This window comes from Arachis hypogaea, chromosome 4 (assembly GCF_003086295.3).
Source record: "Arachis hypogaea cultivar Tifrunner chromosome 4, arahy.Tifrunner.gnm2.J5K5, whole genome shotgun sequence".
NCBI classification, from domain to species: Eukaryota; Viridiplantae; Streptophyta; class Magnoliopsida; order Fabales; family Fabaceae; genus Arachis; species Arachis hypogaea.
Window position 1 is genome coordinate 118,855,611 of NC_092039.1, and position 71,896 is coordinate 118,927,506.

Sequence of the window (71,896 nt, forward strand, 5' to 3'; positions counted from 1 at the left end):
ATGGTCTGTATATGGCTAGCTGGCTTAAACTCCGCGATCCGTGGCTAGGTTCTTATGATGTTATACTATTATATATTTTGATATACCTTATCTGTACCTTGTGCTTTAAGTTAGTAGCTTCATTAGTACGTTTTGCGCTTGTGAAATTCGGTCTTTGAGCTATATCTTTCATCGGACTTCTATATATATATATATAATGTATGAGTTTAGAACAGTCGTAATTTTTTATTAATCTTGCTTTATGACGCGAGATAAAGTTTAGGCTAATTAGGGTGTTACAGCTATATGCCAAGTTACGTTTAGTCTGTTAATGTCTCTATCGTGAATATATTGTTGGGACCATATGTACTTCAGGAACTCGAACTTAAACTGTTATAAAGTTACAAAATTCTTAAAAACCATTCAAATGAACAAAAATCTTAGTTGTTGTGACCTTATATATGTGCCTCAGAACATATCTTAAATGTTCAGTACCCGTTTTTTCGTTTAACATATATTCTAAGTGCATCCTGACTATATCTTGAATTAGTCAGTGGTCGTTTCGTCAAAGAATAGGATATGAGTATTTGAGATAAGTTTATTTTTCACTTCTTCTTTAGTATTCGAGATGTGATATGTTGTGTGTTTAGATAATTATTTTATATTTTACGTATTTTTATAATTTTTATATTTATTTAATTTAAATAAAAAAATCCTATATATGTTTGATGAAGAAAAATAGATAATTACTTTTTGCATTGTGATGAGTATTAGTACTCACTATGGCCATTTACACTTATCTTGTGTCATTTATTAGCATCGACACAAGCAGGAGGATCCTTTGTATCAAGCAGCCAATCAACCAATCAAATCCCTTTCCACTTTCTTTTCCCAATTGTAAAGGGCTAAACTGATTTACAAATATTCGATGTTATTACTTTAAAATATTCCATTTATTTGAATAAAAAAACGATAAAATGTTATTCGAATTTATTATTTTTAATTATTAATTTAATTATTTTATTTTAATAATTTAATAATATATTTTAACTCAAACTTTTAAATATTAATGATTAATTGATAGTCAAAAATAATAAATTTTGATAATAATAATATAGCATTTAAGTTATTAACACTATAGTTTACCGTTTATGCAAACCAAACCCAGGTACAATTTTAAAAATCGAGGATGAGCGGTGGAGTGAGTGGGGAAGAGACTTTGAGGGGTGAAACACGGTGAGGCAGTCGATAATGTCGGCGAAAGAGATAAGGGGAGAGCAGGGGAGGGCTTGCATCAGGGAAAAAGGAGGATCATACTTCGAGAGGGGTTTCTAAGCCTTTGAAGGTTTCATTTAGGGATAAAGTTGTGGGTTCTAAGATTGCTAAAACTTTTTCACTCATTGAAACTTTGTCGGGAGATAACATTGTGGTAGTTTCTGGGAAGCAAGGAGATCTCTTACCACCGAGTGTCATATTTACCCAAGAAGCTAAGAATTATTTGGCAGAACCATATAAGGATGCTATAGTGATTAAGGTGCTAGGTAAACATTATAGCTACACTGCATTGTCTCATAAACTCCGAACGGTATGGCGGATTAAGGGAGGTTTTGATTTATTAGACGTAGGGTTTGACTACTTTCTTGTGAAGTTTGATGTGGCTGAGGAGCGAGAAAAGGTTCTCTTAGGAGGCCCATGGATGATTGAGGGAAATTATGTGGTAGTGAAGCCTTGGGATCAAGAGTTTAGATCAAGTGAAAACTGTTTTGGAGCAACTTTAGTGTGGATTAGAATTTTCAAATTACCAATTTGGTGCTACCAAGAAGATGCAATGCTCCGTATTGCGGCTGCAGTTGGCATTCCCGTCAAGATTGATTTGGCAACAAAATTAGCTGAAAGAGGACGATATGCTCGAGCCTGTGTTCAGATAGATTTAGGATTGTCAGTGACTAAGATTCTTGTTGAAGGTATTGAATATGAGGTTGAATATGAAAGTCTTCACCTTATTTGTGCCTCATGTCTCAAGTTTGGTCATGATATGAAGGTGTGCAAGACTGACAGCAATGCGGGAGGAGTAACTAATGCCAAAGAGGTCGGTGATGTAGCAAAGCAGCCAGAAAGTTCAAATTCAAAAAATTCAATGCATGTGAAAATGGCAAGTTTTAATTTTGGCAAGAATCTTGGAGATGAGACTGTAAATGTGGCTGTCTCGAATTTGGTGGAGAGTGATTTGCATGCTGTTCATGTAGACCATGCACAACATGAGGATTTGGAAGGCTAGACTCAAGTGATTAGGAAAGGAAAGTATAAAATGGGTCAAAAGCCTTCTCCTAGCACCCATTAGGTCCAACCAAAAGCAAAGAAGACTCCTAACAAGACCAATACCTGGACAAGGCCTAATCACCAACGTACAACACATGTTACTGGATCCAAAGTAAAATTAAGCAAGGGCATCAATATTGAAAAATCGGTTAGTGTGGCTTCTTCGGGGACCCGACACAATGTTCACCATTAGTAGTAAGGTGAGACAACAAATGGCACTGTGCGAAAGCGCCCTCGCCCAAACTCTTTGCAGAATTCACCAGTAGATAAGGATGGAGCATCGACAGCGGATGTGGCGCAAGTTTCAACGGAGAAAATTGTGTTGCAACTTGAGAGTCCATTAAAGGCAGGATCGTCGAAGACAGGGACATCATGTTGAGTCTCGGGTTTGTTATTAGAGCTCCCTTTTTACTGTTTTTTATGGATAGTTTCAATATCATAGCCTGGAATGTGAGGGGTGCGTCTAACAAGATGGCCCGTGTGCATTACAAAAATTTGGTGAGAAGTTATAAACCATCTTTCTTCTTTCTCTTTGAGACTTATACCATGTTGAATAATTTGAAGAATTTTTGGGATAAATTGGATTTTCATTGTGTTGGTATTAAGGAAGCAGTAGAACACATGGGTGGCATTTGGTTTCTATCTTCTATTGCTAATGCTTCTTGTGTGGTTATTGACCAAATTGACCAATGTATCACGGTAAAAGTGAGTGTGAATAACTTAGTTTGGCTTTGTAGTGCAGTGTATGGGAGTCCTCAATTCAAAAAAAGAAGTATGCTTTGGGATCATTTGTGTTCTATTAATTCAGGTCATAATGGACCATGGATGACCGGTGGTGATTTTAATGAGATTGTGGCGCCAGACGAGAGTACAGGTACTTATTTTTGTTCTCACAGAGCTAGTCTATTAGCTGCTACTCTAGATGACTATGAGCTCTTTGATCTTAAAGTGACTGGTAGGAGATATACTTAGTATAGAGCAGTTCAAGCTGGCAGAAACTTGGCTAAAAAGTTGGATAGAGCTCTAGTTAATGAGGCGTGGATGACAATGTTTCCTGAGGGTTATTCTGAAATTCTTAGCAGGCTTCATTTTGATCATTGTCCTATTTTAGTTCGTTGTCATGGTGGCCCCAGAGTGAAAGGTTCTTGTCCTTTTAGGTTTCAAGTTGCATGGACAACACATCCTTCTTATAAAAATGTTATTAGTAAAGCTTGGAATCAAGAGTTTGGAGGCGTTACTGAAAGGCTTAAGATGGTTCAACAGGCTTCTTTGGACTTCACTAAAAGATTTTTGAAAATATTTTTGTGCAAAAAAGTAAGCTGGAATATTAGATTGATCAGATTCAACGGCGTTTGGAGGTTATCGATGTGTTATCTCTGAGAATTAAAGAAGCTGAACTGAGGGAAGATTATAATAGACTTTTATTGCAAGGGGAACTTTTTTGGTACCAGAAATCTAGGGAGCAGTGGGTCAAGTATGAGGATAGAAACACTAAATTCTTTCATCTTCAGACTTTGGTGCATAGAAACCATAATAGAGTACATAGATTATATGATAGAGATGGGTCTTGGTCTACTGATCCAGATATTCTCCAGGAAGAAGCCCTCTCTTTTTACAAGAATCTCTTTGGTACAACGGAAGAGGTTGAGGTTGATTGTTTAGGGGATGTTCCGATGCCCACTCTAAGCACCGAGGCTTATGCTAGGTTAATTGACCCTGTCTCTTTTGTGGAAGTCAAGTCAGCAGTATTCAGTATGAGCTCTTTTAAGGCTCCTGGTCTAGATGGCTTTCAAGCTTATTTTTTTAAAGAATATTGGGAGATAGTAGGCACTGAGATTTGGAATATTGTCCGGAGCGCTTTTTTAGGAAAGTACTTAAATCCTAGCATCATAGAAACTCTGATTGTGCTTATTCCTAAAATTGATAGCTTTACCTTTATGAAGGATTTCAGGCCTATTAGCCTGCGTAATGTTGTTTATAAAATTATCACCAAAGTATTGACTAATCGACTTCGGCCTTTTCTTCCAGATATTGTTAGTCCTTTGTAAGGAGGTTTTATTCCGGGTCGTGGTGCTCCTGATAATATTATTGTGGCCCAAGAAATTCTGAATTTCATGAAGCACACAAAATCCAAGAAATGTACTCTTGCTTTTAAAATTGATCTTGAAAAAGCTTATGATAGGGTGGATTGGAGGTTTTTGGAGAGTACTCTAATTGCTTTTGGTTTTCCTATCATTACTGTTAATTTGATTATGAATTGTGTCCGTACATCATCTCTTTCTATTATGTGGAATGGCAGTAGATTGGATAGTTTTGCTCCTAGAAGGGGCTTAGACAGGGCGATCTAATGTCTCCTTACTTATTTGTGCTTTGTATGGAAAGACTTGCTTGCTATATATCTCATAAGGTGGTCGAGGGTGTGTGGAAACCAGTTTTTGTCACTAGGGGTGGCCCAAAATTTTTTCATTTGATGTTTGCAGATGATCTCTTACTTTTCTATCAGGCTACAAAGAGTCAGGTCCAAATGGTTATGCATTCTCTTAACATTTTCTGCAAGGCATCTGGCATGAAAGTGAATCTTGAAAAGTCTAAAGCATTTTGTTCTAAAAATGTGACTGCTCGTAGAAGATATATTTTTACTAGTGTTTCTTCAATACGTTTTGCTTTGGACTTAGGAAGATATCTTGGAGTTAACCTTAATCATTCCCGTACCAGTAGGGCTTCTTTTCATTCAGTGATTGAAAAGGTGAGGGGAAGATTAGCTACCTGAAAAGGAAGGCTTCTAAATAAAGCAGGGAGACTTTGCCTGATCAATTCTGTTGCAGCATCCATTCCTGTTTATCATATGCAGGTATCTTTTTTTCCAAATTGGGTTTGCGATAAATTGTCTTCTATGATGAGACAGTTCCTTTGGAAGGGTCAAGTTGATTGTAGAGGTCTTTCTCTTGTTAATTGGAGAACCGTGATCACTCCAAAGAAATTTGGTGGTCTGGGTGTTAGAGATCCTGCGTATGTTAATATATCTTTACTTGGTAAATTGATTTGGCAACTTTTCTATTGTCAGAACAAGCCTTGGGTTGCACTATTAAGGGCGAAGTATCTGAGGAATGAGGGAGTTTTAGATGGCCCTGTCTCTTGCAACGCTTCTCATGTTTGGAAGAATATCTCAGAGGCTTTTGGTGCTCTTAAGGATGCCTTCTCTTGGTGCGTTAGGTCACTTGATCAATCTTTTTGGTTTGACAATTGGAGTATTGAGGGCCCAATTGCTCAAGATGTCCCTTTTGTACATATATCTGACTCTGATTTAACTATTAGAGACGTTTGAAAAGATGGTCAATGGAATTTCCATGATATATTTTCTATCATTCCAGAAGATGTCAACCAGCGTTTGAATGCTTATAATTCGGATTTGAATGCTGGAGAGAGTTCGGATTGGTCGTGAGGTATGTCATCTTCTAGACTCTACTCAACTAGGAGTAGGTACAGTTGGCTAGCCAAAAGAAAGTTTGACTAGAATGAGCATAATAATTGGTTGTGGATATGGCGACTGCATATTCCTGAGAAGTACAAGTTCTTGATTTGGCTCAGTCTTCATAATGTTATTCCTACGGCAGAGTTTCGTTTGGGTCATGGCTTAGCTTTATCTAGCACCTGTCATCGGTGTCAGAATGGTTCTGAATCATTCTTCATTGTCTTCGGGAGTGCCCTAGTGCCAAGGAGGTCTGGAATCTTTTAGGCCTGTATTCAGATAACTCGGATTTACATGATTGGCTCTACAAAGGTGCAAGGAGTAGAGATGTTTTTCTTTTCTTTTCGACCATCTGGTGGATTTAGAGAAGCAAGAATAATGAATTATTTAATATAGCTGATTTTTGGAGTGCTAGTAAAGTGGTGAGTTTGCACTACAAGAAACCAGGATTTTGCTACGCTTTTAAAGTGTGGCGAAAAGTGGAAAAAAGCGTAGCGATAGCTTTTTGCCACGCTTTTTGAGCAACCGGCACGCTTTTGAAAGGGTCACAACTGCTAGCGTGCCGGTTGCTCTATTGCCACGCTTTTTTTGTCGCCACACTTTTATCTATTGCCACGCTTTTAAACGTGGCCGTATGCCAGAGGATATGGCTACACTTTTAAAGCGTGCCAGTAACTAGATATGGCTACGCTTTTAAAGCATGACAATAGCGAGAGACATGGCTACACTTTTAATAAAACCAGATTCAACATAATAATAAGCTCCAGATCTTGAAAATAGATAGATAAAAAGCTACAAATTGCACTGATGAACTTAAAATACACCGGCTTTCATGATAGGCAAGTGTGATCACCGAACAGAGTTTCAGGAAAGAAGCATACCTGATCATAATCTTCTGCTCCCGAATCCATCATATATTGCATATTAGAAAGGCAGGAACCATCTTTAATTTGGATACAACAAACAATATGCTCAGTTGAATTAAAGGCGGAAAAATTCTACAATAGAGTTATTAACTTATTGGCCATAGAACGGGACAATAACCCTATAAAATAAAGGCAAAAAAATTCTACAATAGTTCTAATCAACCAAAACAGCAAAGACAAAAAGAGAAGCTGGTTTCACACAGCTTACCAAACTTTATAGAAAACAACTAAAAGGCTTCACATTAAAGATAAAAGACCAGGATGAACTGCAACATGTCCACTCACACACCAACCCATTATAAAACCTTAAACACCAAGCAAAATTCCAAGCCAAACACCACAAACAACATAAATCAAGCTCACCCAAAAAAATAGAATATTTTTTTCAAAATAATAATAATAATAATTTAAAGGGACAGTTAATTACTTCAACTTAGTGTCATGGAATAATTGACAAACCCCAGTTCCAAAATTAAAGCAAACAGCAGAAAATGCCACTCAAAAAACATAACAGCTCAGAGAATCACAAAAAAAGTTACAAACTTTGGTGAATTAACACACCTAAGATGAAATAAAAGAATAGGAAACATTACTGACATTTTTGTAGAGATTGAGGATCAAAATTGAAAAGGGTCACAAGACAGAGTTTGAGTGACTGTATGATGAAGAGCAAGCTTAGTGTTGCAACGGTTTCATGGAGCAAAATTAAAGAGCAGTGACAGAAGCAGCAGAGAGGAGTGTGTGTGAAAGTGAAGTGAGTGAGTGAAAACACAAAAACAGGGAAACAAAGATATTAACTACATAAAAAGATGAGTGAGAAGAAATGCAAAATTCAAAAATATATTATTATTATTATTATTATTATTATTATTATTATTATTATGAAGTCATGAAATAAAAAATAAGTGAAACATAGACCGGGACAAGAACCTAGCCCTTAAAATTGGCCAAATCCCTAAAGCATATTTAGTACTATGAGTCTATGATAGTCACTTCACTAGTATTTTAAGGCAAAAAAATAACATTAGTTCTATGTCATTGAAGAAATATTAAACCAAATATAAGATTGATAATGACAATAAAAAAAGAATTAAATAGCAAGTATTTTCTTCTTTTATCGCTGTCTTAGTTCCTTAAAACTCTCTGGTTTGCTCATCAATTTTACAGTTATAAACTAAAATTCGTTAAGAGAGATGAAAATCTATTTGGTTAAGAAAGTAAAAATAATACATATTTAAGCTATCTAAGTAACAAGATCAAATTCTTTGTAACATTACATGCATATTTAAACCAAATGCCTATTTCTGTTATTGACTGCTAGGAAAGAGTTAAAACAGTAGTATTAATTTGATTTTAACTTTCAATAGGCATGCAGCTTTTCAATTTTCTTCTGAGTTTTATAAAAATGATTTGTAGCATGCTCTATGGATTATAATTAGCCAAACTTAAAAGATTTTGAGTTGTATTACTAATTATGATATAAATGAAACACTCGTATATGAAGACAATAGCTCAATGCCACCAACACAGAAAAGTACAATCAGCACCCAAATAGAAGACAACACTAAATGCAGAAGACAACTCTCATTAAGGCTATCTTTCATATTTTTATTAATGGCTATGAAAACGGATAAATAATGAAAAACTCATAGTAACAGTATAGCACCTCCTAATTAGAATTTCATGTAAGAGATTCAAATTATTTTCTTACTAATAAATTGTAAGCATAAATACGCAAAAGACACTTACATAAGGACCTTGAAATTCCTACCACCACCTGCCCAGGGACCAACTCACAGCGAAGGAAGCATTGATGGCCGAAGCAGAGCTTGTGATAGAGCACGACAGAGAAGCGATGATTGCAGAGCGCGATGAACTTGAGTCTGAAACACCTGCAAGGAAAGCGATATACCAGAGAGATAGAGAGAGGTCGACGGCGAGACCATCCGTGAGAGAGGTGAGACTCAGTGAGCTTGACGGTGAGAGTGGCAAGAAAAGAGCGAAGACTGATGACGGAGGGTGAGACTCAGTGAGCTTTAGGGTTAGGGGTTCTTCCACGGAGACATTGCGAGCGCCGGCAACTGACGAGGTTCTTCGTGAGGCAAATTGCAGCAACAGAAGGGAGCGGCGACAATGAAGGACGAGGAGTGTTGTCGTGGCAGTGAGGGTGAGGCACAATGAAGGACGAGGAGTTAGGGGCTTAGGGCACAATGGAGTGTGGTCGTCGCGTTGGGGCTTCTGAAGGAGGAGTTAAGGCAGGGCACGAAGAAGAGAGGCTTTTTCTTATTTTCTCTAAGTCTTTAAACGAAGAAGGAACATTTTTAATTAATTCCAGCGTCTTTTGTTTTTGGGAACCTTTTGGCCACGCTTTTGAAGCGTGCCAAAAGGCTTGTAGGAAACGGCTACGCTTTTGGAACGCCGCAATAATAAAACCCTATTGCTACGCTTTGAAAGCATGCTAGTTTCTCTCTACGGCTACGCTTTTTAAACGTGGCAAATAAAAATGTGACCAAATCTCGCATCAATGGCCACCTTCATAAAAGCGTGGCCATTGACACTTTTTGCCATGCTTTTCAAGCGTAACAAAAAAAAATGGCCAAATCTCTATTCTGTCGCCACCCTCATAAAAGCGTGGCCATAGACCACTTTTGGCTATGCTTTTAAAGCGTAGTAAAAAAAAGCGTGGCCGTAGGCCTTTTTTCTTGTAGTGTTGATTCGTAGTTCAGTAAGGGAGTTTCACACTATTTTTGCTACACATCAATCTTTGTCTCCTCCTTCGCTTTGTTTGCATTGGGTTCCACCTCCACTTCATTCTGTTAAATTAAATTGTAATGCTAATTGTTTTGCTCCTTTTGGCTATGTTGGTTTTGGTTGTATCATTCGCAATCCTGATGGATGTTGGTTGAAAGGTTGCACTGGGAAAGTCGAAGTGTGCAGTATTCTTTTTGCTGAATTGTATGCAATTTGGAGAAGTTTACTTCTTGCTTGGGAGAGTTGATTTCGTAAGGTTATTTGTGAAACAGACTGTTTAGAAGCTCTTTTCTTGGTAAACCAAAGAATGCTTGGTAAAGATATTCCAGAGTGGGATTTGGCAAAGCATATACAAGAGGTTATGAATTGGAATTGGAGAGTCTCTATTCTTTTAATTCAGAGAAATGCAAATAGTGTTGCAGATTGTATGGCTAAAGCAGCTGCTTGCGGACATTCACTCGAATTGGAGCCAACCATAGAGTGAGCTTCAACATCTAATAGATTTAGATATGAATCTAGCCAATTAATTTAACTTTATCTCTATTTTTTTTCTTTCTTTTCTATTTAGTCACCGAAAAAAACCAAACCCAGGATTGAATATATATCAGCATAAGAACCTACCAATCACTATTGTATTCCTAAAGTTTGGATATCAAACCAAATGCATGTTGAATGAAGTACCTATATTTAAGTGTTGTTTAGGTCCCATCGTTGCCTTTGACCATTGATATATTTTTGACTTCTCCCTTGCAATTAGTATATAGAAACAAGATAACTTGAAACTAAATAGAGGAATTTATCTATTAAAAACAAAAACAAAAAATGCTTAAGTTCAAACCAAATCAATAAAAAGAAAAATATAGATATGATGATGTTTGTTAGGCTGTGTTTGCTTACAGAGACAGAATATTAAAATATAGATATAAAGATATAAAATCGTATTTGACAGATAAGATATAGATAGAAATATTGTGTCCAAATATAATGAATTAGTGTATTTTGTGTCCATCTTGATAAAAAAGACACAAAGATACTAACAAAAAGTACAACTTATTTTTATTTTTTTATTATTCTTATTAATTTTTTATTATTATATTTTTTCTTCTTAAAATTTTTAAATAATAAAAATAAGAATAAATTAAAATTTTATAATTTGTTCTACTTTATCACCAAACAAAATATAAAAATATTAAATTATATATCTTTGTCTTTTATGTCTTGTTATTTATTATCAGCCTTATGGTAGCATAAAAACTTGTATTATATAATTAACCTTTTTTAAGAAACTAAGTAGTGCATGGACAAATTATTGGTAAAGAGCTAATACTCACGCATTATGGTAATTTTACCTAACGGATTTTAGTAACATTTAAACAACCTAAATTATATATGTATGTGTGTGTGTGTGGTGACTTTTAAAAAGTCCAGCCTTTTAAATAAAATGCTCACTTTTGAGGATGAACATTATTGTAAAAGCTAGTTTCCGTATGATGATACACAAGTGTTGAGTGGTGGGTATGACTTATCTAAAAGCATGTATATTAGAAGTGCATATATAATAATGATGCAAACTTTGCTTAAAAGTCTTGGGATTTTGCTTTTGGAAGTGGGAGTAACATACATTGTGAATCTTTTTTCAATTCCTAACAAGATCAACTTTCAACAAACTATATATATATATAGGACTAGGCCACAGCATGTTGGTTGATTATTAATGTTATATATATATGGTGGTGGAATAATTCTATTTGTATTGGTCAATTCTACTGTACTCTTACCTTTATTATTTTATATTACCACTACATTTTTTTTTTGTTCTATTTGATCTTTTCAGTATTTATAATCTGTTAAACATTTGATTAAAAATAGTCACATGTATAAACTCTTAACATTGATTTTCTTTAATAGATTTCATATCCAAAATCTTAAATATGAAAAGAGTTCATTTGTCTGATAAAATTAAAATACAAAAAATAAAGTCATTTATCATATTTTAAAATGACAAATTGGTCTTTCATTATTTAGGCTAAGTTAACGAAGGAAAAATATTTTCTTACTGGTATAATATGCTTAATTTGTTTTATGGTTGATATTGCTGAGAGTCCTATAGTTGATATTGCTGCTGCTCTTGACAGAAGCAAGGTAACAACAGTTTTACGGTTCTAATAGATGTGCATTTTTATGTGATCTTCATTCTTGTATAATATGCTTGTGTCCAATACCGTAGTATATATTTACACGCGAGTAAAACTGCTTTGAATGTATACTTGATTACTTCAAGTGTTGTTTAGGTCCCATCGTTGCCTTTGTCCATTGATATATTTTTGACTTCTCCCTTGCAATTAGTATAGAGAAACAAGATAACTTGAAAAAACTAAATAGAAGAATTTATCTATTAAAAAAAATGCTTAAGCCAGTTCAAACCAAATAAAAAAATCTAGCACATTCTGACATATGATTGTTCTTTAACATTTAAGCATCCGTTACCTCTTTAGCTATTAAACAACCAAAAGAAAAAGAAAATGGAAGGAGCTAGTAAGTTAAGTAGTCTTTTTTGTAATGATACTTGGATAGAAGCCAAGGAGAAACAGGGAAAGAAACAGCTACACAAGACTGTTATTACTTATTAGTGTCCACAGCAAAACTAACAAAGAGAAATTTGGAAAGAAAATCATACTTCCAAAGCAAAATAAAATTGAAGGTTTTCAATCTTCTTCATGCTCAACTTGTTAACCCTACCATTTATTTACAACTCTAAATTGTTCGCCTGTATGTTCGTCGTCCACTGATATGCTTGCTCCATATTCTCTTCCTTTATTTGACCCCATTGTGATTCTAATCTTTGGCAACACCATGTTGTTCAAAACATTCTTGGCCTGCAAAGAAGATCAGCGGGTAAAGGTCACGGCTTTATACATGAAAACATAGCTAAACCTTAAGCCTCACCATAAGACTGGACTGTAAGAAGCAAGAAAGTGAATAATGATAAATTGTAATTTCATACCATCAATAGTCAAATCTCATATCTCAATGCAACTTTATGCATGATGCATCTTGCTTGGTACTTTTACATTAATCACAAAGCAATAGGGTGCAAAGCATAGGAGAATAGTTTACATACCAGCTTTCTTCTTCTTATCCCTATCCTTAATGTCATCCGAAAATCGCAAGAGACTCTCTGTATATACACAGAAACTTTTAGAGTAGTAATAATATTGAAAAAAAGGTGGAGGAGAATGATTTAGAAGCTCTCCACTAATGTTATATTTGCCAAACCTTATATTGGAATACATCGGAGTAAAATTTAGCGCAATAATGTCACTTCCATTGGATATGCATAGAGGCATACCATAAGGAATCTCATATATTAAAATCCAAGATGACAGCACTTTATATTCTTTCATAACCCATTCTCAATTTTATGGTTGTCAACGTCATTCGAATACAAGGCTAGGCACCCTCCTAATATGATGAGATTGATGGGATGAGACCCTTCGAGTTGTTTTGGCATAGATAACTTGGAGAAACTCCTTTCCTTCAAATGGACTAAATCCCCATTTTGGTCCCTGAGATTCACGCGATTACTCATTTTGGTCCCAAAATTTCAAAATTACCTATACTGGTCCTCCAGATTCAAGTTTAGGCACCAATATGGTCCCTCAACTCTTTCCGGTGATGATTAAGCAAATGGAGTGCTGAGATGACACCCTTCCTGTCACGTTGGACGCTGTAACGACTAGTTGATGTGGCAAGGATTGTATTTGTATCTAATTTAGTCCCCCTTTATTAAAACTTTGTTATTATAACTCAGATAAATAATAAGATAATTAGGGTTTCAGGAACTAAATTGGATACAAATACAACCCTTGCCACATCAACTAGCCGTTACAGCGTCCAACGTGACAGGAAGGGTGTCATCTCAGCATTCCATTTGCCTAATCATCACCGGAAAGAATTGAGGGACCATATTGGTGCCAAAACTTAAATCTGGAGGACCATTATAGGTAATTTTAAATTTCAGGTACCAAAATGAGTAATCGCGTGAATATCAGGACCAAAATGGGGATTTAGTCCTTCAAATGAAAGATAAGAATACCATCATCAATGTAATCTTGACTAGAGTAACACAACCAATGAATAGCGCCATGTAAGAAAAACCCAGAAAGTTGCTGCTTCCACCTACACATGGATTTGGGGAATGCTGCATCGAGATTAATCCATGAATTGGTTCTCAACGAAAAGCAAACTAAACGGTGTTGGTGGTAACTATTATCATGCCAAGATAGAACTATTAAATAGTGATCTCGTGATGCATCGAAACCAAATCCATATCGAATTGCATCATCGCGCGGGACCTTAATATGAGAGTAAGATATTGTTTTGCTGGATCCAGTCACTGGGTTCCATATAACAAGAAGATCTGGTTTTTGGTAGTTTAAGAGAAGAAAGCCTCTGCAGGATCCTATGGTACGAAAAAGAGAATGTGGCATCTCCCTAGAAGGGAGAGATACCTCTTTGTGTGTTGTTGGTGCTGCTGCAACATCAAATAGCGTGTCGAGCTGAACACACCAAGCATTAGTACAGTTTTTTAGCAAGAAGAAGTGCGAATGGGAAGATGTGGCAGAGTTGAGGTCGTAATGTGATTCCGCAAAGTCTGGATGGGATATGAGAGAGTGCCAAAGTTTTGAAATGAATCTGAGGCGAAACAGGTCTCCGGCGGGTACCCTTAGAAGGATTCGGTAAATGAGCTCCTGAGGGAGGATGTCATTCATGCCCATGTGCTTCCTCTCCATCTTCCTTCTCTTATTGTTTTGTGGTTAGGGTTGTGCGTTAGGAGGATGTCATTCATGCCCATGTGATCTCCCATTTTATATATGCTTAATTTTAGGGGTGTGCATGGCCCCAAGACTCGTCCGCCCCGAACACTTTAGGGGCTAATTTGGTATAATTTTATTGGGTCTAGAGTTGGGTAAGGATCTCAAAAATAGACCCGATTATTATTTTCGAGTCGGGTCCGGGCCATGGTTCTGGTCACCCGAAATCGGCCCGGTGGTCCGATTATCATACATAATTAATATTTTGTGTTATTAGTGATGGATGATGGCTATTTTTATTTGTAATTTAAGTATTGTAAATCTTAATATTTTGTGTTATTAGTTATTATAAGATTATAAGTTAATGTTTTATGTTTAAAATGCATAAAATTTTAGACTAATTAATGCATAATATTGTGTTATTTGTATTGATTTAAATATTTGGTATTATTAGACAATATTAGTATTGATTATGGTTATGTTTTAATTTTAGAGAAGATTTGGTTCTTGTTTTATTTTTCTAAGTGAATTTTACCATGTCAAATAATGGATGGAGTATTGAAAATTTGGATATTTTCACATGCTAGCTTATAAGAAAGTATCAAGGTAATGTAATGTTAACGGCCCGGTTTTCACCCGGTTTTTACCCAGTATAATTGTGACCCGAAAGTGTATAGGTTTCATCGGGTTTAAGGTCGGGTTCGGGTCTAATAAATAGGCCAAGTATATATTTCGAGTCGAGTCTGGGTCACATCAAACCCGGTTTCACCTGACCCATGTACACTCCTACTTAATTTTATGGTCTTTTTTATTTGGTGTGTAATTTTAATTTAATTTATTTTTTATAGTAATTTTTAAATATTTAAATTTTTTAATTTTTTAATTTTTAAATTTAAAATTAATTATTTAATTTTTTGGCAATTAGACAATAATTTTTAGGTATCATTACAAACATTTTTATATATTTTCATAATCAATCTTATAAAAATAGAGAATTATTTAGATAAAGATGGTTAAAGCTTTCTTTTTAAAAGATTTTTTAATAATTATAATTTAATATATATAATCAATTAAATTGTGTTATTTTTATTAAAATTAGACTAGATAAATTGGCTTGATCAAAAAATCAGTAAACCAAATTTTAAACCGATCTAAATTAATATTTTTTTTATAGAAAATGACTACAATATTCTTATTATAAAAAATTATTAAAATACCACTATTATGTATATATTAATTTTGAAAAACACTAAATTCTAATCCTATAACATCATAGAGAGAAGAGAATGATTAAGATTTAGAGTTCTCAATATATATATAAAATAGAAATATTTTAGTAATTTTTTATAATAAGAGTATTGTAGTCATTTTTTATAAAAGAAATATTAATTTAAACCAATTCAAAGTTTGATTTACTGATTTTTTAGTCACACTGATTTGTCCGGTCTAATTTTGACAAAAATAATATGATTTAATCGATTACGTGTGTTAAATTTTAATTGCTAGAAAATATCTTTAAAAAATATGTTTTAGGTGTCTTTATGTGAGTGGCTCCTATAAAAATAAAGTGTGATTTCTCATTTTATAAAAATGCTATTTACGTACTAAAATTAGCCACTAAAATTAACCATCATGTATTTGTGTATAAATATATGTGTAGATTAACTAATTTTAAGTGTGTATTTGTATATTTTATATTGGTGATTGATTTTAGTAGTAAATTTTAATACATACCTAGCATGGTTGCTCATTTTATATTTTTTAAGTAAAAATAAAAATAAAAATATTAAACAATAAAAAATTATATTTTACAAAAAAGAATATTAATAAATCCGAATTACGCATGATAATTTTTTAATAAAATTATCTAAATTATATGGTAAGATATTACATGATTCGAATTACGCATAGGGAAGTTCGAATCACTCTGATTCAAATTATATGGTGAGTAATTCGAATTCTATACAATACTCTTCTGCCCATTCTTGATAGCTCATGAATGTTTTTTAATAAATTTATTAAAATTATACTAAAAAAAATATTTTATTCTATGCAAAATAATTTAAAAAATGGCTTTAAAGATGTTAGAAGTACTATAAATTGTAATGTCCTAATGACTTAGGACATTAAAAAAATACTCTACATAGTCAATAATAATTTAGAAATTAAAGAAAAGATATTTTTATCATGTATTTACCTAAATCACTAGAATATTACAAACTTTTATAGTACTCATAACATCTTTTAAACCATTTTTTTAAATTATTTTTGTATAGAATAAAATATATTTTTAATTATTTTGTATAGAATAAAGTATTTTCTTTCATTTCTAAATTATTATTGACTATGTAGAGTATTTTATTTAAAATTTAAAAACATGCATGTATTTACCTAAGTTATTAGAACATTATAAATTTTTATAGTACTCCTAACATTTTTTAAGCCATTTTTTTAATTATTTTGCATAGGATAAAATATTTTTTTAGTATAATTTAAATAAATTTATTAAAAAATTTTATTAAAAAATATTCATGAGCTAATAAAAATGGACAAAAGAGTATTGCATGAAATTCGGATTGATAGTTCATTGATATTTTAAAGAAGTCTCGTAATTAAATATTTTATTAGCTTTTTTTTAATGTATGAAATAAAATTTTTTTATTTTTAAATTATTAATTTTTTAACAGCATAATTCGAACCAGTCAAATTCGAATTACTTGGAAACGCATGCGTGGGTGTAGTTCGAATCAACCTGATTCGAATTACTGTGTGTGTAATTCGAACAAGGTAAATTCGAATTAGTGTGTGCGTGTGTTTGTGTATTTCGAATTATATAGAAATAGAGTTCGAATTTAGCTGGTTCGAACTACATATAAACGTGCATTGGTGGATTCATGAAGCAGTTTTCGGTTTGGCTGATTCATGTAAAATTTTGCTCCCCTTGGTTTATTATTGTGATTTGCCCTAATTTTTAATATAATTAAAAGATATTTATTCTTAAAAGAGTATTTTAATTTTTATTCTAAAAGGATATTTTAATTTTTTTAAAGATTAATTTTATTTTAATATTAAATTAATATTTTTAATTTTTAATGCAATCAAAGAATTTCAAATAATCTATAAGTATAAATTAGTATTTTAAAATTAATGGAGTCATGGCACTTTCATGAAAACAGGAGTTCTTTTCCAGAATCAGTTTTACATTTTTAGTTAGCCAGCCAACAGTGATGACAGACAGTCGTCTCCCTCTTCTATGGCAGCGATTTTTCAGGCTTGAAAGGTCATTCATGGCAGAAGCAAAAGGGAGTGGGTTCAAAACCGTTTAAATCTATCGCCGGCCAAAACGATAGTGGAAGTACTGGCAACAGTAAAGATGTTTGAAGACATCACATCGCTAGTAACAAAGTAATAGAGGAGTTCCATCAAGTTCCTAAGTACTTTTGGTGTTTAAAAGAGGGGATTAGTTTTTTATCAGTGTCAATTTGTTTATTCAGCCCATGACAATAAAAAAAGAAAATAATAATAATAATAATAATAATAATAAATAAATAAATAAATTTAATTTACATGATAACTTTTGATAGTAGGTTAATTCTTAAAGAGTAATGCACTCTCTACTTTGTCTGGAGTGCATTTGCTTTGCCTTTTTCTTATTTATATACAAATTGTACCAAAAATATATTTTTTTATTTTTTTGACTTTCAAAATACCTTATCTTAAGAATATACAAAAAAAAGTAATGGATAAAATGAAATAGAAATAGTAGTAAAAAGTATATATAAAATTCAGTTTCTATCATTCAAGTATTCATTATGATCATGTAACATTTTATATTTGTGTAGATTCATGAAATATAGTTTGTGTCTTTATCATTTCATGGTACATCATAGAAAATCACAAGGCTATGTAATTTGTGTTATTGAAATTTGGAATCTAAAAATGAAAATCATAGAAAGCATAATTTCAGCATAATACAGATAATATGGAAATCAGTTCTTGTGTTGCAACCTCCCACTCTCTGAACTAGTATAGGAATCAACAATAACATTAATAACGACTGGTTTTAAAAGAGCAGACTTGAGTTCATCAAGTGTCCCAACAAGTTAGCCTGCTTTCGTAACAAAGAAAATCGGAGCAGGATCATCTTTGTGAAGTTCATTTATCACTTCGAGAGTTCTCTGGTCACTACCATATATACTTCCATTGTTGAAAATAATCACTACCACAAGTACCTGGTACCGAAGAAATGTCCGGATTGAAAAAGGAAAGAAGGATTAAGATTTTTTTAAATATAGTTTAAGATTTTAGAATCGAATAAAAACTTAATATTAAAGAACTTCCTTCATAAATAAATGAAGCTGATAGACATCATGTTCAACCAATTCTAAATAATAGTCATATGAAGTAATCATTCTGTCTTATTTTTGTTGAGGGAAAACTTTGCCTCTTACTTGTTTAATACGAATTTTCAATTTATGTTCATAAATTGAGTTTAAGAGATTTCAATAACACTCATAGACATCATATTCTAACTGCAACTTTTTTGACATTATCAGCTATATTCTGAAGCAGCATTTTTCTTTGATCAAACATGAATCCATTATTTCTTCTCAAAGCAGATTATTCTCATAACCATATTAAATTATTAACATCACAAACCATCAAATAAAATTATGCATAACTTCAGAAAGGAAGTGATAGTATTATGAAAATGGAAAATATCAGAGAAAGAAATCAAAGCAAAAAGGTTTGATTAATAGATTAATATGATGGAGATAAACTGTTTTTTTTTTCTTTTTTCTACAACAATATAATCATTCTCTCTCCCTCTTTTCTTTTTGTACAACAGAAATAATAAGGTATGAACCTAAAATCTCAAGCATAATATCCAAATTTTTTATCGGTATAATATTTTCTGTGGCTCTATACATAGTTATCCGACTATACTAGGGAATCGCACGATGATGATGACTCGCCAAAAAATTCTGATCTTAGCTTCATCAATAAGCGGACAAGATAGTTTAAGCCTTATCCATCTCGACCTCCATTCCAAAACAAATCATGTGGCGAAGCCTCGACAAGAACAGAACCGGTGGTTGAAAGAAACATGGTATTCATCACAGCAACAACAATCAATAATAAAGTAAATTCATAATCAACAAAACCAATTCATATATCAATTCATCAATTCACAAAACCCTTATATATTCATATTGTAAACCCAAACTATTATATCAAAAGAATTTAGAATTCAGTTAAACAAATATGTATATCAAATCAATTCAGAAATCAGAAAAATTATCATTTGCTTAAACCTGTTTCATTAACTTTGAAAAACAAAAGAAAAAATTAACCTATTACCTGTTTTGGCAGATCGACTTCAGGCAGTAAGGCGAGGTGCGGCGACGCGAGGCGCGACTCGGCGATCCACGGCCAGGGAACGCGACAGAAGTGACACACCACCGGTGGGGAGCATAGTAGAGCTGACGCACAATCAGCGCAAAGCAGTGCAGCGCAGACCAAGGATGACGAACGCCGCCGCCGCCGCCACCGCAGATGGAGGACAACACCAACGAATGGAGGAGAAACGCAGTGCTTTTAGAGAACAAGCGCTAGCTAGGGTTCTTTACTTTTGGATAAAATGGCAGCATAATTTTGGTATTTTGAAAAAATAGAAGTGGGTTTAATTAGCGATTCTAACTTAATTAGGAGAATATTCGATTTTCGAATAGAATATTCTGTTATTTCAAACGGTTTTGTCACGGTAGGGACTAAATTGAAAAAAAAAAACATCTAAGGATCCAATTGAAAAGAAAAAAATTATAGAGACCTAATTGAAAATTTGGTGAAACTATAGGAACCTACAGAATAATTAAACCTACTTAAAATTCAAAACAAGATGCGGGAAGGTTCAAGTAGTGCACACGTGATGTGTAAAAGTAAGAAAATTCAAGTTTCAAATCAAAATGTATCTATTCAAGGCATAAGATTTTAAAAAAGCAAGGCCTTTGTGATTAGGCGGTTCAATATTCAAAAGAGATATGGTGCATAGATAGCTCAGTGTTGTAAACTCACATTTTTATAACAGTCGTCGACTAATAGCTTACTTCTCAAATCTTAAAACCTTCCAAAACTAAAAAAATTCAGCAAAAAATCAATCTTAGTGGATTATAGCAACAAAGGCAACTGTATCACTTGCGCTATGTAATACTAAAAAATCAAAACGGTGAATTGATACCAATAATAAAAATATTTCCAAAAATAAACACTTCACCAAGACTCAATTCCTCAATATTGAACATATTAAGGCAGTAAAGCAGTTTTATATTTTAACGCTTAGAAAAACAAAATCAGAATAAGTTCATTTGATGCTAAATCTTTGGAAAGACTAAAAATCTCATTGGATCATGGTGGCAAGTAAGTTCAGCTAGAATTGGAATCACACCGAAGAATCAAATGAGAGAGGGATAGAAAATTATCTGAGAATCGTTGGAACAGAAGGCGAAGCATCGATGCACAAGCGAAGAAGAGTAGGACCTACAGGAAGCATTGAATTGATCAATGACTAAGTCGAGATCAGGGGAGAAAGGGTAATGGCAGAGTCTGACGAAGAAGGGCAAGGAACTGAGGATAGACTGCTGCTGTAGAGATTAAGGGTGACTGGGTGAGGTTGCTCTTTATCAGTAGATTGGTATATAAAGAAGAAGAACAATTTTTTAGATATATTTTTCTTTTTGGTATGAAGGGGTAGGAGAGATTAGATTAAGGTTCATAATAAACAAAACAATTTTTTAGTGTATATGAATAATGAAATGTATTTTAGTTTTTTTTTAAATTGATTCAAATTTGAAATTATAAAACTAAAGTTAATTGAATTTTGATTAAATTAAAGAATTAAGGTTGTTTTTGTTCAATATATAAAAAAAATATTTAAAGTCTTTTTGTAAAAATCAAATAAAATTTATTTTTATTTTTATTAAAATAAAAGGGTGATTTAGTAAAATCATTGATATAATATGTATTTAAAAAATTAATTATTGACATAAAAAACATAATCCACATGTCGTGTTTTAATTTCATATTTTTATTGTACTGAATTTAATGTATCATCCTACTAAATCAAACACCTTTAAATAAAAGTTAGCTGACAAATAATAATCATAAGTTGGAATTTTGAACATACATTTTTTCTGCAGTTTTTTTTTGTCAAAGGCAGGTCCAATTTTACCCCTCACACACTAAAATAGTTTTTATGTAACATTTTTAGAATTCACCACCTCATCTATAGCTCTTGAAACCACAAATAAAATGCTCTACTCTTGCATCAGAATATGTAGCCATTTAATCAAGATATTGATTCATATATCTTAGTAGGACAAGAAGAAAATTGAAGAAAAGCATCTATGTAAATTTCCCCAAACAAGAAGATCATATAGAAAAAGATATATAAGAAAAAGGACATTTTCTCCCTACACCCAAGGAGAGGAAAAAAGAAAGTTTAGTGTTTTTTAAGAACTTTAACTTCAAAAAACTTCAACTAAAGATCTCAACAAAATTAACTTGATGCTCAATGTGCTATAAATCCCAAAAGCCAATGCACCTTGCAGCACCTTACACTAGAGAGTATAAAACTAACTTAGATCCTTCTCAATTCTCATACAAAGGTATGACTAGTTTTTATGATATAGAATTAAAAATGGTTCTGCGAAAAGGTCTCAGATACAATGCGGAGACAGCACATTCTGACATATGATTGTTCTTTAACATTTAAGCATTCATTACCTCATCTCTAGCTATTAAACAACCAAATGAAAAAGAAAATGGAAGGAGCTAGTAAGTTAAGTAGTCTTTCTTGTAATGCTACTTGGATAGAAGCCAAGGAGAAACAGGTAAAGAAACAGCGACACAAGACTGTTATTAGTGTCTACAGCATAGCTAACAATGCGAAATTTGGAAAGAAAATCATACTTCCAAGCTCTAAGTTATTGTTCGCTTGTATGTTTGTTGTTCACTAATATGCTTTTGGCAACATCATGTTGTTCAAACTTTCTTAGCGAGCTCAATGGCCTGCAAAGAAGATGCATAGGTCACAGCTTTATACATGAAAACATAGCTAAACCTTAAGCCTCACCATAAGACTAGACTGTAAGAAGCAAGAAAGTGATTAATGATAAATTGTAATTTCATACCATCAATAGTCAAATCTCATATCTCAATGCAACTTTATGCATGATGCATCTTGCTTGGTACTTTTTCATTAATCACAAAGCAATAGGGTGTAAAGCATAGGAGAATAGTTTACATACCAGTTTTGTTCTTCTTATCCCTATCCTTATTGTCACCGGGGAATGGAAAGAGACTCTCTGTGTATACACAGAAACTTCTATAGAAGTAATCAGATTCAAAAAGAGGTCGAGGAGAATAATTTAGAAGCTCTCCACTGACGTTATATTTGACAAATCTTAACCAGTAATACCGGGGAGTATAATTTAGCCCAATAATGTCACTTCCATTGGACATGCATATAGGCACATTGTTACCATAAGGAATCTCATACATTAAAATCCAAGATGACGGCACTTTATATTCTTTCATAACCCATATCTCAGTTTTATGGTTGTCATGGTCATACAAATACAAGGCTAGGCACCCTCCTAATATGGTGAGAGTGAAAGTGATGGGATAATCCCCTACGAGTTGTTGTGGCATAGATATCTTGGAGAAACTCCTTTCCTTCAAATCAAAGATAAGAATACCATCATCAATGTAATCTCTAGAGTAACACAACCAATGAATAGCGCCATGTAAGAACCACCCAAAAAGTTGATACTTCCACCTACTCATGTATTTGGGGAGTGATGCATCGAGATTAATCCATGAATTGGTTCTCAACGAAAAGCAAACTAAGCGGTGTTGGTTGTAGTCATCGTGCCAAGATAGAACTATTAAATAGTCATCTCGTGATGCATCGAAACCAAATCCATATCGAATTAGATCATAGCGCGGGACCTTAATATGAGAGTAAGATATTGTTTTGCTGGATCCCGTCAATGGGTTCCATATAACAAGAAAATCTAGTTTTTTGTCTAAGAGAACAAAGCCTCTGCAGGATCCCATGGTACGAAAAAGAGAACATGAGAATGATGGCATCTCCCTGGAAGGGAGAGATACCTTTTTGTGTGTTGTTGGTGCTGCTGCAACATCAAATAGCGTGTCGAGCTGAACACACCAAGCATTAGTGTCATCTTTTAGCAAGAAGAAGTGCGAATGGGAAGATGTGGCAGAGTTGAGGTCGTAATGTGATTCCGCAAAGTCTGGATGGGATATGAGAGAGTGCCAAAGTTTTGAAATGAATCTGAGGCGAAACAGGTCTCCGGCGGGTACCCTTAGAAGGATTCGGTGAATGAGCTCCAGAGGGAGGATGTCATTCATGCCCATGTGCTTCCTCTCCATGCTCTTTCTCTCTTTGTTATGTGGTTTAGGGTTGTGCGTTGTGAGTTGTGACAATTCACATGTGATCTCCTATTTTATAGATGGTCAAGCGTCTAATTTTAATTTAATTTGTTTTTGATAATAATTTTTAAATATTTAAGTTTTTTAATTTTTATATTTTTAAATTTAAAATTAATTATTTAATTTTTTCAGCAATTAGACAATAATTTTTAGATATCATAGTAAATACTTTTATATATTTTCATAATCAATCTTATAAAAATAGGGAATCACGTAAATAAAGATGTTTAAAATATCTTTTTTAAAAGATATTTTTTAATAATTAAAATTTAATATATATAATCGATTAAATTGTGTTATTTTTATCAAAATTAGACCAGACAAATCGAACATTTAACTAAATTTTGAACCGATCTAAATTAATATTTTTTTTATAAAAAATAACTACAATATTTTTATTTTAAAAAATTACTAAAATATTCCTATTATATATATATATATATATATATATATATATTAATTTTAAAAATTTTAAATTATAACCCGATAATGGCATAGAGAGAGGAGAATGGTTATAATTTAGAATTTTTAATAAATATATATATATATATATATAATAGAAATATTTTAATCATTTTTTATAATAGGAGTATTGTAAGAATTTTTTATTTCAATAAATAAATTAATTATAATCATTACTGAAATAAATAATTTAAAAAATATTTACTATGTTTATTTTTTCAATTTTCGTATATCTCGTTTAGTTTACAGTATAAATGAGTTACATGAAAATTTATCTCGTTATATATATTTGTAAATATAAAAATATATTTTCTGAAAACAATAAAAAATATTTTACCATGCAATTAGTACTTAAAAAGGTTGATAAAAGAGATTAAACTGGATATGTTTGATCAATTAATACTTAAAAAGAGTACATAAAAAATTTTAGATTAAATTATAGATCAAATTTGATTGATTTAAATTTGAAAAACAAAAAATTTGTACGTTATTCAAGTTTTATGATGAGAATAAATACGGTAATTGTGCCGACTCCTAAAAATTAAAACATAGAAAGCGTAAAATTGATGAATAAATAAAATAAAGAAAGAATGGGGAAATAACGTTTTAATTGTGTGTTAGGGAGATAAATAAAATAGAGAAAAGGCGGGAGATAATTGTTTGTCAATTGTCAAGAGAGGTTGACGGGGATAAATAAAATAGAGAAAGAGTAGGAGATAATTGTTTGCCAATTGTTAAGAGAGGTTGATGGGGATAAATAAAACAGAAAAAGAGTAGGAGATAATCGTTTACCCATTGTTAGGAGAGGTTTGCCAATTATTAAGAGAGGGGCGAAAGCTAGTGCACTCCAGATAAAGTAGGAAGTGCAGCACTCCTAAGGTAGCGTTTGTTTTTGGAGACAGAACACGGAGACATGGACAGCACCTCCTTAAAAAGCGTTTGGAAGCAAAGACATGGACACTGAACATATTGTCTCCGGGACAGTTTTTTATACTTTTGTGTCCACTCTTTTACGAAGGACAATGATGGACACGGGATTTGGAAGAGGGACACGGACTGTTTTTATGAATTTTTTTCCTTTTTGTCCATGGTGCTATTTTTTATTATTCCACTGTTACCCCTTCTTATTTTTCCTATTTTGCGTTGTTTTCCGAAAGTACTTTTTTTACTCCATGCTCTTTTTCTAATTTCTATCTCTACGTTCTTTTTCTTTCTCATTTTTTCTCAGGTACTCTCTCCTTTTTATAAAAATTTTTATTGGACTGGATAATTTCTTTTTTCTTTTCATTCTTACTTCAACGTCATTTTAACCTTATATTATATTATTTGATTTGTAACAAAAATAATAACAAAAATAATTAGTCTGGAGACTTTTAAAAGATAAATATTATAAAGGTAAAATTGATATTTTAAAATGCTAAAAAATAATTTATAAATTGTACTTGATTTTATATAATTTAAAGAAAATTAATTTTTTGAAAAGAAAAATAAAATTTTAGATAAAAAAAATTAATTTTCTAAATAAAAATAGAATTTTATGTGCAAAAATTAATTTTTTTCCATTTAAAAATGGATTTTTTTTTTAAAACTGATTTTGTATTTAAAATTAATTTGGCTTATTAACCTAAATGAAATTTTTTATTAATCAAACTTAGATTTTTTTTGTTAATATTAACCATATGTATTCCTACATATTAATAATAAATTTAAAAAAATAATTATATTTATAAATTTTATTTTAATATAAATACTATTATATAATTTTTTATTAAAATTTTTTACTACTTCAAATATTTTTTTCAAGTTCCCACTGTCTGTACTCCTACGTATTCTCATTATTTATTAAATTAGTTTATACTAAAAAATTTGGAATCACATGACTATTTTAGTCATTTTATATAATATTTTAGTCTTGTCCATGTGTATCCAAACATAATACTGGATATTACATTAGTGTCCTATCCATCGTATCCAAACAGAATACACAAAACATAATTTTTAATGTCTCTGTCCTATTGTCTTTGTCTCAGTGTCCTGTTCTGTCGTGTCTCTACAAACAAACGCTATCTAAAAGTTAACTTACTATCAAAAGTTATCAGGTAAATTTAATTTATTTATTATTGTTATTATTTTTTTTTGTCATGGGCTGAACAAAACAAACCAGCACTAACAAAAAGATTAATTCCTCTGTGACTCTGTTATTGTCGATGTGATGTCTTCAAATATTTTCACTGTTTTGTTTGCTGGCAGGTGCTTCCACTATCGTTTTAGCTATAGATTTTGACGCTCTTGAACCCACCTTATTCCATTTCTACCATGACCATCAAAAGTCCGAAAAATTGTTGCCATAGAAAAGGAAGACGCATGTCTGTCACCACTGTTGGTTAGCTAACTCCAAACGCAAAACGGATTCTGTAGAAGAACCCCGGTTTCCATGAAGGCGCATGATTCTCAGATGACGACACAGTCAAAGCACAATATGCATGGCAGTTACAACAAGTCCATTATCTTTTATTTCAAATTAACCTCAACGTAATAGAATGAAAAATTAAAATACAATTATATTTAAACAATTATTTGTATTTTTTTATTAATTTATTCAAAAAATAATTAAATTCTGAAGCTAATTGGTATAAAATATTACAGATATAAAACTAAAAAAAATTTTATTTGTATAAAAATGAGGCTAATAAATAATTATTCTATTTAATATATAATTAAGAGTATTTCTTTCTTTGCCAACCAATTATAGTTCAAATGACATAATCTCTTTGTATTCATCTAAGAATTGGTAAAAAAAAAATACTTCTTTCCTTTATTAACTTTTTTAAACATTAATTATTTATTTTACATGCAATATAAAAATAAATGAATATAATATTTATTGAGTAGAAGTAATTACACAAAAAATTTTGTTGTCATAGTATTTGAACAAAAGAAAAAAAATGTTATTTTAAGAAAAAATAATAATATATTTTTAATAATATTCTTAATACAAAATAATAAATTTTAAATATTTTTTTAAATAATATATATTAACTAAAATAATATAATTATCCCAAATAATATATTATAAATATAGTAAAATAACATATTTCAATAAAAAAATTATTAATAAAAAATTATATAAATATTTTTTTTACATGAATTTTTGTTTCGGACAAAATAAAATTATTACATGTTTGTTTATTTTTTACGTTGTATAAATATTTTTTTAATTAAATTTATATAGTACTAAATTTTTTATCATTCTGTTCATATTTAATGTTTTAATTTTGTTTCACATAAAATAAAATTATATATATATATATAATACAAAATTTTTTATCATTGTATTTATATTTAATATTATAATTTTATTTCACATAAAATAAAATTTATTTAAATTTTAATATTATATATATATATAACACAAAAAATTTTTTATCATTGTGTTTATATTTAATATTATATTTTATTTCACACAAAACAAAATTTATTTAAATTTTAATATTATATACATAATATATATTTAATATTATTTTTTTAAGATTCTAATATATCTTTTTTTGGATTTAGTACATGAATTTTTAACTTATTTTTTATGTATTATTTATTTTAATTCTAAAGTCCAATAACTTTTTTTTGTACAGACATATTATTTTTAATATTTATATACTAATTTTTTTTATTTTGAACTTCATCCCAATATCTGAGACTGGCCAAAAAAATTTAAAATTTGAAAAAAAAATAATTAACCTGATTAATATGTTACCTTTTTAAATTCAGACCATTCAAATAAAATATAATAAATGAAGAGTTTAGATTTAACGAATTCACAAGGTGTGCAGCACTCCATACTTAGTAAGGAGCGTTTAAGGATGAGCCTAAGAGAGGTTGATGAGAATAAATAAATAGAGAAAGAGTGGGACTGTGGAAGATAACCGTTTCAATTCTCTTATCATTTTTTCTGTTTTATTTATCGTGCATCAACTTCATATTTCCAATCTTTTAAATATATTCCTATCCAACAAACGAAATTTAAATATATTTCAATTTTTTATATACTCTCATACAATAAACAAAATATGCCAATGAGTAATAGCTCAAATAACATAATCTTTCCATACTCAATTAAGAGATTGTGGGTTCAGTCTCTTATCTTTAATAAAAAAAAATACAATAAACAAAATATAAAATATAATTATATTTAAATTATATTTCAAATTTTGATGTGCTCCAATGTAACAAACAAATTTTTATATACAATTTGAATTTAAAAATTAATACCCAAAGAGGACATAAAAATTTATAACAAAAAAAATAAGCTGGTTTTTCCTCTAAGAGAACAAAGCCTCTATAGGATCCCAAGAGACGAAAAAGGGAACATGGCTCCTTCCTGGAAGGGAGAGATACCTCTTTGAACGTTGGTGGTGCTGCTGCTGTAACATCAAATAGCGTGTCTAAGGGAACACAGCAAGCATTAGTATAGTCTTTTACCAACAAGACCGAAGGGGAAGATGCGGAGTGGAAGTTGTAATAAGATTCCGCAAAGTGTGGATCGGAAATGAGAGAGTGCCAAAGTTTTGAAACGAATCTGAGGCGAAACAGGTCTTTGGCGGGTACCCTTAGAAAGATTCGGTCAATGAGCTCCCGAGGGAGGATGTCATTCAGGTGCTTCCTCTCCATTCTCCTTCTCTTTTTGTTTTGTGGTTAGGGTTGTCAGTTGTGACAATTCACATAACAAGTGATCTCTCATTTTAGGAGACATGTGGCGGCTTCATATGAGATCCTATTGTGGCAGGTCTAACAAGTAGCTATGTAAAAAGACGAAGTCAGAGTAGCTTAGATCATTGGTTTGTTTAGCTTTTAGGTCACTTCAGCACCAGGCTTTAGAGGGAGGCAAGATTTTAAAATCTCACTAAAATATGAAATCACAGAATCTTGATTTTTTCGTGACAGAGAAATATGCGCCTGCTTAATTGTTACTGTGCCTGCATTAGCCAGACTTATCCATATATAACGATTTTCACCTTCATATAAAATGATGGCATCATCACCTCCAACAACACGTGATATCAGCAATGGAAGTGGTGGAACTACAGAAATATTTGGAACGGTTACATTCTTCGACTTTGAAGATCCACAAGATCGAAAAGGGTCAGAAAGGACAAGTCCTTGGGTTGCCCCAAAAAGTAGAATGTCAACCTTTTTAAAAAGATGTTCAGTAATAACACCAAAACAATGAACAATGCACCTAGAAATTGTAACCGATCCCACTGATGTTGGAATGCCTGATAAGGTGATCACTTCCGATGAATTTGGCAAGAATTTTACACTCATGAAAAAGCATCTAAGTTTCCTTAATGAACAGATAGGTATATCAACCCTTAAATCAAAGCCACATGGGTTTGCCAATTCCACCATGACCTGGATAGGCTCTCCAACAACCCAAATAAGTTCTTGCTTTTTGACATTGATTGGATCTCCTTTACTGAAGGGTGTATAAATGAATGGACCTGAAGGAGCAGAACCTGCCCACCAGTCTGATCTAGATGGATTCCGTTTTACAATGTCCATTTGTATTGGAAAGAGCAAAAAAGAATGCAACCTGAAAACAATTAATAATCAAATTGTTATTCTTTGTCCATTTGTATTGAATAGTCATGATGTAAATTGTCAAACTGAAAATTAAATGTTTAACCGAATAAATACCTTATAAAAGGTAAAGCAGGATTAGCACATCGTGTCCCCAGTGGCAGCCTATCTGCTGAATTTGAAAGGGCATTTGCAAGGCCATTTTGACCAGCAGCAGTTATTAGAGGATAGTAGTGTCTGAGAAGTCGGGCTGCGGCACTCCATGCAGTACGAGGATCTCCAGCACGAACTGTAGAGAGCAGAATTTCTCTCAGCACAACCATCTGGAGGGTACTCCATTGAGACTCGAATAATGAAACTGCTGATTGGTGATAACTTTTTCCACTATCTCCATTTCCCTTCTGTGAATAATTAATGGTATGAATTACATTAAAAATAAATTATTTTATTAAGAAAAAACTCTTCAATCTATTAATGTTATTTTGAGTCTCTAATTTCAGTCAAAGCTTTCATGCTAGACTTTTCACCTTCAATAATTTATATGATGTACTTAAAATTTAAAACAAGATGCCGGAAGGTTTAGGTAGTGCACACGTGATGTGTAAAAGTAAGAAAATTTAAGTTTCAAATCAAAACGTATCTATTCAAGACATAAGATGATCATATATTTTTTAAAAAAGCAAGGCCTGTGTGACTAGGCAGTTCAATATTCAAAAGAAATATGGTGCATAGATAGTTCAGTGTTGTAAACTCACATTTTTATAACAACAGTCTGTCGACCAAGAACTTACTTCTCAAATCTTAAAACCTTCTAAAACTGAAAAAATTCACCAACGAATCAATCCTAGTGGATTATAGCAACAAAGGCAACTATGTCACTTGCACTATGTAATACTAAAAAAATCAAAACGGTGAATTGATACCAATAATAAAAATATTTCTAAAACTAAACAATTCATCAGGACTCAATCCCTCAAAATTGAACATATTAAGATAGTAAGGCAGTTTTATATATATTTTAACGCTTAAAAAAATAGAATCAAAATCAGTTCATTTAATGCCAAATCTTTGAAAAGACTAAAAATCTTATTGGATCATGGTGGCAAGTAAGCTCAACTAGAATTGGAAGCACACCGGAGAATCAAATGAGAGAGAAAAAGAAAATCACCGGTGAGAATCGTTGGGGGCAAAAGGTAAAGCATCGATACACAAGCGAAGAAGAGTAGGACCTACAGGAAGCGTTAAATTGATCAATGACTAAGTCGAGATGAGGGGAGGAAAGACAATGGCAGTGTCCGACGAGGAAGGACGAGGAACTAAGTCGAGATCAGGGGAGGAAAGACAATGGCAGTGTCCGACGAGGAAGGATGAGGAACTGAGGATAGACTGGTGCTATCCGGTAGAGATTAGGGGTGAGGTTGCTCTTTATTAGTAGATTGGTATACAAAGAAGAACAATTCTTTAGATATATATATATATTTTTTTTGGTATGAAGGGGGTAGGAGAGATTAAATTAAGGTTCATGATAAACAAAGCAATTTTTTAGTGTATATGAATAATAAAATGTATTTTGGTTTTGATTTTTAAATTGATTCAGATTTATAATTATAAAACTAAAGTTAATTAAATTTTGATTAAATTAAAGAATTAGAGTTGTTTTTGTTCAATATAAAAAAAGAATATTTAAGTCTTTTGTAAAAATTAAATAAAATTTATTTTTATTTTTATTAAAGTATAAGAGTGATTTAGTAAAATCATTGATATGATATGTATTTAAAAAAATTAATTATTAACATAAAAAATATAATCCACATGTTGTGTTTTAATTTGTCTATATTTTTATCATACTGACACGTATAAATTTATCGTCCTACCGAATCAAATACCTTTTAATAAAAATGAGCTGACAAATGATAATCATAAGTTGGAATTGAACATGCATTTTCTCGAGTTTTTTTGTCAAAGGCAGGTCCAATTTTCCCTTCACAGTTCACACATTAAAATAGATTTTATGTAACATTTTTAGAATTCACCACCTCATCTATAGCTCTTGAAACCACAAATAAAATGCTCTACTCTTGCATCAGAATATGTAGCCATTTAATCAAGATATTGATTCATATATCTTAGTAGGACAAGAAAAAAATTGAAGAAAAGCATCTATGTAAATTTCCCCAAACAAGAAGATCATATAAAAAAAGATATATAACAAAAAAGACATTTTCTCCCTACACCCAAGGAGAGGAAAAAAAGAAAGTTTAGTGTTTTTTAAGAACTTTAACTTCAAAAAATTTCAACTAAAGATCCCAACAAAATTAACTTGATGCTCAGTGTGCTATAAATCCCAAAAGCCAATACACCTTGCAGCACCTCACACCAGATAGTATAAAACTAACTTAGATTCTTCTCATACAAAAGTATGACTATTTTTTATGATATAGAATTAAAAATGGTTCTGTGAAAAGGCCTCAGATACAAGGATCAATAGCAATGCGGAGACAGCAGATTCTGACATATGATTGTTCTTTAACATTTAAGCATTCATTATCTCATCTCTAACTATTAAACAACCAAATGAAAATGAAAATGAAAATTGAAGGAGCTAGTAAGTTAAGTAGTCTTTTTTGTAATGAAACTTGGATAAAAGCCAAGGAGAAACAGGGAAAGAAACAGCTACACAAGACTGTTATTACTTATTAGTGTCCACAGCATAGCTAACAACGTGAAATTTGGAAAGAAAATCATACTTCCAAAGCAAAATAAAATTGAAGATTTTCGATCTTCTTCCTGCTAAACTTGTGAACCCTACGATTTATTTACAACTCTAAGTTGTTTGCCTGTATGTTCTTTGTTCACTAATATGCTTGCTCCATATTCTCTTCCTTTATTGGATCCCACTGTGATTCTAATCTTCGGCAACATCATGTTGTTCAAAACATTCTTGGCCTGCAAAGAAGATCAGCGGGTAAAAGTCACGGCTTTAGACATGAAAACATAGCTAAACCTTAAGCCTCACCATAAGACTGGACTGTAAGAAGCAAGAAAGTGATTAATGATAAATTGTAATTTCATACCATCAATAGTCAAATCTCATTTCTGAATGCAACTTTATGCATGATGCATCTTGCTTGGTACTTTTTCATTAACCACAAAGCAATAGGGTGCAAAAGCATAGGAGAATAGTTTACATACCAGTTTTGTTCTTCTTATCCCTATCCTTAATGTCACCGGGCAATGGCAAGAGACTCTCTGTGTATACACAGGAACTTCTATAGAAGTAATAATATTCAGAAAGAGGTAGAGGAGAATAATTTAGAAGCTCTCCAATGACGTTATATTTGACAAATCTTAACTTGGAATACCGCAGAGTATAATTTAGCGCAATAATGTCACTTCCATTGGACATGCATATAGGCACATTGTTACCATAAGGAATGTCATACATTAAAATCCAAGATGACGACACTTTATATTCTTTCATAACCCATATCTCAGTTTTATGCTTGTCATCCAAATACAAGGCTAGGCACCCTTCTACTGTGATGAGATAGATGGGGTAACACCCTACGAGTTGTTTTGGTATAGATATCTTTGAGAAACTCCTTTCCTTCAAATCAAAGATAAGAATATCATCATCAATGTAATCTTCACTAGAGCAACACAACCAATGAATAGCACCATGTAAGAACAAATCAGAACGTTTCCGCTGCTTCCACCTACCCAAGGGTTTGGGGAGTGCTGCATCGAGATCAATCCATGAATTGGTTCTCAACGAAAAGCATTCTAAGTATACGTCTTCGTTGTAATAATTATCATGCCAATATAGAACTATTAAATAGTCATCACGTGATGCATCGAAACCAAATCCATATCGAAATGCATCATCGGGCTGGATCTCTGAGGCGATATGAGAGTAAGATATTGTTTTGCTGGATCCGGTCAGTGGATTCCATATAACAAGAAAATTAGCTGGTTTTTCCTCTAAGAGAAGAAAACCTCTGCAGGATCCCAGGAGACAAAAAAGAGAATATGGCATCTTCCTGGAAGGGAGAGATACCTCTTTGAATGTTGGTGGTGCTGCTGCAACATCAAATAGCGTGTCTAAGGGAACACAGCAAGCATTAGTATAGTCTTTTACCAAGAAGAGCGAACGGGAAGATGCGGAGTGGAAGTTGTAATGCGATTCCGCAAAGTGTCGATCGGAAATGAGAGAGTGCCAAAGTTTTGAAACGAATCTGAGGCGAAACAGGTCTTTGGCGGGTACCCTTAGAAAGATTCGGTCAATGAGCTCCCAAGGGAGGATGTCATTCATGCCCAGCTGCTTCCTCTTCATGCTCCTTCTCTTTTCGTTTTGTGGTTAGGGTTGTCATATAATAGAAGAGCAGTAGATGATTAGATTCTCGACAAATGTACCGTCTATTTGCTGGACAAATGTCTAATCTATTTGTACAACAAGTGAAAAAAAAAATTAGACAAAATAAATATACAAGGAGAAGTGGTTTTAGGCGGATCTTTTCCCAAAAAAAAAGCAGAGTTTAAACACAAGATCTAAGCGTTTGAAATCAATAATTGAGTAAACAAATTTAGAATTCATTATATCGCTCTCTTTCTCTTCTTTTTTTTCTCTCTCTCCCTCTCTACATTTGATTGTTCAAAATACAGAGATATTATCGTCGACAAGAAAGAAAGAGCTCGCAGTGATGGAATGAGTAGCTGGAAGAGAAAATAAAAAATGGTGGTGGTGGTCGGTGCTGCGGTTGGGAGAGCATTTACCAAATAAAAGATAAGACGACGGCAGAGGCTTCGAGTCTGTTTCCAGCGAGCAGTAGAGATGAAGAACAATTAGTCAGAAGTTACGGTGGTTGTTGATGCAGAGTCGAGTAGAAAGAACCGTGGCTGCGGTGAATGGTGTTGCAGCCGTCAATGAAGAAAGAGCAGCTGGAAGCAAGTTGACGATACCGATACAGAGAACGAAGAGAGCTGAGATCCTGCCGTTGGTAGTGTTACAGAGATAATTTCTTTAAACAAAGCAGAAATTTATTTAGGTATTTTTTTAAAAAAAATGTCAAAAGATTATTTATTTATATTTAATCTGCTTCTGTTTTGGCTAAAGGTTGAGGTTGGACTAGGTTTAGTTGGCAGAGGAGCTAATGGTAGTATGGCTGATTTGCAGTGATTAAGGTGACACTCCTTCCAGCAGCTTCGAACCATCTTCAACTGGTGCGTATAAGGTACATATTTTATAAGGTATCTGTTTTTATTTGCTAGAGTTTTATTCCTGCTTTCTAATTGCAAATCATGTTTATGTTATGCCTATGTGAAGAGAAAGAAACTCATGCTTTTGAAATTAATCCTTTTCAGGTAATTCAGTTATGAGCTTTTGAAAGAGAGTGTCTAATTTTCACTGTGAAGCAAATCCCTTTGTTTTCAATTTTGCATCATGATACCTAGACTTACAACACAAATTTAAATCAAAATTATGTTATTTCTCATGAAAAAATGATGCTGAATTTGGTAATTTAGGTCCCAATTGAATGGTTGAGTTAATTGACTCAAATCCAAGGGATAAATTTTTACTATATATACAGTAATTAAAAGCAGGAGATAATATTAGCAACATATTTTTTATAATTAGGTTCTTTTTTCTCTATGATGTGGCTCTGATATTGTTCTCTATGCTGTATTACTGTTTCAATTGCAATAATGATAAGTGTAAATACAATTTTGTTCTCTCTTGCCTTTTGTGTTGTTCCTTGCTCCCCCTCTGATTTGCACTAGGGGTGGATATGGTTTGGATTTTTATAAATCCAAACTGGATCCATTTTAAAACCAGTTTTATGATTTTAAAAACCAAACCAGAACTGAATTGAAGAGCGAAATCGATTTTAAACCGATTTGAAAAAATAAAGACCGATTCTAAACCGGTTTTAGAATTTAAATTCGTTTTATTTATAAACCGGTTTTAAATCCGGTTTTACTTACAAATCGGTTTTAAATCCGATTTTTTTTACAATCCAAATCTAAAATCCGGTTTTTTTTTATAAAATCCAGTTTTAAAATCAGATTTTTTAACCAAAAATTCAGTTTTAAAACCAATTTTTGAAAATCCAATTTTAAAACCAATTTCTTCAACCAAAAATCTAATTTTAAAACTAGTTTTTAAAAATCCAATTTTCAAACTAGATATTTTAACAAAAAATCCACTTCTAAAACCGGTTTTTAGAAATTCAATTTTCAAACCATAATTTTTTAAAAAATAAAATTAATACTAAAGTCATTTTAAAGTGTATATCATTCTGTAGAGAAAGTTATGTACATTAGAGTTTCAGGAAATTTTTATGCAACCCATATTACTAGTCAGTTCTCAACAAATTTCACAATTCACATTGATCTTATAATAGGAAAAGTAAAAATCATCAACTTGAAATTACTAATTATAAAGAATTGTCAGAATTAATTACTATTCTGCTAGTCAAATTCAATTAAGCTCTTCCTGTTTCATTGCTTGCTCCCTTATTGTCACCGTATTAACACCTCTCCCAGTCGACACAGTCAACAAACCTAAAAAAAAAAAGGAAAGAGGAAAACTTTGAGTTCTGAATAATATATTCCATCAACTTATTCATTTGTATATTTCTTGACATGTAGTTGAACTAAAATTAATGGGATCTATTTTGCACAGCAATACACATCAACGAGTATATAACTATTGTAACTTATTGTGTCACTATCAATTTAAAATAATGCAATATCTTGTGTTACGATTCATACACAGACACACATAGTTCCATGCAGAGTATACAACCAACACCTTGAAACAAGGTTTCTTGTGTTATGAGCCATACAAAGATATACATACTCTAAGAATCAAACCCATAAACAACTAGCAAGAGAAACTAGCATATACCTTTAATTTAAAGATAGTGTGATATGTATTTGATTGTAACATTGAAATGTATAAACAATAACTGTGATTTGTGAAGCTAACATTGTTCATTCATCAGCAGTGTTATATGGAAAAAAAATTTCAGTCTTTTCACATACCTTATGAACTAGGTTTACTTGAATCAGACTGATTAGGTCCCGGATGATAACTTTGAATCCCAAAATACTCTGGATACTGATAATATAAAAAAAAGTTAACGATTGCCTAGTTCAAGCACACATTGCATAGGGGAGGAAAAGTATTATCAAAATATTAAAATATAGTGTAAGTTCAATGATAAGCCAAAGGGGGTAAAAAAAATCATTGATTGAGCAATCAGAAATGTGCAAATAGCATTAGCTGATTTTAACAATGAGGTGAAAAGTCCTTTATGAGTGATTAAATGTGCTCTAAGAGCATGCGGGAATTTCTATGAGAAGGGAAGGTACAACAAGCCAATAGTATGTTTTGATTCACATTCTCTACACCCCTTAAATTATAGAGGTTCAGGTCTTTCCATTTTTTGCAGGGAATAGAAATATCTAAAACTAATAAATTGCATTCGGCACTCCTTTCTCTTTGTGACGCACTTTACAGATGAAATTACATTAATTACCCCACATCTATCCAGCCTAAATGAGATTTAATCTACATATTATCTTTTGGTACATCAATGGCAGTTAAGTTTTAAACCTATGATTTCATTTTCACACCAACTATCCAAACCCCTCATAACCAACCCACTTCTAGTGGCCAAGTCTAACACTTATTTCAGTATACCTGATATAAACAAAGGAAGTAACCCTCAGAATAAATATAAATGACGGCAGAAAAACACTTAAAAAGATCAATAAACATGAATGACACACTAAAGGGGAAGCGTTATATATAACTCATAAATTTCACCAAGAACCATGTATCCATTGATCACTGAAATTTCTGGCAATGCATAGTTATATCACTAATATAGCTATATGCATTGTTTCAAAAACAAAGTTACCGTCTCATTTTTTCTTTAGGGATATGCAGCCTAGTATATCTAATCTAATCATGCAATTAAACATAGGTTCAGAACTTCCCTAAACAACAATAACATGAAATAAAACTAAGATTCGTATAAAAACCACTAAATAATAAAACAACCATCCATTTTTACTATTTTAGGAAGTTCAGCCAAATGTGAATCAAGAATTATACATTCTACAAACTAGGAAACTTAGGCAACTAAATTCGAGACAGTTTAAACTACAAAGTTCTTAGAGTTTTTTATGCAACCAACTAGACTTCTTAGAGTTTCAGGAAAAATTAGTTTCATTTCATTCAGAGGCCCAGATTGGTAGCAGTAAATCTAACAATTTTCGGTTTTTACTGCCTAATTCTGCAGAAACAGCTTTGGTGTATTTTATTGATTCTCAACTATCCTTAAGCTTAATCTTTCATATCCTTGGTTCTCTTATCACTTTTCATCATTTAATCTCAGCCCCAAGTTTTTTATTAGCATTCAATCATCACAATATAAAACCACATATTCAGAAGATCAATTAAACATTCACCACAACATAATCAAGCACAAATCCAGCAACACAAACTCAACCAATACAGCTTCATAATTTTAGTTTATATATCATATGATTGAGCTTCTAACTACCCTAACCCTTATTCTTAGTAGCTGATTTCTCTTAGTATAATTCTCTTGGTCTTAAATCACAAAGAACCTGGAAATTAATCAACTAATTAACCAAAATAGATACTAGACGTAGACTAGAAGTAGATATCAAATCATAATCAAGTAGCATATACACAAATAGAAGAATCTAATATGTATATGAACATCAAGAACTCAATATATTTTAAAGATTCGCAAGTACACGTCCTTTTCTTCTTTCAAGTTTAAGCAATCAAATCTGTCAGAAATATTGATAGAACCAAATTGCTTACAAGTGCAAGACTGAAGACTCCAGCAACAAAGCTCAAGGATCAGAATGCAGCATAAAATGAGTTTTATCTACGGACATTTTAGCCAATAGACATAATAATCCTTCAAAGATAGGAATCGACTCTTTCCATATGTCAGCGTCCAGTGTCAAATAATTGTTCCTAAAGGGCAGTATAGAAATCAGTATACTCATGAAGGAACAAAACAGAACAAATCAACAAAATAGAAAAATCCCAGATAAAACTCAGAACTCAGAACCAAGGGCAAGGAGGAGGCTTACCTCAATTGATGAGCATGAGCTCCGGTGAGCCACCAACGAATGAAGAAGAGAACCGAAAAAGAGAGAAGACAGAGTCGTGAATGGGTGGTCGAGGCAGAGAGACATAGTCTCGAATCAAAGTGAAGACCGAAGACTCGAAGAGGTAGAGGCCGACGAATCACCGGCGAGCTCCGACGAGAGGCAGAGAAGAAGAAATGTTCACGGTGGCGAAGAGTAGATTTGGTTTTGTTGAAGAGGATTTGTCGAAGAGGAAAGGACTCAAAATTAAGGTTTTTTTTAGATCTGGATCTTAATTTGGATCTGGATATGGATCTGGATTTAAAACCATTTAAATGGATTGGATCAAAAATTAAATTATAAAATAAATATAATTTAGTTTGAATTTTTTTTGGTTTAAAATTGGTTTTTTTTAAATGGTTTAGTTTAAATTTGGTTTAAAATCCAAAATTTAGAATTTTTTTACCCACCCCTAATTTACACTTCTGTGTATTCAATTTTAAAGATTTTATTTTCAGCTTAGATGATAATAGCTTAAGGTGTTCACCATTCAATTTGCGCCATTGATCTTTGGAGATGATGTAGTTATTATGCTACTAATAATCTCATTTTTAATTATTATAATCGAGAGTATGGAAATGACTATAAAATTAGCAAATATATAATTATTTGTTGCATATTAAAGATATACAGTTGTTGTCTTAACATAGATATCGATGTAGATGAAAGAACTTCTTAATCTAAGGTTTAATCACTGCATTATTATTCAATTTTGTTGGCCATGTTGAGCCTAGTTTGATTTTGGGTTATATTATGATGACAAACATTTATTTGGGTTGAAAGCCCAATGTGTTATATGTGTGCTTTATTGTGGCAGGCCCAAGGAAAATAGCTTATATTGCAGAAGCCCATCAAAGCAAACAGGAATGCAGCTCACATTGTTCCTTAATGCAGTAACCGAGTCCAACAATTCCTCATAGCACATTCAGCAACATTAAATGATTATGTAAATGTGCTAAAAGCAACATGAAGACAGCTGTATCATGCAAGGACAAGTGTGGCTCTGAGAAAGCAAGCAAGGACATCACCAAAGGTACTGCTACAGATCGTGGTTATGCAAAACACAAACTTGCATAGGGCAGCAGCAAGGAAATGGAGCAAAATGGAAAAGAGAAACATGCCAAGGATGAAAGGAACACCAAGGACAGCAGAGATAGTGGTGGAGCTCCTCGGACAGCAGAGGAAGTGGAGCAGGGTGAAGAAAGGACTGCCTACCATCAAGGACCACTCCAACGGGCAGCAAGGAAAAGAAAAGATGAAGAAGCTACTATGAAACCTAGCTGAAGATATAAAAGGAGCTTCATTTTTCATCTTCGGGAGCAAGAGAGAGAACACACACATTCAGAGCACCTTCTCTAACATAGAGCTGGAATCTCTTTCTTCTACTCAAGCTTAATTCTGATTTTTTGTTATGGCTGTCTTGCGTTATTTTCAGTTTTGAGAAAAGGCAAATATGTGAGGATCAAAAGCCAAGAGTGAAAAGGCAAGAGTGATGCAAAATAGCCACTGTTTTTCTTTTTTCTGATGTAATTTGGGTGAATGAACTAGGATTAGTTCCCCTTCCAAGTTGGGATAGCACTTTGGGGTTGCTAAGCTTTGGTGTGTAAAGCTTAGGGGTAGATACTAGTTGGATTAGGAATTAATTCAATAGTATTGGTGAATGTAATCTGAGAATTATAGTGAAATTCCACCATGGTTTGTGGTGGAGACTGGATGTAGGATTCATGGCACTAGGAATCCGAACCAGGATACATGCTGGCCCCTTTCTCTTCTTCTCTCTTCTTTTAATGTTCTGCGTATGAGACTATTTCAAATAATCTCCTGCAACTCGAGCATCAGCAGAAACAGAATTTGAAACTTTGAGTTTTTAATCAACTTGATTCAACCCCCCCCTTCTCAAGTTCAACTAGAATCATCAATTGGTATCCAGAGCTCGGTCTCAAGAAGGCAAGCTTCACAGCTTGGAGTAAAGATCCATGGCCAGCAACATGAATCCCAACATTGTGGCTTTCACTCTCACTGAAGGGCAGTCCAACAACAGACCTCCCTACTTCAATGGCAGCAACTACTCCTACTGGAAAGAGAGGATGAGAATCTTCGTGCAGTCGATTGACTACAATATCTGGAAGATCATTCTCAATGGCCCCGACGTTCCCACCAAACAGAATGCTGATGGAGAAGTTGTGGCAAAGGAGGACAACGAATGGACAGATGAAGAAAAGAAGAAGGTTGAACTCAATGCTAAGGCAATCAATCTGATGCACTGTGCGATCAGCTTTGAAGAATTCAGAAAAGTGTCAAGGTGTAAGACAGCGAAAGAAATCTGGGACAAGCTCAGGCTCACTCATGAAGGCACTAAGCAAGTAAGGGAGACCAGAATTGACATGCTGATGAAGGAATATGAAATGTTCAGTATGAAGGAAGATGAGAGCATTGATCAAATGTTCGAAAGATTCTCAATAATCATCAACAATCTGGACGCCATGGGAAGAAGCTACTCAGAAGAAACCTTGGTAAGAAAGATTCTGAGAAGTCTTACTAAGAAATGGGAAGTGAAAAGCACAGCCATCTCTGAAAGGAATGATTTGATCAAAATTACCTATGATGAGCTGAGAGGCAAGCTGCTGGCTTATGAAACCACTCACATGTCTCAAGACAAAGATGACAAAAAGAAAAGTATAGCACTAAAATCAAGAATGACAGCCCAAGGAGAAGAATCTGATGACAGTTTCTCAGATGAAGAAATGGTGCTCTTTGCTAGAAAAATGAGAAGACTACTAAGATACAAAAATAAAGGCAAAGGAAGCTCTTCATCCAAAGATGTCAAGAAAGATCAAGTCAAGTTCACATGCCACCACTGCAAGGAACCTGGTCACTTCAAGTCAGATTGCCCTCAACTTAAGAAAGGCGAAAAATTCAAGAAAGACAAGAAGAAGGTGATGATGGCAACATGGGAAGACCTGGAGAATGACACCAGCTCAGAAAGCTCAGACCAAGAAGCTCAACTGTGTCTGATGGCAGATCATAATGACGAAGATGAGGTTTGCCTTGCATCCAAGAAGAAGATGGAAATGTGGTATCTTGATAGTGGATGTTCAAGGCATATGACCGGAAGGGACACTTTCTTCATTAAACTCAACAAATACAATGGAGGATTTGTCACTTTTGGAGATAATGGTAAAGGTAAAATAATTGCCATTGGTAAGGTTGGCAAAGATTTTTCAACTTGCATTGATAGTGTCTTCTTAGTTGATGGGTTAAAGCATAATCTATTGAGCATAAGTCAATTGTGTGACCTAGGGTATGCTGTAACCTTTAGGAAATCTGATTGTAGAGTCATAAATGAGAAAACAGGGGCTGTTCTATTTGTTGCCAAAAGAAGTGATAATGTTTATGGTATCACTCTAGATGATCTAAAAGTTCAAAATGTAACTTGTTTTTCTTCAATGGAATCTGAAAAATGGATGTGGCATAAGAGGTTAGGACATGCTAGCATGTTCCAAATCTCTAAGCTCTTAAAGAAAAACTTAGTTAGAGGTCTTCCTAATATAAAATTTGATAAGGATATCACTTGTGATGCTTGTCAAATGGGTAAGCAAATTAAAACCTCTTTCAAACCTAAGGAAGATGTTTCTACTAAGAAACCATTGGAGTTGTTGCATCTTGATCTGTTTGGACCAACTAGGACTCAAAGTCTTGGAGGAAAGAGTTATGGCATGGTTATTGTGGATGACTATACTAGGTTTGGCTGGGTGTTCTTTCTTGCTCATAAACATGAAGCTTTTTCAGTTTTTGAGAAATTCAGCAAAAAGGTTCAAAATGAAAATGGTTTAAAAATTATTTCAATTAGAAGTGATCATGGTAAAGAATTTGAAAATCAATCTTTTGAATCCTTTTGTGATGAACAAGGCATATCACATAACTTCTCTTGTCCAAGAACACCTCAACAAAATGGTGTTGTGGAAAGAAGAAATAGAAGTTTACAAGAAATGGCTAGAGCTATGTTATGTGAATATGAAATCCCCAAGTTCTTATGGGCTGAGGCAGTGAACACAGCCTGCTATGTTTTAAATAGAACTATCATTAGGAAGTTTTTAAAGAAAACCCCATATGAACTTTGGAAAGGGCATCCTCCTAATCTTAGTTATTTTCATGTGTTTGGCTGCAAATGTTTCATTCTGAATATCAAAGAAAATTTAGGAAAATTTGATCCTAAAACACATGAAGGAATTTTTCTTGGTTATTCCACAAATAGCAAGGCCTATAGAGTTTACAACAAGAACTCCAAAACTGTTGAGGAAACCATGCATGTCACATTTTGTGAGTCTAACATTGTTCCTAGTGTTTGTATAGATGATAGTCCAGGTTTTGAAGGTGAATTCCCCAAGAATGATGAGCCAGCTCAAAAGAATTCTGATTCTCATGAAGCTGCACCTGCCAGCAACGAAAATTCTGATTCTGCAGGAGACAATTTGGAATTATCTCCTGTTACTGCAGAAAATGCTGATGCAGAGGTCATTGTGGATCAAGAGGAACCTGAATCCTCAAACCATTCAAGAAGACCAAGAGAATGGAGGTTTCTGGAAAATTATCCTGAGAAATTCATAATTGGTGATCCCTCCAAAAGTATTTCAACAAGGTCATCTTTGAAAAGAGCCGAATCCAACAACATTGCTCTTTTATCAAAGATTGAACCTCAAAACATCCAAGAAGCTCTTGCTGATCCATCTTGGGTGTTAGCCATGAAGGAGGAATTATTGCAATTTGAGAAAAATCAGGTCTGGTCTTTGGTGCCTTGTCCACATGGAAAGAAAGTCACCGGCACTAAATGGATTTTCAGAAACAAGCTGGGTGAAGATGGATCCATAGTCCGAAACAAGGCAAGATTGGTTGCTCAAGGATATGATCAAGAGGAAGGGATTGATTTCGATGAATCCTTTGCACCTGTAGCTAGAATGGAAGCCATCAGATTGCTCCTTGCATACGCTGCTCATTGTGGCTTCAAGCTGTTCCAAATGGACGTAAAGTGTGCTTTCCTCAATGGCATAATAGATAGAGAGGTTTATGTGGCTCAACCACCTGGGTTTGAAAACAAAATCTTTCCTAATCATGTTTTCAAACTAGCTAAAGCCTTATACGGTTTAAGACAAGCTCCTAGAGCTTGGTATGAAAGGCTTAGCTCATTTTTGTTGACAAATAACTTTCAAAGAGGAGCCACTGACACCATTTTATTTATTAGAAATTATCATGATCATTTCATTCTTGTGCAAGTTTATGTTGATGATATTATATTTGGTTCAGCTAATGAGGATTTGTGTGCAGATTTTGCTAAGCTTATGACTAACGAATTTGATATGAGCATGATGGGAGAACTCAATTTCTTCCTAGGATTGCAGATCAAGCAAACTGCAGAAGGCATATTCATCCATCAAGAAAAATATGCAAAGGAACTTGTCAAGAAGTTTGGGCTGGACTGTGCTAAACCCATGGGAACCCCCATGCATCCTAACATCAAGCTCGATAAAGATGAAAATGGTAGAGATGTTGATGAGACACGCTATAGAGGGATGATTGGATCCTTGATGTATCTAACCTCCTTAAGGCCTGATATTATCCAAAGTGTTGGAGTTTGCTCACGGTTTCAGTCAAAGCCTAAGGAATCTCATCTCTCAGCTGTCAAAAGAATCATCCGATATGTGCTTGGTACCACTAACTATGGGTTATGGTTTCCTAAAACTGATTCTTTTCAATTAGTGGGTTTCTGTGATGCAGATTTTGCTGGGGATAGGATTGATAGAAGAAGCACAAGTGGCATGTGCTGCTTTCTTGGGAAATCCCTCATTGTTTGGTCTAGCAAGAAACAAGCTACTGTGGCACTTTCAACAGCCGAAGCTGAGTATATTGCAGCCTCTTCTTGTTGCTCTCAACTATTGTGGCTGAAAACTCAACTAGCTGATTATAAACTGAATGTCTCAAATATTCCATTATTTTGTGACAACATGAGTGCTATTAACATTTCCAAAAATCCTGTCTTGCACTCAAGAACAAAGCACATTGAAGTTCGTTTTCATTCCATTAGAGAACATGTGCAAAATGGAAATTTGGATATTCAGTTTGTTAATTCTGAAAGTCAGCTAGCAGATATTTTCACCAAACCATTGATTGAAGAAAGGTTCTGTAAGCTGCGAACTGAATTGGGCATTCTTGCTTCATCTCTGCTTTCTTAGTTCTTTCTGATAATGAGATCTTTTGCTTTTTGTCTCATAAATCGCGGTGAGATTTTTTGGCAGATGATGAGTAAACTTCACTAAGTTATTATGAAGCTAATGGATTCTAATCTAACCATGATGAAAGATGGACATCATGTGCTGGACCAGTTTTTCAGAACTATGGGCTTTTTCTTTAGTGAAAACTTTGGGGTTTCTTCAATTTTTTTAAAAGTTGGCTTTCGAAATGTCTTGGGCTTCAATTTTTTTAACTGAACTAACTTTATTTTTGGTTCTGTTGGGCATCTTTTTGTTTTGTTTATATGGTTTGGCATTTTCCACCAGATTACCTTTTTCATTTTAAAATTCATCTTGTTTGTTTTTATCTAAAACGTACGGAGGTACAGCTTTAATTTTCAAAGCGTTTTCCCAAGATTGGATTTTTATCTTTTCAAGGTGCAACCTTTACACTTCTCAAGCCTATATTTACTCCCCACTACATGCATCCATTCACACTATCTTCCTCACTCCCTTCATCTTCACTAACCTGTGCTCTATAAAATGGCACGAAAGAAAAGAGCTGCTCGCCGAGGCTCCCACAGTGGCACCCACCGTTCTGATCACACACACTCATCTCCATCTCATTCCCCTACTCATTCCTCACCATCTCCACCACCAAACCCTTCTCCTGACATGGCCCGCACTAAGACCACCGCTCGCCGACCTGGCGTTGCTCCTCGACCTTCACCTCCTCCTCATCCACCCTCATCCCAACCTAGCTCCTCCATACCCAGCTCCTCCAGAGGAAAGAGGCCTCTTCAAGAAGACGAAGAGACAACCCACACTCAGAATCGCCATACTCGCGGTACAGTCATCGACCTCCCTCTTCGCTCTGTGTCTGAACCTAAGATGTCTAACCCCATTGGCTACAAATCCTTCTATGCTGACTTTCCCAAAGAGTCTTTTGATCGTCGACGTTTCCAATCACTCATGAACTATCTGTTTTTCTGCAAAGATGTCAACGAGCGTAAACTCTGTCCCCCGAAGCTTGTCAATCTTGACAAACTCCGCAGAAAAGGCCTGAACTTTACCCCATTATTTGCCTATCAAGGTTGGACATCCATACTGTCCATCAAAGAGAAAGTTTACCCTGATCTGGTAAAACAGTTCTATAGTAACATGTCCTACAAGGAAGGGAGAATCGCCTCTTTTGTCAAAGGCAAAGTGATCATTCTTGACAAATATCACCAAGGCAAAGCCCTAGATTACCAGGACCGAGGCCCTGATGTTTACACTTCTGGTAAGTGGGACGATACGCTCAATGTTTCATATTTTGATGCTCTCAGCACTGTCTGCATCAATATCCCTCTCTTAGAAGGTAACACTCCTACTCACAAGTCTCTTGGTCCAGTCCGTGCCCAGCTGCACAGGATTGTTAACCATGTCATCTTGCCTCAGAGCGGTTCTTTTCAACGCGTCTCATTTTGTGACACTCTGGTTTTGTATGCATTGCTTTCAAAATCTCCTATTTCTTTTGCTTACTTGCTTATGAGACACATGCATGCGTGTATCAGTACCAAAAATGCTTTACCCTATGGCATGCTTCTTACAAAAATTTTTCAATATTACAATGTTGATTTTGGGGCTGAAATTGCTAAAGAATGTAACTCATATATCAAAGGGGGTGGTGCAGTAAAGAAAACAGCTCCTAGGCGTCGCCCAGCTGATGACAGCACTGATGTTCCCTCTGTTGATGAGGATCCTCTGATTCCCCCTTCCACATCCACTACAGTCAAGGTCATGACCCACATTCTGAAGAATGTGCTTGAAGAATTTCTCAATCTGACAGACCTTCTTCTCCACCATGGTGCTGAGCGAAAAAGGAATCAAGTTCTGGAGGAGAATGCTCTCAAAAAGACTAAGGGAAGGATTCGGATTCTGAGAGACTTTGTGGAGGACATTGAGGTTGGCCTCACAACTTCTGACAATGAGGGGGAGGACGATGGAACCTCTGATGAATCCAACTCTGATGCCTAGCTTCTTGTTATCTCATCTGCGATTATGACTTGCTTTTGTTTTGATTTAGACTTGTTTATTTTTTGGATGACTGTAATAGACTTTAAATACTCTGCTACTTGAACTATATGCACCAGCCACTAACAAATTTTGTGCAGGTTTTTCCCTTCCTCCCTTGATGACAAAAGGGGGAGAAAAGAAAGGGAATGTTAGTTTGGCTTAGGGGATTAACAGTGATAGTTAAGAACAATGATACTTTATGCTGCTAAGTAATTAGTTAATTCCTGTGTATCATGCCTAGTGTTAATTGCTCTGTGGTATTATTACTGTGATATATTGCTTGGAAATTTTTTGTCCTGGCTGTTTGTTTCAGGAAAAGATGTAAGCCATGATAAAGGGGGAGTAATGCTAGCATTCAGGGGGAGCAACTCTCAATCTGAATGTCATAAAAGGGAAGTGTTCTTAACTCTTTCAAATTAAGTTTTTGTTTAATTTCCCTATTTCATCATGTTTGTCATCAAGGGGGAGATTGTTGAGCCTAGTTTGATTTTGGGTTATATTATGATGACAAACATTTATTTGGGTTGAAAGCCCAATGTGTTATATGTGTGCTTTATTGTGGCAGGCCCAAGGAAAATAGCTTATATTGCAGAAGCCCATCAAAGCAAACAGGAATGCAGCTCACATTGTTCCTTAATGCAGTAACCGAGTCCAACAATTCCTCATAGCACATTCAGCAACATTAAATGATTATGTAAATGTGCTAAAAGCAACATGAAGACAGCTGTATCATGCAAGGACAAGTGTGGCTCTGAGAAAGCAAGCAAGGACATCACCAAAGGTACTGCTACAGATCGTGGTTATGCAAAACACAAACTTGCATAGGGCAGCAGCAAGGAAATGGAGCAAAATGGAAAAGAGAAACATGCCAAGGATGAAAGGAACACCAAGGACAGCAGAGATAGTGGTGGAGCTCCTCGGACAGCAGAGGAAGTGGAGCAGGGTGAAGAAAGGACTGCCTACCATCAAGGACCACTCCAACGGGCAGCAAGGAAAAGAAAAGATGAAGAAGCTACTATGAAACCTAGCTGAAGATATAAAAGGAGCTTCATTTTTCATCTTCGGGAGCAAGAGAGAGAACACACACATTCAGAGCACCTTCTCTAACATAGAGCTGGAATCTCTTTCTTCTACTCAAGCTTAATTCTGATTTTTTGTTATGGCTGTCTTGCGTTATTTTCAGTTTTGAGAAAAGGCAAATATGTGAGGATCAAAAGCCAAGAGTGAAAAGGCAAGAGTGATGCAAAATAGCCACTGTTTTTCTTTTTTCTGATGTAATTTGGGTGAATGAACTAGGATTAGTTCCCCTTCCAAGTTGGGATAGCACTTTGGGGTTGCTAAGCTTTGGTGTGTAAAGCTTAGGGGTAGATACTAGTTGGATTAGGAATTAATTCAATAGTATTGGTGAATGTAATCTGAGAATTATAGTGAAATTCCACCATGGTTTGTGGTGGAGACTGGATGTAGGATTCATGGCACTAGGAATCCGAACCAGGATACATGCTGGCCCCTTTCTCTTCTTCTCTCTTCTTTTAATGTTCTGCGTATGAGACTATTTCAAATAATCTCCTGCAACTCGAGCATCAGCAGAAACAGAATTTGAAACTTTGAGTTTTTAATCAACTTGATTCAACCCCCCCTTCTCAAGTTCAACTAGAATCATCAATTGGTATCCAGAGCTCGGTCTCAAGAAGGCAAGCTTCACAGCTTGGAGTAAAGATCCATGGCCAGCAACATGAATCCCAACATTGTGGCTTTCACTCTCACTGAAGGGCAGTCCAACAACAGACCTCCCTACTTCAATGGCAGCAACTACTCCTACTGGAAAGAGAGGATGAGAATCTTCGTGCAGTCGATTGACTACAATATCTGGAAGATCATTCTCAATGGCCCCGACGTTCCCACCAAACAGAATGCTGATGGAGAAGTTGTGGCAAAGGAGGACAACGAATGGACAGATGAAGAAAAGAAGAAGGTTGAACTCAATGCTAAGGCAATCAATCTGATGCACTGTGCGATCAGCTTTGAAGAATTCAGAAAAGTGTCAAGGTGTAAGACAGCGAAAGAAATCTGGGACAAGCTCAGGCTCACTCATGAAGGCACTAAGCAAGTAAGGGAGACCAGAATTGACATGCTGATGAAGGAATATGAAATGTTCAGTATGAAGGAAGATGAGAGCATTGATCAAATGTTCGAAAGATTCTCAATAATCATCAACAATCTGGACGCCATGGGAAGAAGCTACTCAGAAGAAACCTTGGTAAGAAAGATTCTGAGAAGTCTTACTAAGAAATGGGAAGTGAAAAGCACAGCCATCTCTGAAAGGAATGATTTGATCAAAATTACCTATGATGAGCTGAGAGGCAAGCTGCTGGCTTATGAAACCACTCACATGTCTCAAGACAAAGATGACAAAAAGAAAAGTATAGCACTAAAATCAAGAATGACAGCCCAAGGAGAAGAATCTGATGACAGTTTCTCAGATGAAGAAATGGTGCTCTTTGCTAGAAAAATGAGAAGACTACTAAGATACAAAAATAAAGGCAAAGGAAGCTCTTCATCCAAAGATGTCAAGAAAGATCAAGTCAAGTTCACATGCCACCACTGCAAGGAACCTGGTCACTTCAAGTCAGATTGCCCTCAACTTAAGAAAGGCGAAAAATTCAAGAAAGACAAGAAGAAGGTGATGATGGCAACATGGGAAGACCTGGAGAATGACACCAGCTCAGAAAGCTCAGACCAAGAAGCTCAACTGTGTCTGATGGCAGATCATAATGACGAAGATGAGGTTTGCCTTGCATCCAAGAAGAAGATGGAAATGTGGTATCTTGATAGTGGATGTTCAAGGCATATGACCGGAAGGGACACTTTCTTCATTAAACTCAACAAATACAATGGAGGATTTGTCACTTTTGGAGATAATGGTAAAGGTAAAATAATTGCCATTGGTAAGGTTGGCAAAGATTTTTCAACTTGCATTGATAGTGTCTTCTTAGTTGATGGGTTAAAGCATAATCTATTGAGCATAAGTCAATTGTGTGACCTAGGGTATGCTGTAACCTTTAGGAAATCTGATTGTAGAGTCATAAATGAGAAAACAGGGGCTGTTCTATTTGTTGCCAAAAGAAGTGATAATGTTTATGGTATCACTCTAGATGATCTAAAAGTTCAAAATGTAACTTGTTTTTCTTCAATGGAATCTGAAAAATGGATGTGGCATAAGAGGTTAGGACATGCTAGCATGTTCCAAATCTCTAAGCTCTTAAAGAAAAACTTAGTTAGAGGTCTTCCTAATATAAAATTTGATAAGGATATCACTTGTGATGCTTGTCAAATGGGTAAGCAAATTAAAACCTCTTTCAAACCTAAGGAAGATGTTTCTACTAAGAAACCATTGGAGTTGTTGCATCTTGATCTGTTTGGACCAACTAGGACTCAAAGTCTTGGAGGAAAGAGTTATGGCATGGTTATTGTGGATGACTATACTAGGTTTGGCTGGGTGTTCTTTCTTGCTCATAAACATGAAGCTTTTTCAGTTTTTGAGAAATTCAGCAAAAAGGTTCAAAATGAAAATGGTTTAAAAATTATTTCAATTAGAAGTGATCATGGTAAAGAATTTGAAAATCAATCTTTTGAATCCTTTTGTGATGAACAAGGCATATCACATAACTTCTCTTGTCCAAGAACACCTCAACAAAATGGTGTTGTGGAAAGAAGAAATAGAAGTTTACAAGAAATGGCTAGAGCTATGTTATGTGAATATGAAATCCCCAAGTTCTTATGGGCTGAGGCAGTGAACACAGCCTGCTATGTTTTAAATAGAACTATCATTAGGAAGTTTTTAAAGAAAACCCCATATGAACTTTGGAAAGGGCATCCTCCTAATCTTAGTTATTTTCATGTGTTTGGCTGCAAATGTTTCATTCTGAATATCAAAGAAAATTTAGGAAAATTTGATCCTAAAACACATGAAGGAATTTTTCTTGGTTATTCCACAAATAGCAAGGCCTATAGAGTTTACAACAAGAACTCCAAAACTGTTGAGGAAACCATGCATGTCACATTTTGTGAGTCTAACATTGTTCCTAGTGTTTGTATAGATGATAGTCCAGGTTTTGAAGGTGAATTCCCCAAGAATGATGAGCCAGCTCAAAAGAATTCTGATTCTCATGAAGCTGCACCTGCCAGCAACGAAAATTCTGATTCTGCAGGAGACAATTTGGAATTATCTCCTGTTACTGCAGAAAATGCTGATGCAGAGGTCATTGTGGATCAAGAGGAACCTGAATCCTCAAACCATTCAAGAAGACCAAGAGAATGGAGGTTTCTGGAAAATTATCCTGAGAAATTCATAATTGGTGATCCCTCCAAAAGTATTTCAACAAGGTCATCTTTGAAAAGAGCCGAATCCAACAACATTGCTCTTTTATCAAAGATTGAACCTCAAAACATCCAAGAAGCTCTTGCTGATCCATCTTGGGTGTTAGCCATGAAGGAGGAATTATTGCAATTTGAGAAAAATCAGGTCTGGTCTTTGGTGCCTTGTCCACATGGAAAGAAAGTCACCGGCACTAAATGGATTTTCAGAAACAAGCTGGGTGAAGATGGATCCATAGTCCGAAACAAGGCAAGATTGGTTGCTCAAGGATATGATCAAGAGGAAGGGATTGATTTCGATGAATCCTTTGCACCTGTAGCTAGAATGGAAGCCATCAGATTGCTCCTTGCATACGCTGCTCATTGTGGCTTCAAGCTGTTCCAAATGGACGTAAAGTGTGCTTTCCTCAATGGCATAATAGATAGAGAGGTTTATGTGGCTCAACCACCTGGGTTTGAAAACAAAATCTTTCCTAATCATGTTTTCAAACTAGCTAAAGCCTTATACGGTTTAAGACAAGCTCCTAGAGCTTGGTATGAAAGGCTTAGCTCATTTTTGTTGACAAATAACTTTCAAAGAGGAGCCACTGACACCATTTTATTTATTAGAAATTATCATGATCATTTCATTCTTGTGCAAGTTTATGTTGATGATATTATATTTGGTTCAGCTAATGAGGATTTGTGTGCAGATTTTGCTAAGCTTATGACTAACGAATTTGATATGAGCATGATGGGAGAACTCAATTTCTTCCTAGGATTGCAGATCAAGCAAACTGCAGAAGGCATATTCATCCATCAAGAAAAATATGCAAAGGAACTTGTCAAGAAGTTTGGGCTGGACTGTGCTAAACCCATGGGAACCCCCATGCATCCTAACATCAAGCTCGATAAAGATGAAAATGGTAGAGATGTTGATGAGACACGCTATAGAGGGATGATTGGATCCTTGATGTATCTAACCTCCTTAAGGCCTGATATTATCCAAAGTGTTGGAGTTTGCTCACGGTTTCAGTCAAAGCCTAAGGAATCTCATCTCTCAGCTGTCAAAAGAATCATCCGATATGTGCTTGGTACCACTAACTATGGGTTATGGTTTCCTAAAACTGATTCTTTTCAATTAGTGGGTTTCTGTGATGCAGATTTTGCTGGGGATAGGATTGATAGAAGAAGCACAAGTGGCATGTGCTGCTTTCTTGGGAAATCCCTCATTGTTTGGTCTAGCAAGAAACAAGCTACTGTGGCACTTTCAACAGCCGAAGCTGAGTATATTGCAGCCTCTTCTTGTTGCTCTCAACTATTGTGGCTGAAAACTCAACTAGCTGATTATAAACTGAATGTCTCAAATATTCCATTATTTTGTGACAACATGAGTGCTATTAACATTTCCAAAAATCCTGTCTTGCACTCAAGAACAAAGCACATTGAAGTTCGTTTTCATTCCATTAGAGAACATGTGCAAAATGGAAATTTGGATATTCAGTTTGTTAATTCTGAAAGTCAGCTAGCAGATATTTTCACCAAACCATTGATTGAAGAAAGGTTCTGTAAGCTGCGAACTGAATTGGGCATTCTTGCTTCATCTCTGCTTTCTTAGTTCTTTCTGATAATGAGATCTTTTGCTTTTTGTCTCATAAATCGCGGTGAGATTTTTTGGCAGATGATGAGTAAACTTCACTAAGTTATTATGAAGCTAATGGATTCTAATCTAACCATGATGAAAGATGGACATCATGTGCTGGACCAGTTTTTCAGAACTATGGGCTTTTTCTTTAGTGAAAACTTTGGGGTTTCTTCAATTTTTTTAAAAGTTGGCTTTCGAAATGTCTTGGGCTTCAATTTTTTTAACTGAACTAACTTTATTTTTGGTTCTGTTGGGCATCTTTTTGTTTTGTTTATATGGTTTGGCATTTTCCACCAGATTACCTTTTTCATTTTAAAATTCATCTTGTTTGTTTTTATCTAAAACGTACGGAGGTACAGCTTTAATTTTCAAAGCGTTTTCCCAAGATTGGATTTTTATCTTTTCAAGGTGCAACCTTTACACTTCTCAAGCCTATATTTACTCCCCACTACATGCATCCATTCACACTATCTTCCTCACTCCCTTCATCTTCACTAACCTGTGCTCTATAAAATGGCACGAAAGAAAAGAGCTGCTCGCCGAGGCTCCCACAGTGGCACCCACCGTTCTGATCACACACACTCATCTCCATCTCATTCCCCTACTCATTCCTCACCATCTCCACCACCAAACCCTTCTCCTGACATGGCCCGCACTAAGACCACCGCTCGCCGACCTGGCGTTGCTCCTCGACCTTCACCTCCTCCTCATCCACCCTCATCCCAACCTAGCTCCTCCATACCCAGCTCCTCCAGAGGAAAGAGGCCTCTTCAAGAAGACGAAGAGACAACCCACACTCAGAATCGCCATACTCGCGGTACAGTCATCGACCTCCCTCTTCGCTCTGTGTCTGAACCTAAGATGTCTAACCCCATTGGCTACAAATCCTTCTATGCTGACTTTCCCAAAGAGTCTTTTGATCGTCGACGTTTCCAATCACTCATGAACTATCTGTTTTTCTGCAAAGATGTCAACGAGCGTAAACTCTGTCCCCCGAAGCTTGTCAATCTTGACAAACTCCGCAGAAAAGGCCTGAACTTTACCCCATTATTTGCCTATCAAGGTTGGACATCCATACTGTCCATCAAAGAGAAAGTTTACCCTGATCTGGTAAAACAGTTCTATAGTAACATGTCCTACAAGGAAGGGAGAATCGCCTCTTTTGTCAAAGGCAAAGTGATCATTCTTGACAAATATCACCTAGGCAAAGCCCTAGATTACCAGGACCGAGGCCCTGATGTTTACACTTCTGGTAAGTGGGACGATACGCTCAATGTTTCATATTTTGATGCTCTCAGCACTGTCTGCATCAATATCCCTCTCTTAGAAGGTAACACTCCTACTCACAAGTCTCTTGGTCCAGTCCGTGCCCAGCTGCACAGGATTGTTAACCATGTCATCTTGCCTCAGAGCGGTTCTTTTCAACGCGTCTCATTTTGTGACACTCTGGTTTTGTATGCATTGCTTTCAAAATCTCCTATTTCTTTTGCTTACTTGCTTATGAGACACATGCATGCGTGTATCAGTACCAAAAATGCTTTACCCTATGGCATGCTTCTTACAAAAATTTTTCAATATTACAATGTTGATTTTGGGGCTGAAATTGCTAAAGAATGTAACTCATATATCAAAGGGGGTGGTGCAGTAAAGAAAACAGCTCCTAGGCGTCGCCCAGCTGATGACAGCACTGATGTTCCCTCTGTTGATGAGGATCCTCTGATTCCCCCTTCCACATCCACTACAGTCAAGGTCATGACCCACATTCTGAAGAATGTGCTTGAAGAATTTCTCAATCTGACAGACCTTCTTCTCCACCATGGTGCTGAGCGAAAAAGGAATCAAGTTCTGGAGGAGAATGCTCTCAAAAAGACTAAGGGAAGGATTCGGATTCTGAGAGACTTTGTGGAGGACATTGAGGTTGGCCTCACAACTTCTGACAATGAGGGGGAGGACGATGGAACCTCTGATGAATCCAACTCTGATGCCTAGCTTCTTGTTATCTCATCTGCGATTATGACTTGCTTTTGTTTTGATTTAGACTTGTTTATTTTTTGGATGACTGTAATAGACTTTAAATACTCTGCTACTTGAACTATATGCACCAGCCACTAACAAATTTTGTGCAGGTTTTTCCCTTCCTCCCTTGATGACAAAAGGGGGAGAAAAGAAAGGGAATGTTAGTTTGGCTTAGGGGATTAACAGTGATAGTTAAGAACAATGATACTTTATGCTGCTAAGTAATTAGTTAATTCCTGTGTATCATGCCTAGTGTTAATTGCTCTGTGGTATTATTACTGTGATATATTGCTTGGAAATTTTTTGTCCTGGCTGTTTGTTTCAGGAAAAGATGTAAGCCATGATAAAGGGGGAGTAATGCTAGCATTCAGGGGGAGCAACTCTCAATCTGAATGTCATAAAAGGGAAGTGTTCTTAACTCTTTCAAATTAAGTTTTTGTTTAATTTCCCTATTTCATCATGTTTGTCATCAAGGGGGAGATTGTTGAGCCTAGTTTGATTTTGGGTTATATTATGATGACAAACATTTATTTGGGTTGAAAGCCCAATGTGTTATATGTGTGCTTTATTGTGGCAGGCCCAAGGAAAATAGCTTATATTGCAGAAGCCCATCAAAGCAAACAGGAATGCAGCTCACATTGTTCCTTAATGCAGTAACCGAGTCCAACAATTCCTCATAGCACATTCAGCAACATTAAATGATTATGTAAATGTGCTAAAAGCAACATGAAGACAGCTGTATCATGCAAGGACAAGTGTGGCTCTGAGAAAGCAAGCAAGGACATCACCAAAGGTACTGCTACAGATCGTGGTTATGCAAAACACAAACTTGCATAGGGCAGCAGCAAGGAAATGGAGCAAAATGGAAAAGAGAAACATGCCAAGGATGAAAGGAACACCAAGGACAGCAGAGATAGTGGTGGAGCTCCTCGGACAGCAGAGGAAGTGGAGCAGGGTGAAGAAAGGACTGCCTACCATCAAGGACCACTCCAACGGGCAGCAAGGAAAAGAAAAGATGAAGAAGCTACTATGAAACCTAGCTGAAGATATAAAAGGAGCTTCATTTTTCATCTTCGGGAGCAAGAGAGAGAACACACACATTCAGAGCACCTTCTCTAACATAGAGCTGGAATCTCTTTCTTCTACTCAAGCTTAATTCTGATTTTTTGTTATGGCTGTCTTGCGTTATTTTCAGTTTTGAGAAAAGGCAAATATGTGAGGATCAAAAGCCAAGAGTGAAAAGGCAAGAGTGATGCAAAATAGCCACTGTTTTTCTTTTTTCTGATGTAATTTGGGTGAATGAACTAGGATTAGTTCCCCTTCCAAGTTGGGATAGCACTTTGGGGTTGCTAAGCTTTGGTGTGTAAAGCTTAGGGGTAGATACTAGTTGGATTAGGAATTAATTCAATAGTATTGGTGAATGTAATCTGAGAATTATAGTGAAATTCCACCATGGTTTGTGGTGGAGACTGGATGTAGGATTCATGGCACTAGGAATCCGAACCAGGATACATGCTGGCCCCTTTCTCTTCTTCTCTCTTCTTTTAATGTTCTGCGTATGAGACTATTTCAAATAATCTCCTACAACTCGAGCATCAGCAGAAACAGAATTTGAAACTTTGAGTTTTTAATCAACTTGATTCAACCCCCCCTTCTCAAGTTCAACTAGAATCATCAGGCCAATGATAAATAATTTTACTTCATTAAAACTGTCATTGCAGTGTTTTTTAGTGAGCACAGAAACTAAGTTCATGGTATATAATTATATCACTTGCTTTGTTGCATGCTTGGTTCTTCTTTTCAAACTATGTTTTGTTAGTATTATTGCTGTTATTGTTTGTGTTGAAACTTGATATGTTTTGTTTTATGTTCCTGGTGGGTTAAGTAGGAGATTACAAAGAGAGATATTATATTTACCATGTGGTTAGATGAAAATTATAGTCTTTTTTGTTGCTTCTTTAAGACATATTTTAAAAAATAGATGATCACTTTTAATGGTATCGCTCTACATTAAGGATTTTATGTATAATGATTAGTGTTTATTAGTGTAAAAAAAAAGTTTTTCATATTGGGAGAATGCAGAAAAATGGGAAAAGAGTTGCAAGGATAATTGCCCTTGCTCTTGGTTTGGATGCCAAGAGCTTTGATCAAACATTATTGTTTGGAGAGCTAATAGCACTTATGTTTTTGCTGCACTATGAAGGTTTTGAATCATTATTATTGTGTCCTATACTCATGTTTTTTGTTTAATCACTCATGTTGCAAATAAAGCAAATTTTTTTTGTTTCAAATTGAAATGATTGACTGTGTTCTTAGTCCAATATAAATTATCTAGAGTTAAACACTAAAGTGGTCTCTGAGATTTACAAAATGCACCGATTTAGTCCCTGATTTTCCAATTGCACTAATTTAGTCCTCCAGATTGAAAAAAAATGCATCAAGGTGGTCCCTCGCATATTTTCCGGTCAGATTCCTTACCGCTGGGAGTGACGTGGCGAATGAGTAGTGCACTCATTCGCCACGTCACTCCCAGCGGTAAGGAATCTGACCGGAAAATATGCGAGGGACCACCTTGATGCATTTTTTTCAATCTGGAGGACTAAATTAGTGCAATTGGAAAGTCATGGACTAAATCGGTGCATTTTGTGAATCTCAGGGACCACTTTAGTGTTTAACTCAAATTATCTATCACCAGCAACCACAGTTTCACCAATTTTTTTCATAGATTCTAATTTTTAGTATTCTTGAATCTTTGAATTAAATCTGAAATTCGGATATTTTAAGGAATTACAATATGAGGAACCAAAAGCATAAGAAAAATGAGTATTATTAATTTACATATGATGATCGAAGATAAAGTATGATCATCTATCTATATGTATCGCTTTTTTATTATTATTATTATTATCGATACTATCCTTAAAGATTAAGAAAAATAAAGGATACTTGATTGAAATGTTCTTCATTTCGAATTTCACTATTTAAATATCTTAGGCCAACTTAACATTTTTTATTATATATGGTTTATAATGATTTGAATTGATTCATGATCTAGCTATTTACCATTTTTTGTGATGTAATGTAATTGTCTTTCCTTGAATACTTTAAATTGGGATCTGTCAAAAATGGTGATGAAAAAATTTAAAAAAACGGTTGCCAAACTTTAATTTTAAGTTCAACATTGTCCTTTAACTATATCGTATATCTTTTCGTTCTATCTTTGTTTTAGAAGTTTGAAAAATTTTCTTTCAAATCTTACTATTTTTTATGAGATTTTTATTGTTACAAACTGCTACATTTGAATGTAAATTATTTTTGGGATTTAATACTATATTAGTATATTATTGAAATTACCAACCAATGCTTTGAAGGTAAGTAAAAATGATGTGACAGAACCTTGGTATATGATAATATGACTGATTGATTCATGACTCAGTTTTTTACATATTTGTTTGACCAAGATTTAGAACATATTTGTTTGAACTTCAAAAAGTGATATTGAATAGTTTTTAACTGAAGTTATTATGCATTTATACTCACTTTCAGGCGGCAGGAATTACAATATGAATGTCATAAATAAATCTCTCTCTTGCTGAGGAGGCACTACAGGAATTCACGAACAAGATAGCCAGTCTAAAAATCGAACAAGAAGATTTGAAGTTAAAAGTAAAGTGTAGTATAAAATAGCAGAAAATAATATTTTTTGACCAAATCATTCGTTTTAGGAGAGGATTTATGTAAAATGTTAAAGTTAGAAACAAGAGAACTTAAGTGATAAAATGTGGATTATGCAAAAATTTAAATGTGGTTAAGTTAGTGTTACACAAAATATTAAAAAGAAACATATATAGTAAAAGCAAAATATTTTTACATTTAAAAATAATATTTTGCTTTTACATTTTTTTTATAGTTCTTGCCTGAATTTGTAAAATATATAATATCACCATTTTTACCATAAATTTAGTATCTTAATTGATGAAAATTTTAAAACAATTCTTAGTTTTAGTTTATAATTAGCATTTAAAAAAATTGTGAAAGGAGTTGCAATAACTTTTAATTTTATGGCATACTAAGTTTTATTTAAAAATGGAGTTGAAGTAAGTAAACAAAATATTTTTGAATGATTAGTTTAGTATATCTTAAACATAATTCAATATTTCTAAAGTATATATATTTATTATTTGAGAAAATTTTACTCTTTTCTCCTGCGAGATACTAAAATGATACTCTTCTCCTTTCTATTTATAAAATGTACATTCCCCTCCATTATAACTTTTAAAAAACCTCCTCTTTAATCTATTTTAATTTTTTGTGTTAACTAATGTTAACTTTATCTATTTTTCAAAAAAAAATTATTTTTTACAAAAATATCTTTTAGCAAAAATTTTATTTTTTATCATTAAATTTTACTTACCAAAATACCATTTAATAAATTATTTTTTATTGATTAAATTGTAGTTTTACCAAAATATTTTTAAAAAAAATTAGTAATTAAATTATTTTTTTCTAAAATACTCTTCAATAATTTTTTTAATCATTAAATTATGATTTTACCAAAACTTTTGTTAATAATTTTTTTATATTTTACTATTAATTTTTCGATATCAATGTATATTATTTTAACATTAAATAAAAAAATCTTATCATTGTTAATATGTATCATAATTAATATATATTGATATTGAAAAATAATCTTACTAAGATTTTTTTAATTTTAAAATAAAATATATTGATATCAGAAAATAAATATTAAAATATAAAAAAATTGTTAACAAAAAATTTGGTAAAATTATAGTTTAATAATTAAAAAATTATTGAATTGTATCTTAGAAAAAATAATTTAATTATTAAATTTTTTAAAAAATATTTTAGTAAAAATACAATTTAATCAATAAAAAAATAATTTATTAAAGGGTATTTTGGTAAGTAAAATTTAATGATAAAAAATTAAATTTTTTTATTAAAGGGTATTTTTTTAAAAATAATTTATTTTTCTTGAAAAATAGATAAAGTTAACATTATTTAACACAAAAAATTAACATGGATTAAAGATAGGGATGGTAATACCACCCGAACCCACCGGTGCCCACCTCGCCCCTACCCGCTCGGGGCGGGTTTTTAACGGAGCGGATTTTTGGGAGGAGCAGGGCGGGGTCGGGTTTAGGTAATACCCGTCCCGCTATATATATAATATATATAATTTTAATATATAATATGTATAATATATGTAAAATAATTAGTAAATAATTAATAATATTGTATCATATTTAAATTTTTACTTTAATTTATGTTATGTATGTGATGATAGTTGTATAAATTTTAAAATTTAATTTTATTTATTAAATTTTAATAATTATAGGGCGAGTAGGGGCGGGGCGGGTATCCACAGGAGCGGGTTAGGGTTTAACGTTTCACTACCCACGGGTTGAAACGGGGCGGATTCTATGCGGGTTATTGTACGGCGGGGCGGGGTTGGGTAGAGCAAAAACTCGCCCCTACCCGCCCTGTTGCCACCCCTAATTAAAGAGGAGGTTTTTTAAAAATGATAAAAGGGGGGATGTACATTTTATAAATAGAGGAGAGGGAGTGTCATTTTAGCATCTCGTAGGGGAAGAGAGTGAAATTTTCTCTTATTATTTTGTGTAGTCATACCATAGTAGAAAATTGTCATAGAGAAATTGTTACAAAAACTGTGTGCATGTGAGAACATAATTACAACTTTTGTTACCATATATATGAAAAATTAAATTTTTTGATCTATATGGTAGCGTTTGTTTTTGGAGACAGTACACAAAGACATGGACAATAAATGTTTAAAACGTGTTTGGTAACAGAGACATGGACAATGGACACATTGTCTCTGGAACAGTTTTTTTAATTTTAGTGTCCACTCTTTTATGGAGGACAATGATGGACACGGGAATTAACAATGTGGACACAAATTTTTTAATGAAAATTCTTTCCTATTTTATCCCTACATATTATTATTATTCCATTGTTACCCTTTTTTAAATCATATCATAAGCCCTAATTTTATGTTGTGCAGCAGCCTTCTCCTCCAAAATTATCTTCCCTTGCTCTCTGTTTCGTCTCTCCTTCTTCCTTCTCGTTTTCAGATTCTTTCTTCGTTTCACTTCCCAGGTCTAGCTCTCTGTCTCTTCTCTTTCTCTTTGATCTCTGTCCCTTTCTTCTTCTTCTTATTTCTCTTCTTTCTCTCTGTCTCTTCTCTTTCTCTTTGCTCTCTGTCCCATTCTTCTTCTTATTTCTCTTCTTTCTCCGGTGTTCTATTGTTTAGTACTTTATCTTATTCTTCTTTCTTTTTTTTTTGATTTATTTTTTTTCTTTACTGCTTCTCCTCTTCATTTTTTTGCTCAACTAATTTAACTACAACATTTCAGAAGTAAAATATTTATTAGAGCTTGTCACAACTTTTGGAATTCACGTGTTCTTCTCTTTCTCAGTCACGCAGGTATATAACTCTACCTTTCCTCTTTGCTTCTTAATTTCGTTTGTATTGTTTTACTTTAAATTATTGGGTTCTTCTGGCTTCTTTTATTTTTATTTGTTTATATTATTTGTGATTTGAAAATGTAAAAATTAAATATGGACATGAGAAATGATATTTTTGGTGTCAAAATTTTTAATTTATGCAGTCCTGCTGTGAATGAATGATTGAACATAATTTTGTTTAGAATGGAATAAGGAATGAAAAAAATTATATTGAACTCTTCTTATTGATTTGAATGCAAAAATAAAATAATTAGTTGGTGATGTTGTTATTTTTATTCTTATTGATTATTTATAGTATTTATGTTATTTTATAATAAATTATGATTTAAATTTTTTATCTGTTGTTAGGGAAGAATGGAACCATTAGACTACTCTAAACAATTTAGGCGATTTCTTTTTTTTTATTATTTTATGATTGAGATTGAACTTGAGACAGCCACAATATTAATTTTGATGCTTGCATTTTTATGTTTGAGAAATAAGAGAAGGAGACATTTGTTGATTAGGAATAGAGAAATTAATACTAATCCCTTAAGACGGAATGTGTTAAGCCGCATAATAGGAGGAGGCGATAGGAATTGTATTTGGGAATTAAGGATGAGCGTAGATGCATTAGGAAGATTATGTGAGTTACTTAAAGTTCAGGGTGGATTAAGCGATGAATGTCATGTAAATATACCAGAGCAAGTGATTATATTTTTAATAATTTTAGCTCATCATAAAAAGAATCGCACACTCCAAGTTAGATTTTATAGGTCAGGAGAAACAATAAGTAAGTATTTTAATAAAGTTTTGTCATCGGTAATACGTGTCCAAAGCCTGTTGTTTGCAAAGCCTATTCCTGTTCCAGATGACTGCATAGATCCCCGATGGAAATGGTTCAAGGTACGTCTAATGAAGAAACGCGGTTGTGGTTTTGTATTATATATGGTTTGGTATAGAGATAGTTTTGAACCTTCAATTTCTTTGCTTTAGAACTGTCTAGGAGCATTAGATGGAACATATATAGATGTGACTGTCCCTGAAGAAGATAAATCAAGATACAGAACAAGAAAGGGTAAAATATCAACCAACGTCCTAGGCTATGCAATCGAGATATGAATTTTGTGTACGTACTTAGTGGATGGGAAGGATCCGCATCGGATTCAAGAGTCCTTAGAGATGCAATTTCACGTCGTAATAACCTCAAGATACCAATTGGTATGTAATAGTTAAATTTTAGGTAACTAAAACACTTCAAAATTTTTAATTCATAAAATTTTCTTAATCCTCATAACGTGTCTCTTTTAATTTATAGGGAATTATTATTTAGTGGATGCTGGTTATACTAATTGCAAGGGGTTTCTAGCACCATATAGGCAAACTCGATACCACGTACAAGAATGGGCCTATGGTAGAAATGCGCCTAGAAACTTTCGAGAATATTTTAACAAGAAGCACTCTTCAGCTAGGAACATTATTGAACGTTGTTTTGGTTTATTGAAGAAGAGATGGGCAATTTTGAGGAGTCCTTGTTTCTACCAAATCAAGACACAAAATAAAATAATTATTGCTTGTTGTTTATTACAAAATTTTATTCGGCTTAATATGGACTCCGATCCTGAGGAGGACATATCACTTGAGAATGAGCAAGTGCTTATTGGAGAGGAGCATGGTGATAACCAAGATGGCGATGATGAAATGATTGACAGTGTAGAGGGCAGCAATGAATGGACTGTTTGACGAGACAACTTAGCACATGAAATGTACAATGAGTGGATGCATAGCCGAATTAATTAATTGTCATATGATTGGCTTACTTGATTGAAAATGTATATTATTGATTCATTTTGATTCATTCTCTCTAATCTTAATATTCTCTGAAATCTTTATATTCCTGTATTTGTTACTTGTACAATCGTCTTCTCTTCCTTTTCCATATTTTTCTTCAACATAGTGTCAAAGTGGTAACATCAACCAAGACTTAATCATATAACTATTTTTCTGAGTTCATAAAAGATGGATCATCTTTCTTTTGTAGTCTCCTGTTTTCACATTTCTGTGATTTCTGTTTATATCTACGTCTTGCATTTTCCTGCTTGCAATCATATTTAACTCTTTTCCAGCCCAATTTTGCTTTTAGATTGATTGAAAGATTGGTTAGCTTTGTTTCATGATATTTATTATACCTGGTGGGTTTTCTTATCCTTTTTAATTTCCCGTCTAATGAATTTAAAAAAAAAAACAGTTTCCAACTAACTTGCCATTCCTCTAATTTCTTATCAAAATTTTTACCTTGGTTGGAAGTTGGAACTCATGCTTAGCTCACTTAATCTCTTGTTGTCACTTTCTTTCAAAACAAGCATTGATTACCTAGATTTTGAAAAAATAATTGATGAAAAGGCAACCTGAACTATACATACCAATGTTCAAGCTGCTAGTTGCCATGTCTTAGGACACCTTCACCAAAGAATGTTCTTCTAGCCAAGCTAACTGCCTTTGGCTTGTTTTTGATAGTTTGAATTATTATGTGTATTTTATTTAACTATATTGTATTGATACATTATAAAGATAATGTCATGATATGTTTATGATGTTCAATTGAATTCTGATTTAGTTAATCTAGATTGTAGAGACAAATGGACAGACATGTTTGGACTGATGAGGAGACAGAGGTATTTGTTGGTTTTATGGAGGAGCTTGTCATTGAAGGAAGAATAGCTGATGCAGGTCAATTTAGGCCTGGATCTTTTGAGAAACTTGCTGCAAAAATGAATGAGAGGTTTCCAAGTGGTGGTTTTCAAATAACTCATTGCAAAAACAAGGTTAAGAGGTTGAAAGAGAAATATCAATTTGCTGCTGACATGGCAGGCTGTAGCGGTTTTGGATGGGATGATGTGAAGCAATGCGTGGTTGTGGACAACAAAGAGATCCTCGCTGCTTATATGAAGGTTGGTTTACAAGTTTGTTTTTGTTGAATTAATTTTATTCTACTTGATAGTCTGTCCTTCTTTGTTGATCTTTTATTTTTTATTTTTTCTAGAAACAAGGAGTAAGGTTGTATACTCCAGGAAAGCCTTTTCCCCTTTATACATGCTTGGAAAAAATATTTTGTAAGGAAAGAGCAAATGGGGATGCTGCTGTATGCGGCAATGACGCTGAAGAAGAAGTGCAAATGAATGGGTATGAAGAAATGGATGAAGAAGATACGGATTTCTTTAACTCAAATCATGATTGTAGTGAATCTCTACTCCAACAATCAAATTCTGTGGCTTCATCTTCTGGGAAGAAACAAGGAAAGAAGCCTTCCTCATTTAAAGCGGCAAAGGATACCAAGATGATGAAGGAGTTAACTGACACGCTGAAATATGTGTTCGATCAACAGGGAAAGCGTTTGGATGCTTTTGCCCAAGCTATGGTCAACACTCGTGAGGAAAAAAAGACTGGTGATATACTCAGCGAACTTGGATTCACTGATGATGAAGTTATTTCTATTGCACTCAAGTTCTCCACAAATCCTCAACTGGAAAAAATGTTTTGGTCATTGGGAAATAGTCAGAAAACCGGATTTATTAGAGCTATATTGCATACTTAGAATTAGAGTTAATCTCTTTGAGTTATCATTTCATTTTGTGCAGACTTAGGTTCAAACAAGCATAATTTTACATGCAAGATTTTTTAGATGTTAGTGCATAGTTAGTTTTACGTATTGGTTTTAATTATGTTACTGCAGAAACTTGTTCAAAATGGATGCTTAATTGTTTAAGCTTTTGGTTAGAAATTGTTTAATTGTTTAAGATTTTGGTTAGAAATTAATATCTTGTATATGGTTTAAAATAAATATAAATTCATTTATTGTAAATTATTTTTTTTAAAAAAATAATGTTTTTTTTCATAAGGTTACGTCCAGTCTTCGATGTTAGTTTTTCTGGTGTTCATTGTTAATAAGGTTGAAGAATATATAATTTGCAATTAGTAGACCTCATTTCATTGTGTTGCACTAGTTTGGAAAGGTTTGTTATGCAAAAGAACCCAAAATAGTTAAACGGAACGGTTCAAGAACACCTGGGAAACTCATATATTGTATTTCACAAAAATCAACCATGTAGAGATGGAATGAACAAGCATAACTCAAATGGTCCACTTCTGAAAAATAAAGCTCGAAAACTATTATTAAGTGTAACAATAAGTGACACAAGTTATTGAAACTTCAGGCTCAATGATATTCTACATGTAAAGGCATATGTCCCATGTCCTAAACATGTATGCATATTCTCTCTTCTCTCATGGAAATTTGAAATAGAATAAAATGATGACTGTGAATAATATTTTAAAAAAATAAAATATTAAGCAGTTGCAGTTTGATCATTTTGTACTTCATCAACCATCAGCCATTCCCACCTCTGAAAACCAAACTCAGTCCTTCCTGTAATAGAGAACACACAGTTAGTCAAATTTCCATGCTTCAATTACATTTTATGCTACATCAAAACTACAATGCAAAAGCATCTCAATTGATTAAAACAATGGCTTTTCTCTGTTACCAAAAAGAAAAGTCTACCCAAGCTAGAAACAAAACTGGGGTGTTCACGGAGAGAAGTCCTAGCCTCATACGTCAGTTTGTGGTCAAAACTCCCCATTCATACCCCAATCCAGAGGATCTAAATGTGCTTAGCTGTGGCAGATAGCAATAACTCTTCAAAATAGAGCTTGCCTCTAAAGTGAGTAAGAGCCTATCCAGCTTTTGCTTAATCTAAGTGCACAGCAATATTTATTTACAAATGAATTCACCCTTATTGGTTCACTTTACAAATGAATTCACTCTTATGGTCCATACATTCATGCTGCTGCTTTTCTTTTCTTTTCCCTTAGCTCATTTTCTTCTAGGAATTTTCTTTCTTCACCTTAAGCTATCGGCACCTTCACCTTGGTAGAATTCTGGCAGGAAGATCAACCAGTGTTAGATTAACAACTACCAAAATTACCAAATTAAATGGATGACACGAATCTTTCAAACTGAGATGTATAGGAACAGAATGGACAATAATATAAGGCCACTTGAAACGGAGTTCCTTCCGGCCCTTCGCGATATATAACACGGAACCCTTCATTATCCTATTTTATCTGTTTAAAGAAGTAACATTACAACAATGCAAATTACTGATTTCAAGTTCTATATCTAAAAGGATGGACAATAAAAATATAGCATAGTTGTAGTGTAGATAGCATACTTTCCAATCAGTGTATGATGGTGTACTTGTACTAGACCCTTTACTATATTCAGAAACACTCCTCAACTATAGTACTAATAAACATTCAATCATTACAAAGCAAATATGGCTAAGGAATGCTGTTATTAGTACCTTGTTGTTTTGAAGAATGCAAGAGTTGAGTCTGAACAAGGTTTTTGAGCATGTGATAATTTGTCATATGAGGTGAGGCAAGAGTGTTGTCCAGCCTCTCCCTATACAGCTCCACAATCTCTCTTTTCTTCTCCATCTTCTTTGCATCTCCAAAAAAAAAAACACAAGAAAGTCCCTTTTACTAAAAAAAACACGATCTTCATGATAAGCTCAATTCATATAGTCAAGTACTAATAATAGTATCCAGGTAGTAAATTTTGATCAAAATTTAATATTGCACTTACATGAAACTTTGCTCAGTTTGGCTTTAAATGACAGTAAAAGATTGGAATTTGCAGAAGCTAAATCAATGAAAGAATTATTGAGTTGGTAATATGATAATTAGAAGAATATATAGAGGATATTTTCCTTAAAGTAGGGGACCACAAGCTAACAAGAACTGCACAAAATAGTAGAATTCCGTAACTCACAACCAACTCTAACTATTATGAATACTGCTAAGCATTAGCTCCTTAATTACCCACTTTTAAGGGTTGAACTAATGATGTATATTTACATGAGTTTGATTTTGAGTAAACAATCGACCCTGTCTTTATTCTTTCTCCAGCAAAGACAATATAGGAAACATTACCCAAATTCATTCATGATGAAGCTTCTCCACATAGACATACATAGCCATTCTAGATATAGCTCAAATATAATGACCAGAAACAATAATCAATAACAAAGATGATTCACAACACTGTCTATTTTTCAATAACAAATTTCTTATTGTATAAAATATAGTGTTCCAACAAGGAAGTGCTCATAAAACTAATAATGAAATCCATGAGCCAGCACTTTGCCATGAAAGTGCAGTGCTTTTTCAGCGTTACCACATAGACAGAGAGCTTTGATGATTGTTGTCAACGTTACGGTATAAGGCTGAAAATCACTCTTAAAAATCTTTACAAAAGCAGAGACAGCAAGAGTGATCCAAATCCATTCCGCAGGAACAATTGATTAAGATATTCAAAGTAAATAAATTGGGAGCGATTACCCTGGATTGCAATTGCTGAAAAAGGGAAATGGCGGTGGGGCAATGGTTGGTCTTGGCAAGAGATCCCAAAATCTTGGGGAATTGAAGGATGGATGGAGGGCGACACATAAAGAGCATGCGAGTGAAGGAATCAACAGCTTCATCAAGCGATTGGGGCTGAGAGTGAGAGTGTAGGGATGAAGTTGAAGGGAAGCAAAGACCGAGAGCGGAATGAGGAACAGAATTTGGGATTTGAAGAAGAGCGTACCTTAACATGATTCGTGAGAATGGGAACAATGACAACATTCTTGCAATCAAGAGAGGTAGGGTAAAACGGAATGCGATGTGTTGAAGAGTAGTCCACCAGAGAGAGTGAGAAGAGTTTAGCGAAAGGTTAGGGAGGGCAAGGATTAGAGATACAGGGAAGGAGGGGAGGGATGTCTATTTTTGTCATTTTACCTAATATTATAGTCTTGTCCATGTATTTTTATGTGTATCCAAACATGATATTGGACATTACATTAGTGTCTTGTCCATCATATCCAAACACAATACATAAACAATAATTTTTAATGTCTCCGCCCTATTGTCTCTGTCCCAGTGTCATGTTCTGTTCTGTCTCTGAAAACAAACGCAGCCTATGGGATGAAGAAACAATTTTTACTATAGAAAAAAAGTTTGGATCCTAAGAACTTGAGAACATAAATTGATAAACATAATTTTTTTGTTTGTATTTTGTCTGATTTAAAGTGCAATTGGAATAAAAAAAACAATGACTATGAGATTAATATGGTAATTATAAGATAAAAAAAAGATTAGTACATGTATAAACTTTTATATCTATGCATTATTTATTTAAACTAGTGTATGTTTCCGTGTCCTATACGGGATAATACATAAAATTATATAAAATTTTTTATTAAATTTAAATAAAAAATATACATAGTAATTATTATTATAAATATTTTACAACTTAAAAACATCAAAAATAATTAATATTTATTTTAATCAATTTAAATTTATTGAATGGTCATCTCATTTGTCCGCTTAAGCAAGTATGTGGAGTTTGAATCTCGCTTTGTGTGTATCACATTCCATTAGTTAGCGACAGACCATTAATAAATAGAGCATCAATATGTGGTGGATTAATTCTCGACTTGCCAAGTTGGGAAATCCATAGAAAAAAATTGTATTTGTCTTTAAAATAGATTAATTTTTCATTAATAAAAATACTTATGAATTTTTGTCTTTGTTAAAATTTACTTGGGACAATTTTATTTATTGCTATCGTATTCATTTTTGAAATCAAAATAATATGATCAACATTATTACTTGTTAAAACTTCACATTTTATGAAATAATTTTTAAATTTTCAAATTCATAAACTTATGTCATTACAAAAGTTATTAGATCGATTAATATTTTTTGGTAATATGGTGTATCAAAACACCATCGTTGAGTATTAGTGAGTGTGAAAAGAAACCGATAGCAACTTTTGTTATTCAATATATAATTTATTCTATTGAAAAATAAATTAATATAGTAATGAGGACTCAGGGGAGCGTGAGAAATCCACTTTTCATCCCTCATTCCTATTTAAAAAAATGTTCTCATTCTTTCTCCATCATTGCAAGTTCCTGTTTAATTATCCATTAGAGAACGTAGATCTCTTCGGGTATCTACGAATATTCTTTGAAAATTTTTAAAAAAATTAACACAAAAAGACATAATATAATTCAACACAATTTATAACATATTCGTTATGAAAAATAACATTTCTAAAGGAGAAAACATAAAAAAATAATCCAACATAATAACATAACATAATTTTTTAGGACGATACTGAGCGACATAGTGACAGATTTGATGAGAGGTAGAGAAAGTGAGTTAGAGAGAGAGGATTAAGGCTGAGAATAAGTCTGGAAGAAAAAGAAAAAATTCGAATTGGAGGTAGAAATTAGGATTACTAAATTCAAGAAATTGATTTACGTATATATAAATTAGGATAAATTAATAATTTTATATTCGCGTATATTTAATAAGTTTCATGGGGTGGGTACTTATGTCTGTTCCCCTATTAGGAGTGGTGACAAACCCCAATTTGACGGGTTATTTTGTATTGAGTTTAGAGTGTTTTGATAACCTTTTGTCACATTTAGCCTATGAATTAGCATAGTCTTGTTATCTCTCCCATATTCGTGCTTAAGTGTAAAAACATGCTTTGTAAGTCTTATTTTGATGAATTCTAATTTCTCTTTTATTCCATAAGATGCCTTGATGTGTCTGCTAGTAATTCCAGGATTGAAATAGGCTAGGCATGGATCAAAGGAAGCAAGGAAGGAAGCATGCAAGTGGAGAGAAGCACAAAAAGTCAAAGAGTTGATCTCGGCCAAGCACGCGTACGCGCACAAGGCGCTCGCGCGCACATCGCAGAATTGGCCGAGGACGCGCACGCGTACCGTGCGCGCACGCGTCGTAGCCGCACGTGATTCCTTTATTACAACACGTGTCTGGCGATTTTGGAGGGTTTTCAGCAACCAACTTTGGCGCCAAAATGCATATAAGAGCCAAGGATTGAAGGGGATTAACACACATTCATCCATAGACTAATTGTAGATCATTAGATAGATATTTTTAGTTAGTTACATTTTGTAGAGAGAGAAACTCCAACTTCTCTCTAGGATTCATCTTCATTTTCTCAATTTTCAACCATTCCTTGGTAAGATCTATTACAACACTCAATTTACTTTGTTCATGTTGTAGATCATCTTCTCTAATCTCCATTAGTGTTTTGTAATTGTTCAATTTCCATAAGTCTTAGATTCAACTTTGTTGTTATTGGATTCTATTGATTCATTGAAGATTTCATTTTCATTGTTGTTCATTGTTGATTGTTGTTAATCTCTTGTGTTGAATTGCTTAATTCTAATTCCTTTCTCTCCATTTTACTATGTCTTTCATTCTTGCTCTCCAAGTGTTTGAGAAAATGCCAACTTTAGATATGGAGTAGTATCCCCTCACTTGGCCTAGTGGTTGAGTCATTGGAGACACTTGAATAATGGATGTCAATTGTTGATTAAGAATTGAGGATTGCTAATTGACTTAGAGTGCACTAAAGCTAGACTTCCCTAGGGTAAGACTAGGACTTGTGAATTGAGTTAATTACTTTTACTTGACTTTCCTCTATGATTAGGGGTTAACTAAGTAAAGCAACACTCCTTTGTTATCACAATTGAATGAAGCTATAGTGATGGGACTTCCAATGTTCAACCTTGGCCAAGGCTTTTAATATTGATTGATTGTTGTTTTCTCTCATTCACACTTTTATGCCACACTCTTCAAGCCACAAAAGACCACTTAACCAATACATGCATCCTTGTAGCATTCCTAGGGAAGAACGACTCGGGACTAATACTCTCGATTATAGATTGTAGATTTGTTTGATGATGGATTTTGCGTCGGTTTAGACTATACTACGATTGATTACTTGATAATTTCTATACCGGCAAAAATTCATTCGTCAAGTGGCAAACGGAAAAGTCCGTCCTGTCTCGCCAAAAGCCCGCCCCGCCTAGTAAGACGGTCCTGAATTTTCCTCCCGCCCGCCTAATGGTAGGCTGGCGGAATCTCCTTTTTTATAATGTATTAAATATTAAATAATATATATAATTTCACAACAATTTCAATAAATTTATAATTTATAAAAACATAAAAAAATT

At 33.9% G+C, this 71,896-nt stretch overlaps 6 protein-coding genes and 2 long non-coding RNA genes across 19 annotated transcripts; 1 reads left to right on the forward strand and 7 right to left on the reverse strand.

The window, feature by feature from the left end:
- The first annotated feature begins 1,230 nt into the window (after positions 1-1,230).
- On the forward strand, positions 1,231-2,257 carry LOC112795300 (uncharacterized). The gene is made up of 2 exons (XM_025837238.1): positions 1,231-1,306; positions 1,398-2,257. The coding sequence occupies exons 1-2, from the start codon at positions 1,231-1,233 to the stop codon at positions 2,255-2,257; spliced, it is 936 nt and encodes a 311-aa protein (XP_025693023.1).
- Positions 2,258-12,036: 9,779 nt separating this feature from the next.
- Positions 12,037-12,774, reverse strand: LOC140183984 (uncharacterized). The gene is made up of 2 exons (XR_011880589.1): positions 12,566-12,774; positions 12,037-12,320 (listed from the first exon to the last, which is right to left on the reverse strand). It is a non-coding gene; the product is annotated as an uncharacterized lncRNA (long non-coding RNA).
- Positions 12,775-13,511: 737 nt separating this feature from the next.
- Positions 13,512-14,237, reverse strand: LOC112795301 (F-box/kelch-repeat protein At3g23880-like). Its single transcript, XM_025837239.2, has one exon. It carries the CDS (start codon positions 14,235-14,237, stop codon positions 13,512-13,514), a length of 726 nt encoding a protein of 241 aa, XP_025693024.2.
- A 4,755-nt stretch (positions 14,238-18,992) lies between these two features.
- Positions 18,993-19,896, reverse strand: LOC140184491 (uncharacterized). The gene is made up of 2 exons (XR_011881460.1): positions 19,620-19,896; positions 18,993-19,331 (listed from the first exon to the last, which is right to left on the reverse strand). It is a non-coding gene; the product is annotated as an uncharacterized lncRNA (long non-coding RNA).
- A 2,660-nt stretch (positions 19,897-22,556) lies between these two features.
- LOC112795302 (F-box protein CPR1-like) lies at positions 22,557-23,711 on the reverse strand. The gene has a single exon (XM_025837240.2). It carries the CDS (start codon positions 23,709-23,711, stop codon positions 22,557-22,559), a length of 1,155 nt encoding a protein of 384 aa, XP_025693025.2.
- Positions 23,712-29,081: 5,370 nt separating this feature from the next.
- Positions 29,082-30,133, reverse strand: LOC140184243 (trafficking protein particle complex II-specific subunit 120 homolog). The gene is made up of 2 exons (XM_072234556.1): positions 29,928-30,133; positions 29,082-29,823 (listed from the first exon to the last, which is right to left on the reverse strand). Exons 1-2 carry the CDS (start codon positions 30,131-30,133, stop codon positions 29,082-29,084), a joined length of 948 nt encoding a protein of 315 aa, XP_072090657.1.
- Positions 30,134-32,418: 2,285 nt separating this feature from the next.
- LOC112797552 (F-box/kelch-repeat protein At3g23880) lies at positions 32,419-34,793 on the reverse strand. The gene is made up of 2 exons (XM_025840554.3): positions 33,003-34,793; positions 32,419-32,756 (listed from the first exon to the last, which is right to left on the reverse strand). Exons 1-2 carry the CDS (start codon positions 34,141-34,143, stop codon positions 32,716-32,718), a joined length of 1,182 nt encoding a protein of 393 aa, XP_025696339.1. The 5' UTR covers positions 34,144-34,793; the 3' UTR covers positions 32,419-32,715.
- A 31,147-nt stretch (positions 34,794-65,940) lies between these two features.
- LOC112797553 (uncharacterized) lies at positions 65,941-68,693 on the reverse strand. 12 transcript variants are annotated; one of them, XR_011881466.1, is made up of 6 exons: positions 68,446-68,597; positions 68,199-68,354; positions 67,444-67,500; positions 67,160-67,306; positions 66,341-66,734; positions 65,941-66,222 (listed from the first exon to the last, which is right to left on the reverse strand). XR_011881466.1 is itself a non-coding variant. In XM_025840555.2 (3 exons), exons 1-3 carry the CDS (start codon positions 68,481-68,483, stop codon positions 66,143-66,145), a joined length of 504 nt encoding a protein of 167 aa, XP_025696340.1. In that variant the 5' UTR covers positions 68,484-68,632; the 3' UTR covers positions 65,941-66,142. The 12 variants fall into 12 exon arrangements, 2 of the variants coding, with proteins under 2 accessions (XP_025696340.1, XP_025696341.1); XR_011881467.1 differs by lacking the exon at positions 67,444-67,500 and having other exon boundaries at positions 66,634-66,734; positions 68,446-68,693; XR_011881464.1 differs by lacking the exon at positions 67,444-67,500 and having other exon boundaries at positions 66,358-66,734; positions 68,446-68,693.
- Between the last annotated feature and the right edge of the window lie 3,203 nt (positions 68,694-71,896).

Bases quoted from the DNA above. Each gene is read 5' to 3' on its own strand.
- LOC112797552 (XM_025840554.3), bottom strand. From the start codon at position 34,143: ATGAAGAGGAAGCAGCTGGGCATGAATGACATCCTCCCTTGGGAGCTC. The intron at 32,757-33,002 runs GTATGTAAACTA...TCTTCTTTGCAG, and splicing joins GGATAAGAAGAACAAAACTG to GCCAAGAATGTTTTGAACAA.
- LOC112795300 (XM_025837238.1), top strand. From the start codon at position 1,231: ATGTCGGCGAAAGAGATAAGGGGAGAGCAGGGGAGGGCTTGCATCAGG. The intron at 1,307-1,397 runs GTTTCTAAGCCT...CTTTGTCGGGAG, and splicing joins AGGATCATACTTCGAGAGGG to ATAACATTGTGGTAGTTTCT.
- LOC112795302 (XM_025837240.2), bottom strand. From the start codon at position 23,711: ATGGAGAGGAAGCACATGGGCATGAATGACATCCTCCCTCTGGAGCTC.
- LOC112797553 (XM_025840555.2), bottom strand. From the start codon at position 68,483: ATGTTGTCATTGTTCCCATTCTCACGAATCATGTTAAGGTACGCTCTT. The intron at 67,299-68,198 runs GTAATCGCTCCC...GGAGATGCAAAG, and splicing joins TTCAGCAATTGCAATCCAGG to AAGATGGAGAAGAAAAGAGA. The intron at 66,223-67,159 runs GTACTAATAACA...TCTCTATTACAG, and splicing joins GCATTCTTCAAAACAACAAG to GAAGGACTGAGTTTGGTTTT.
- LOC140184243 (XM_072234556.1), bottom strand. From the start codon at position 30,133: ATGGTTGTGCTGAGAGAAATTCTGCTCTCTACAGTTCGTGCTGGAGAT. The intron at 29,824-29,927 runs GTATTTATTCGG...AATTGTTTTCAG, and splicing joins CCTGCTTTACCTTTTATAAG to GTTGCATTCTTTTTTGCTCT.
- LOC112795301 (XM_025837239.2), bottom strand. From the start codon at position 14,237: ATGGAGAGGAAGCACATGGGCATGAATGACATCCTCCCTCAGGAGCTC.